Source organism: Salvia splendens, chromosome 9, assembly GCF_004379255.2.
Source record: "Salvia splendens isolate huo1 chromosome 9, SspV2, whole genome shotgun sequence".
NCBI lineage: Eukaryota > Viridiplantae > Streptophyta > Magnoliopsida > Lamiales > Lamiaceae > Salvia > Salvia splendens.
This window is the reverse complement of record NC_056040.1, coordinates 13021267-13082214: the sequence shown is the minus strand read 5'-3', so window position 1 is coordinate 13082214 and position 60948 is coordinate 13021267. Positions and strand designations below refer to the sequence as shown.

The following is a 60948-nucleotide window of genomic DNA, read 5'->3' as shown; positions in this document are numbered from 1 at the left end:
AAAATAACCGGAATAATATTACAAATTACAAAAAAATTAAAAATTACATAATTAAAATCCTAAAAATTAAAATTTTCATAATTAAAGTCTTAAAATTAAAAATTACATAATTTAAATCCTAAAAATTAAAAATTACATAATTAAATTCATAAAATTAAAAAAAAAAACCACTACCCGTGGCCGAATTTCGCCCAAATGTGTTTGATTAGGTCTTCTTGTAGCTCAACGTGGGTTCGGGTATCGCGCATTGTGTGTCTTGTTTCGATCCTCTCACCCACCGTCGTATGCACACCTCGGCGTGGGGGAGACCTCGTGGTTTAGCTTCCGGCTTCATCCTCGTATTAAAAGCTAGCCTCCCTCGGTCCTTCGTCGGCTATAATCATGTTGTGCAAGATAACACATGTGTACATGATGTCGGCGATATTTTTCACGTACCACAGCCGTGACGGGGCCTTCACAATGTTGAATCGGGCTTGAAGGACCCCAAAAGCTCTTTCGACGTCTTTACGAGCGGACTCTTGACGCTGCGCAAAAAGAACCCATCTCGGGTCTTGCGGGTTGCTGAGCGTCTTCACGAAAGTCGACCACCTTGGGTAGATACCATCGGCGAGATAATAACTCATGTGGTATGTATTTCCGTTGACGGTGTAGTCGATCACCGGTGCTACACCATTCAACACATCATTGAAGAGTGGTGAAGAATAGAATACGTTCAAGTCGTTGTTGGATCCGGAAACACCGAAATATGCATGCCAAATCCATAGGCGGTAGTCGGCGACCGCTTCAAGGATAAGTGTTGGGTTGCCGCCTTTGTGGCAGTTTAAGTGTTGCCCCCTCCAAGCAGTCGGGCAATTCTTCCACCTCCAATGCATGCAGTCAATGTTGCCAAGCATACCTGGAAAACCATAGACTGTTTCGTGAAGACGAAGCAACCGTTGGCAATCATCGGTGGTGGGTGCCCGAAGGAATTCATCCCCGAAAACTGAACGAACGCCCTCGCAAAAATTTTTAAGGCAGAGGATTCCAGTGGACTCACCAACATGCAAATACTCGTCGAAGAGGTCAGTCGTTTGCCCACTAGCAAGTTGTCAGATGGCACACGTACACTTCAGCAAGCCCGAGAGACTTTGCCGACCGGCTGCGTCGGTACTTGTTTGAAAGTATTCAATATGGGCGGACAATGTGTTGACAATACGCATGAACAAGCGTTTTGACATGTGAAAACGGCGCCAAAAGTAATCTTCCGGAAATCACGGCTGGTCGGAAAAATAGTCGGCAACGAGCCTTTCGTTGGCTCCATCCCGGTCACGATGGATGTATCGGCGAGTTGATCTAGTTGGTTGAGGAGGAGGGGTGGGGGGTATTCGCTGCGACATAGGCTTCATAGGCGGCACGATGTTGTTCATAGTATTCTTGTTCTTCGCGCTCCGCTTCCGCAATGAGATGGGTGAAATCCATTTGAGGGTTTGAGTGAGAGAGGAAGCTATAGATATAAGTTGTATGAAAAGATATGAATGAGATATGTTTTGATGTGAAAAATGGATGATGAATGTGTGTATTTATAGATGATTTTGGGGATAATAAAAATAATAAAATAAAAAATCCAGAAAACGGTAAAAAAACGACCAGATTTTTGGGATTCTGAATTTTTTTTAAAAAAATTTTTGGTATTATTTTCGATTTAAAAAAAAAATGAATTTCCAACGGAAATGCCGTTGGCCAATCAGAACGCGCCACGTCAGCTGCTCGCTGGCACGGACGTGTTCGATGCATCGAGCAGCGCCGGACAGCAGTGCCGTGCTGCTGGCACGGACGGACGGACGGACAGCGTCCTGCTCACCGCTGCGGATGCACTTAAAACTAGCTCAAAAGTAGTGAGTTTTTGTTACAATCAAACTATATGTATTAGTTTTAAATTACCTTAGTATGATTATTAGACTGTTAAAATTTCTGAATAATTAGAAGACACGACACGACTTGTAGCTGTATATCATTATCTATATATCCCAAAATATATATGTAGGGTTTCAAAAATAGCATATTCTTGATACAAAAGCATACGTATAGTCCTTCAATTTCATATTTCATATCCACAAGAAGAAATGGAGTAATAAGGGAAATCAGCAAGCACCTCTAAATTTGTCAAATCTCGAATAATATCACATTCTGCGATCCAAATCATAGCAACATCATTTTCTACAATTGGAAAATATATATTCTAATTCGTGATCACTTTAACTCTATGAATTCATGTATACGTATCAATATTAGATAGCTTTTGTTTATTATATACTATACCGGTATTTTGTATTTAATCGCAAAAGGAAGAAAAAAGTAGCGAATAATCACAACTTTTTTATTTAAAAAATAAACCCTAAATAATACTCCACTACATAAGAATGAATTTATATTTAAATTTATTATTAGATTAGATAACCATACTTTCACCAACTGATATAATTAATCCGCATACAACAACTTAACACACCTAAGCAAATATCGTTTACTCATAAGGTAAAAGCATCAACCACATTTCACACCAAGTGTTATATTATATCACTATCAAACAAACGAATTTTAGTAAATGATGGGGTACGAACTAAACAAGCCCAACAGCAGTGACGGCCCATCAGCCCAAAGCCCAAGGAAGAGTATGAGTTCGGCATTACCAAAGAGTTCGGAGGAGTTCGGCATTACCAAAGAGTTCGGCCTCAGCCTACAGCTCGGTAAAAGCCAACCAATCAAGCTCTGCTCTCAGGTCGGCATCAAGCTCTACTCTCAGATCGGCAACCAAAGCAGTTCGGTCTCAGTATTCGACCGAACAAGGAGTTAGTGGACCCAGGCAGGATTTCCACAACTTCCAACACACCCACTACCACGTGGCGTCAACTCAGGCCACGATCTTAGGCCATGACCTACACGACCTCCACGACCTAGAGTGATGATGTAAGCCACGATCTTAGTTCAATGTATAAATAGAACTTAGATCTGATAGAAAAGGGTTAGAATCTCTCTAGAGAAATAATCATATAGCAAGTCTGTGTTGTAAGCTGTAATTCGCAGATCAAGCAATACAAACCTGCCCCCATTTCTCCCCGTGGACGTAGATTTACCTCAGTAAATCGAACCACGTAAAATTCTCTGTGTCGTAATTTATTTTTACGAGCATTTATCATCATCAAAAATTCACGGAATCATCACTGGCGCCGTCTGTGGGAAACAGAGAACCAAATTTGTGATAGAGCGAATTTTTGACCATTTTTTCAACCCAAAAAATGCATACCAGATCGCAGAGTACCCGTATTCCTGCCCGTAAGAACCAGGAGGAAGCCAATCCATCCCATAGGTCTGGAAAACAGCCTAGGGATAAATCCACCACCAGTTCTCATGGCGGAGGAACAAGCCGCTCCAAAAGCCGTCACACCGAGTCTTCCCAGCAGCCCGATTTGAACGGGGCTGTCAAGCTGTTTTTGGCTGAAAAGCAGGAGGAATTCTTAACCTTCCTGCAGAGAAGCCAAAAGCAGCCGGAGGCGAAAACGGCGGATTCTCTCTCTCCCTCCATACGAGACAGTCACTACCGCAGTAGTATCATGTCTTCCAGAAGAAAGAATCCTCGGTACCGGAATCACAGGAGAACTCCATCTCCTCCATACCGAAGAAATGTCGGGTTCGCCATGTACGGAGCATTGAGGACTCCGTTCTCGGACGATATTACCCGAACTTCCCTACCACAGAACTACCGAACTCCGTCGATGACCTATGACGGACTCGTGGATCCTCATGATTTCTTGGGACGCTATCAATATAACATGGCGAACCAGGGTCTCAACGAGGTCCACATGTGCAAGCTGTTTCCCGAGCTGCTAATCGGGAACGCAAGAAGGTGGTTCGATAGCCTCCCTCAAGGCAGCATTAGATCCTACCGAGATCTAATGGATGCTTTCCACAGGAGGTTCTTTCAGAAAGCGGAAGCCAGAAGCACTTCGGCTCAGCTGCTTTCTATACGTCAAGGTCGCGACGAAAAGATCAGCGATTTTATGACGAGATTCCACAAGGAATGCCTACAAGTAGATAATCTCAATGATCTACTTGTCATTTCGGCATTCCAAAATGGAATCCTGCCCGGAGCTCTCTACAGAAAGCTCGTGGAGTGCGGTCCGCAAACAGCTCAAGAGATGTGGGACATTGCGGACAAGTTTTCTCGTGCCGATGAGGCAGACCGTCGAAAACGGTCTTTAGACAGCTCATCTAGAGAAGACAAAAAGAAGCCCGGTCATAGCGATCAGAGGCATCCTCGCCGAACACCTTCTCCACTAAAGGAGAGATAGCGGTCATCCGAGGTGATCGAAAAAGAGCAAGTGTGTTCGCAGATTGCGCTTAAAAGTGCCGAGCAATCAGTTCGGCACCATCAAGCATAGCAATCACAGCAGCCGGAATCAGAGGCCGGCGAAATGACCGAAGTCACACCGGAGCCGAACTCGATGGTGTACGGCACTGAAGCCGTGATTCGGTTAAGATCGGCATATCCAGTCCCCGAACTCAAGTTCTCCTCAGAAATGAATGGTGATGGACTGAGAGCCGAACTAGATCTTGCCGAAGAAAGAAGAGAATTGGCCTGCCTAAAAGCAGCCAAGTACAAGGAGCAAGTAGCCCGGTATTACAACCAAAGGGTGAAGAAGCTGCAATTTCAAGTGGGAGATCTCGTCTTGAGAAACAACGAAGTAAGCCGAGCAGAAAAGCTGGGCGAACTCGAGCCCACATAGGAAGGTCCATATCGGGTGTCAGAAGTCCTCGGCAAAGGGTCTTACAAATTGACTCACGCGTCAGGAGCACAAGTACCCCGAACATGGTGCGTTTCCAACCTCAAAAAGTTCCCTTTGTAAGAGACAGTCCGGTCAGTCAGTCTTATGTGTTTTCTTTGTTTTTTACTTGTTCTTGTCTCTACGTGCGTTGTGTCTGTCTATGTGAGTGTCGTCTCTTACAAATAAAACTGAGGTATCTCGTTCTTCAAAGGCTGATCCCCTTTTTAGAACATGCAAGCCAACGATTGTGTGTCAAAGCTTCTAAAGAGGATACAAGACCACAATTCAGCTTAAACAAGCAGTTCGTCTGAAACGAGCTGCAACAAGCCCACGATTGTGTGTCAAAGCTTCTAAAGAGGATACAAGACCACAATTCTGCTTAAGAATCAAGCACTTCGTCTGAAACGAACTGCAACAAAAGTCCGATTCTCGCGATAAAACTTGCCTGAATTAGGACAAGGGAAAGTCCAATCCACGCGATAAAACTCGCCGAATTAGGACGACCAAGTTCGGTCAAAGCAGTTTACCTCATAAGACCGAGGACGACCATGTCTAGTCAAAGAGGTTTACTGCATAAGACCACTTCGGTTAACTGGGAAAGTCCGATCCACGCGATAAAACTCGCCGAATTAGGACAAGGGAAAGTTCGATCCCGGCGACGAAAATCGCCAAATTAGAACACAAAGACGAGTCCGGTCAAAAGATGTTTATTTCATCAGACCAAAGACGAGTCCGGTCAAAGATGTTTATTTCATCAGACCAAAGACGAGTCCGGTCAAAGATGTTTATTTCATCAGACCAAAGACGAGTCCGGTCAAAGATGTTTGTTTCATCAGACCAAAGACGAGTCTGGTCAAAGATGTTCATTTCATCAGACCAAAGACGAGTCCGGTCAAAGATGTTTATTTCATCAGACCAAAGACGAGTCCGGTCAAAGATGTTTATTTCATCAGACCAAAGACGAGTCCGGTCAAAGATGTTTATTTCATCAGACCAAAGACAAGTCCGGTCAAAGAAGTTCACTTCATAAGACCGAGGACAAGTATGATGAAATTTTTTCGCGAAGCTGTAAATACAGTGTTAAAAGCGAAAACAAAATTTCATTTTTCAAATCTTGTTCGGCACACAACTCCGCTACCCTACGAGATGGCGTTACGCTATTACAAAGGACTATTCTACTGTCCAGGGTTGCTAAAGTTGAGCCATCTATTCACAAAATCCTCGTGAAGCTGAGTTCGGGCGTTCCAGGCAGCCGCAGAATAAGCAGGTCGACGAGATGCTCTAATCGACCTGCCACCTCTCCTCTGAGCCCGGGAAGCCCTAGCACCTCGGCGGCGAAGAGTCTCTTCACGAAGCATCTGCTGATCTTGCTCGCTCATAGTCACAACTCCTCGGCGAATTTCAGTCCGTCCCTGTCTTGACGATTCCGGTTGCTCCTGAGCCCGTTCTCGTCTTGACGTTTCCGGCTGTTCCGGAGTTCGTTGTTGGCTGGGAGTAGGATTTTGAACAAGGGAACCAGAGGTTTGATCTGGAGTGCGAGCATCTGTTGGCGCGATATGCCGAAGGAATCTTTCTATGGAGGGGCGCCGAGAAAGAACAATGTTGTACCGAGAAGCCCAGCGCCGCAATGATGTCACGACTTGTTGGCAAGCCGAGCTCTCCAGCGCATTGTTCCTCCGGAGTACATTATATTCCTCCCACAGTTCGTCAACTCGACTCTGAACATCTGATATGGTCATTCCCCCGCGCACACGGATGTAATCCTCGTACGCAGTCCTCTCAGCAATGGTCGTATTCAGCTCGGCCTCCAGATCATTCTTATCGGACTCTAAGTCCTTATTATCGGCATCCAGCTTCACTAAACGAGCCAGAAGCTCGTCATTCTTCGTCTGATCGGCTATAGCTCTTTTCTCAGCTTCGTCTAAAGCCGAAGAGTACAGCCGCTTCCAGTGAAGTACCTCCAGCTCCTTGAGAGTTAAGAATACAAAGCAGCTACGTCAGTTCGGCATTTCAGCTTACCGAGCAGGTAGTAAACCACAACAGGAGTAAGAGAGTACGAAAGGCTATACGAAGACACAAGAGCAGAAAGAAGAATTTTTTCATTCATAAGAAAAAAAAAAAAAATTTTCTATACAAGGAGGGCTTCAAGGCCATTTTACAAGGAAGAAACTAAACTAAGAGAAGGGAGACGAAATCATACTTCGCTAGCTTCGTCTCCACCTTCTCGGTGAGGTTCAGCTTCCTTCTCTGCTTCAGCTTCAGCCTCTGCCTCCTTGCTCTCCCCAGCCTGCTCGGCGCCACCGTAGCCGATCTGCTGCGTCTCCTGATCGGCTTCCTTCTCCGGATGCCCGGCTCGCTCGACTTCGGCCTCCCGCTCCAGCGGCTCGGCATCACCCTCTCCGTTGTAAGTCGAAGCGGGTGAAACGGGTCCCACGGAGGCAAAGATAGCCTCCAGGTTCTCGTCCCGATCAGCTCGACAACTCCGGACTCGGTCTGCAGAAAGCAGGACCGAGGATGAAGCGAGCTCCTCAAGGAGCGGCAGATTCTGAAGCCGAGCTGCTATCTCTCGGCTGTACAGAGGCAGCACGACGTCGGCCCCCTGCTCGCCCTTATCGGCAATTAGCCTTACCAGACTACCGACAAAAGCCGAGAACTGGCTACTCAAGAAGAGTTTCTCCGTGTAAACACGGAGAGCCTCCCCCTGGGCAACCACGGCGGCAGCATCACTCCGTTTCGTCTGCTCTCGCTGGATGACGAGCTGGTTTTTGGCAAACTGAGCTTCATCCTGGGCCGAAATCCTAGCAGCTCTGGCTTTCTCAAAGTTTGCCTCGGCCTGCTCGGCCCGGTGACAAGCAGCCGCTAATTTCCTCTGCATCTCAGCATAGTCGTTGGACGCTTTGGAGAGTTCGACGGCGACGAGCTTGGAGAGCATATCGTTCCTCTGAAAATGGATAAGGAAAAAAGTCAACAGAGGGCACCAAAAATACAGGACAGAAGCCAAGCCAAAGAATCAAGAAGACAATTCACCTCGGCGAAGTCCGTGGGCCATAAAAATGGCTCACAGATATGCTCCGAAGGAGGCGCCAAGACCACGTCTTTCTCTGGCGCTCTCGGGGGCTTCTGGGTCTTCCCCTTCCTACTTGCCGAAGTCGACTCCGGCTTCTTTGGACCCGAAGAGGTCTTTTGCCTCTTCGGATTCTTCTCGGCATCAGGCGCCGAGCTGGTAGCCTTCTCTCTCTCCGGCTCCTCAAGCTCGGAGGACTTTCGGATAGCCTTATTCAGCATGAACACTGCCAAAAAGCAAGAAAACAAGGTTAGTTTTCTTCGTTAAAGCAGTAGAGCATAAAGATAAAGAGAAATCCTCACCCTCGGCCTCTTCGTCCGAAGACGAGATATTGAACACGAGGTCGCCCTTGACGAGCTCAGTTTCCGAATACTGTTTCCTAATCATAGGAATCTTATTGAGCTCGCCCTCGAGCTCGGCCAACGGTTCTAACCGAGGATGGGGAATCACGGACTTCGGCCTTCTCCAAGGAAAGCCCGGAGCCGAAGTCCTATTATAAAAAAAGAAACGGTTTTGCCATTTCGGCCACTTGGTTTTGCAGAAGGCCCTAAAAGGCTGTAAGGGGATCAAGTAAAACCAAGATCCTTTCCTTTTAAACTGGAAAAAATTAAGGATTGCCCTCAGAGACAGATCCTTATCTAGCCTACGAAGTTCGGCAGCAAAAGCCGATAAGTGCCTCCAAGAGTTCGGAGTCACCTGACCTAAAGGGAGTTGAAAAAAATCAAGAAGCTCTACAAAAGGTGGGGGAAGAGGAAAACGAAGCCCGCATTCTAAGCAGGCTTCGTAAACGGTGGCATAACCCTCCGGCGGGTCGTTAGCCCTATGATCATCGTCGGGAACCACCGCCTTCCCCCCAGGTAAAAAATATTTCTCGTGAAGGGATATCACAGTATCCTTACTCAAGATACTGTGAAAATACTCTACGGTCTTCTCCCCGGATTCTTTCCGGCTAGAAGACCCCTTATCCCCTTTCCTACCGCTACCCGACACCGAAGAAGAAGAAGAAGACATTCTTCTTACTTTTTGAAAGTGAAGAAAGTCTGAAGAAGCTCTGGAAAGCGGAAGAAAATTTCTCGAGAAAGAGAGAGTATAGAAGACGCAACAGCAAAGGTGTTCAAATGAGGAAGAAAGAGCATATTTATCAGATTCGGCGAAGATTTCAAAATCGTTGCACCGTTTCGAATCCCACCTTTTCAGGATTCAACGGCCGGATTTTACTGTCGCATTTAATGCAGTCACATGCAAGGCACGTCCCCTGACGTCAGCCTCCCCCGTACCTTTATCCAGAATGCCGAAGTGACTCGCTTCGCCGAAGTGATTCACTTCGTCTTGCGGGGGGGGTAGTGATGGGGTACGAACTAAACAAGCCCAACAGCAGTGACGGCCCATCAGCCCAAAGCCCAAGGAAGAGTATGAGTTCGGCATTACCAAAGAGTTCGGAGGAGTTCGGCATTACCAAAGAGTTCGGCCTCAGCCTACAGCTCGGTAAAAGCCAACCAATCAAGCTCTGCTCTCAGGTCGGCATCAAGCTCTACTCTCAGATCGGCAACCAAAGCAGTTCGGTCTCAGTATTCGACCGAACAAGGAGTTAGTGGACCCAGGCAGGATTTCCACAACTTCCAACACACCCACTACCACGTGGCGTCAACTCAGGCCACGATCTTAGGCCATGACCTACACGACCTCCACGACCTAGAGTGATGATGTAAGCCACGATCTTAGTTCAATGTATAAATAGAACTTAGATCTGATAGAAAAGGGTTAGAATCTCTCTAGAGAAATAATCATATAGCAAGTCTGTGTTGTAAGCTGTAATTCGCAGATCAAGCAATACAAACCTGCCCCCATTTCTCCCCGTGGACGTAGATTTACCTCAGTAAATCGAACCACGTAAAATTCTCTGTGTCGTAATTTATTTTTACGAGCATTTATCATCATCAAAAATTCGCGGAATCATCAGTAAACAATTTGTTGCGTAAGTGGGTAATATTCTAAGCCTTTCTGTGGCAATGGAATTATTCTAATCTCTAATCATCCATTTTGGAATAAATGCCAAAAAAAGAAGAAAAACATTAAAAAAAATAGGAAAGTGAGATAATTCAAGATACTAGAAATAAAGAAATGAGTGGCAAACACGACGTGGCCACGGTCCCAATAAAATTAATAAAAACGTTTTCAAAAGCATCCGTTGCACCGAGTCCCACGCGCGTGGCCTGACTTTGAATTTTAACCCCCAACCAACAACTAGTTCTACTTGGTCTACTCAATTTTAAATATAAAATTAAAATGTTATAATTGTAAAATGGTCCCTTAGCTATTCCAAAACGACACTTTGCCAAGATTTTTCATTTATAAATTGGATCTAGATGTAGGGACTTTAATACACACGCCAATTAGCATGCATGTTTTAATTTTATTAAGTAGTATTAAAAGTATATGTATTTAACATGACACACTTCCCTATATCGGATGGAATATGGCCTTAATTCAACGCCCATAAATTACTATATTACGTTTGCATGGAAATACAATGCGTCAAAATGTAATATTGCTCGTTCCCTCCATTCAGAATATATTGACCAATTAATGAAAACTGATTGTTAATTGATGTATATTATGAATTTATAATTAGATTAACGCCAAGAAGGTCCATTTAGATGTATAGAGACTAATTAATTGGGATCGTTTGAGTTTTGACTCTTGGTACTTGGATTCGAGGATGACATGATATCCACACTTATTTACTATCCAAAACAAATTTTAGAGAACTGGAGTGTCATCAGAGATTGAGAGGGTTGAAACCAAGTTTAGCGATTAGGAGTACAATATATAAGTGCGAGGAGCAAGTTGATCCCATCTCTCACCGACTTTGTTCATGGTTGACGTTGAGCTGGTGATGTCTTTCCTCTTGTTCTGCTTTCATTATCTGCTTGTCGTTCACCTGAATTTTGGTTGGTGTTTACTGTTTAGTGCCTCCTCAACCGTCTCTCGACTCTTCTCTTGGGATGTGAGCTATCTATTTTCTTCGGTATGTTTTGATTAGTCTAGTTGTAAGCTTATGAACCTTATGTTTTTTGTTAGCCTTGCATGAGGTTTGTTGGTGTTTTTGTTGTCGTTTCATTTATTTTGCTTCTTGTTTTGGACTCTTCCTCACCACCTCAGTGGTATGAGATTTTTAGTATAATCGAAAAAAATTACAAGTAAATCAAATTGTTTCAGATTTGTATAAAAAGTCACCACAATACTTTTTTGACGTGGATCACATATTGTAGTATAGTTCAATATACTAAAAACTAGAAAACATACCAAACTATGTATATACTACAATACATTTCAGGTGCAAAGTTGAGAAATAGATTGGCATGTGGTTTGTTTTCTGTTAATTTGCAAGTGATGCACATGGACATGTCCTTCTCTTTATGTAGACAAGATTACAAAGTTTAAAGTAATACACAATCTTATTTTTCTATATGTGAGCTTTACCAAAGTCTCGGGATTCTATTTTGTTGCAATAATTCACAGATCTCACTTCTTTTTATTTATTTTATTCACATGCAGGAATCAGGATGATATTAGGCGTCTCGTAATGACCTAGTAACCCATTCAAAATCCTCCAATATTATACTCCTATATAACAAATAAATTAAGAAACAATTAATTAGATCACCCAATCATTATAGCTACAAACAATTATTTTTGTTAATTGCGTGAAGTAACAAGCTTGCCAAGCCAAGTATGAACATTATAATCTGTACACAATAATTTGAAACACAACCGACTATATATCATGATTTGAAGAAAATATTCAAGCTTTGTGTGAAATTAAATAAAAAAAATAGTAGTGGTGGAATCGTGGTTTCATAATCAAAACCCAGTTTTAGTCAAAGTATTCTTAATTTGATTCCCCTAGTTACAAAATATTGGTTGTTTGTGCAAATTAGTTGACTCTGCTATATTATTCTAAATAAGAGTGCAGATGATATATGTGCATGTTACACGGATTCTCTCTGCAATGATTATTTCGGCTCTAACCAACAATTAGGTTTAGGAATGTGCTAATTTTATAATCACATAAAATTAATATATGATGTTTTAAAATAACATTCAAGATCTAGGGTAGTAAATGATGTTCTTTCACGAAATTTCACTTACATTTCTTCTTCTTCTTCCTATAGTAAAAGCACTTTTGTATCGGAATTGAGGTTAGGGCCGGCTAAATATACTGAAATATCGTACCGAAAATACCGAATTTGTAGTATACCGCAAGTTGGGTTATGGTATGATATCTTACCGATATATATTGGTACGGTAAAGGTATAGATTTTCGTATGCCGCGGTATACCGCATGCATAGTATTTGCCAAAATTTTGGTATATGTATTGTTTTTATAAATTATTTAAAAAATGTTGAAAAGTTAAAATCCCTAACCCTACTTTCACATTTTAGTTCATCTGCCCCCAACCCCAAACACACTGACGCAGAGATGCAAATCCAGTCCACTGTAGTTTGATTGTTGAAGTTTTGTTGATTTGAATTTTTTGAATAAGATTTGATCGTAGTGTAGTTTTAATATTTTGGACATTATTAAATAGGTGATATTTTATTTTATATATTTGGCTATAAAATAGGAATTTTTTGGTATGAAACACAAGTATAACGGTATGTCATACCTTATTTTGGTATATTGTACTCGGTATGTCATACATCATTTCGGTATACCGTAAAAGTGCGGTATACGGAAATAGGGTATGATATACCGCATAAACGGTATGATAACGGTATCGGAAATTATCATACCGAATGTGGTATACCGAAAAATTCGGTATGATATATGTATGACATTTTCTCATACCGCAATTTGCGGTACGGTATACTGTATGACATTCTCGGTGCGGTATACCGTAACGTGCCACCCCTAATTGAGGTATTGAAGTAAATAAAATAATTTCTAAATGAATAATATAAAGATGAACAAAATCGGTACTAGAAACAATTTTTTGAGTGATTCTATTAGACTACATTAAGTGGCTAACTATGATTCTGGATTACATAAAAGATCGTCTCGAGTTCTCTTCAAAATTATACCTAGGAGTAGTTTTTTTTTTTACTATTATGACTTCACTAAATATTTATTACTAATATATATTATGGTACATATGTTTTCTCTGGATAATATTATCATTGAACTAAGAAATTGAAACGATGTAGTAAGTTATATATATATGCCTATGGGTCAATCATTTGCATATTTTAACATAGTTAATAGTATTATGATTTTTGAAACGAATTAAGAGACAATATAATTAATTAATTATTGAATAACAATAAAAGTTGATAATATTACTTAGTTACTAATACTATAGTGTATGCACAAATAATAGTAATTCATATATGGAGTACTATCTGGTTCAAGCTTTTATCTGCACACAAAATTGGTTGCATGAATATTCTGGTGGCAAGATTTTATTTTTGTTATATAATTATAAATTATCAAAATATATTACGTTTTATCTTACTTTATCCACACTCTATTTAATTCACAAAACAACCTTCAGAGTTTTTTATGCCAAATAATTAAAAAAATATTTCATTTAGAATGCCACAGAGATAGTGGAGTATATTTTAATATTGTATTTTTAATAGATAATGAAGAGTTTGAAGACTATATATGAGCACAATGAAAAATAATTAGTATGATTAACTCACAACTCGAGAAGAATTGGCCTATAATCTGATGGACTGATTTGATTTACATTACTAATCGGATGTAATTATCCATGCACTCTGCTTGTTTGTACTGTGGTTCTATTTGTCAGTTTGTAATTTGCATAACTAAGTATTATTGATATTTCAAGATTTATGAATAGAATATAGTAATCCATCTACTCACAATATATTGTGAGTCGCTTTTTTACTATTTTAGTTAGTCCCATAGTAAAAGTTGTGTAATTTTTATTATAAATAATAGTAGGTCTTATATTCTGTTAATTCATAATTTTATTTATAGAATTATAAAAAATGAAACTTGTATTTTACTAAATTCTTTTAACGTTATCTTTAAAATCTGTAAAAGAGTATACAATCGTATTGTCTATTTGGGGCGGAGGGGATAATTACAAAAGAATTGAAGGATCGCATAGTAAAATGGAAAGTTAATAATTCCACGTCGCCATCGCACACGTGTCAATGCAGGAGTGGTTTCTCGAACTCAGTCGACTTTTCTGGCATCCTTCGACAGCAATGGCAGGCGCGTCCATACTACTATACTAGGTTTAATTATTCGTAATCAAACAGTACTCATTAGAATGTAATGAGTTGATAATAGTAATTAAAATAGTAGGAGTATATCAATTATTCATTCAAACCCCCTTCTGTATATATTCCTATAATTTACTTTTATTTTACATGTTAATGCATAAGATGAAACCCATAATATTTATAAAAAGAATTGCAATTTTATAGTCGTCATAGTACTTACTACAATATAGACTTGATTTCCATCACAAAATTAAAAGTTTATTGGTTTAGTAGTAGTACATGTATTTTCATGTCATAGTATATACTATAGTACTATAATAAAATATGATTATATATTTTATCATAATATACTAAATCTTATAGTAATATTCAAGTATTTAAATTGAATAACGTATATACTTTATCCGCTCAAATTACTTGAGTTATGTAGTATCATTTTGAGCTATATTATGTTAATTAATTTACTACCATAGCGAAAAAAAGACATCTCTTTTCACACACTTTATTTCTTCGTATGAGTACTCTATTTTTATCAAATATACTAAACACAATATATGTAACCAAATGTTTTGGTTTATAAGTCCAAATGAATTGGACCCCCTAATAAAGTTTAAGGCTTATAACCCCCCCCCCCCCCCCCAACCCACCTGCCCACCCACCCTACCCCACCATTGTAGTACAAAAGGTCTATATAATCAGTGGATGAACAACTCCAACCATTTCAGTTATCCACAATAACCTTCAATTATTGCCTTCCATTTGTCGTCTCTCAACAACAAGAAGCAGAAGCATCAATTTTTGTTTGCAATTATTTCTCAAGAATCAATTACCAGTTTCCAATTTTTAATTCTTGGATATAGGAAATCATCGACGCAGATTGTTGCCATTGCCTATTTTTCTGGAGCCAATCGCAACTGTTTTTAACCGAATTTTACCCTTCTTTTACTTACTGAGCCTTCTGATTTCGTTGGAGGGAGTTTCTTTTCTCCCGGGGAAAAAAGATTCATTTTTTCGCTTATTTCTAAATCATTATCCCCAATAAACAAGGGTTTCCACTTCCGTCTGTTAATCATGCAAATTAAGAAGCTTGTTGCCATGCCATCTCGCACCGGGAGGCATTTGCAGCGCTATAATAAGGGATTTCGTCAGGTTGTTGGGTACGTATCTCATCTCCTCCTTGATTCTCAATTTCTTCTTTAGATTTGGGGATTTTTTTTATCTGTATTGTTCATCAACTGTTTGTTGAATCGCCACCGTGGCGTATTTTTTTTATTAAAATAGTTTATTTATGGAATTGCGCCTAATATTTCATCCTGTTTCTGCAAATTTATGCAGATGTATTCCATATAGAATCAGAGACACCAAAAAAACTCATTCCATCGATGATATCACACTCGATGATTTGGAGATCCTTTTGATCAGCTCTCAAAAGAGTGCAAGACTTATGTTCCCTAAGGTAAAAATTGATGAACATCTCAATTCTTTTTTTTTAAAAACCGATAATCACGACATCAAAGTATATAATTGATCCTTGGTCTAAGCATTGTTCAATTTGCAATTAAATTCATCAGGGTGGATGGGAACTCGATGAAGATATCGAACTGGCAGCTTCACGAGAGACCTTAGAGGAAGCCGGCGTAGTTGGCCTTCTAGGGGTAAGTTCTTGGATTATCTCTCTTGTGTTAGGGCCAATAATTGTATTCACACCTCTAGATTCATCATCTAAAGTTCTTTCACTTTTCTATTACTGCAGGAAAAATTGGGTGAATGGATTTTCAAGAGCAAAAGCCAAGAGAAGTATCATGAGGGATCCATGTTTCCCTTGTATGTCACCGAGGAATTGGAAGTATGGCCAGAGAAAAGCCTTCGCCATCGAGTTTGGGTATGCCCTTAAGCTCCTTCACTCATCTATCTCCAACCTTTAACTGAAAAATGCAAGCTTTTGCGAATATGATGTTTTATGGTACTAGTTCTGATGTTGGATCGTATCATTTTCTTGCAGATGACTGTGAATGAAGCTCGGGAAGCTTGTGCGGCCGTGTGGATGAAAGAAGCTTTGGATGAATTTGTTTGTCAGTTCACTTGTCAATCAAGAGAAGTAGAGGTTGATGAAGTCCCTCTAACATCTTGTTTATTAACATCGTGTGGCAGCGAAGACTTAAGCTTCGCCATTGGAGCAAAAACTGCTGACAAAGAAGTTGATTGCTACTTAATCAGTTGAGAAATTAAGTTGCTCTATTTTTTCTCCAAAATGGAGCTGCTTGAAGATGAGAGTTTAACTAGATAGGCAAAAGTGTACAAATTGGTCACCTTGATTATTCATTCATGGAAGCCCCGTTGATTCTTCAAGCGGTTGTGTTTTCTAAGTTTTTGGGAAATTAGGGGCATAATCATCAATCAACTTCTTTGTCTGTAAATGAGATCTTTGATGAGAGATTGTGGTATCATGGATATAGAGCTAGGTCACTGTATTATTAAATCGATGTCCAATTAACCGGTATATACTATCAGAAATCCTTTGTACATGCACTTTGATTGATAAATTTTAACTCGTGTGTTGGGGATTTTATTTGTGCACTCTTATCTCTTTCATCAACATGTATTTGTTTCTCTTTTGTTACCCAAGAAACAAGATTAATGTGAAGGGGTCAACTGAGATCTGGATTGTTTTGATTTTTAGTGATTATATTTAATACTAGTGAAGTATATATGTAAAGAGGTGATGAGGCTTTGAAAATGATATTGCTCCCCAACAACTACGTCTCCTTCATAAATTTATGCAAAAATGATGCCAAAAACATAATGACTTGTGAACAGTTTTAACCTACTACTCCACTAACTATATGTATACATTTGCTGCAAAATTAAAAGGTAGATGTAGTATTGAAATAATTTTTTAACAATGTGTTGAAAAATAATGAGCTTTAATTTGATTAGCAATCAATCAATGATCTCACCATATATATCATACCATCTGTCCACTAACTATATGTATACATTCACCAACTTATTGATCAGTTAATTATAAACAAGACATGACTATCTTGGTAAGTATGATCCTATATGATAGATTTTAAAGTGTGCAACAATGGTAGAAAATACAAGTGACTTGATACATGATATTAATCATTTAATTTTTGTGTAGCTACCAAAATGACTATTGAAAATTTTGCCCCATATTAATATTATTGCTACATTTGGCGTTTAAGGTAGCACATAACTTATAAGGTATCGAAATATAAAAATACCATTTGCAATAGAATCCCACTTGTATATTGGGTGGTTGTGGAAAAATTTACAAGTTGCATATGTATGAGATTTTTAACTGATATTAAGTGTAGTTTTCTATTTTGCATTTGTTTGTTATAAAAACTTTTTGTCTGCATCAGTGTAGTTTTCCAAATTATCAACTGTGAGCTCAGCACTCAATAAAATACATACTTACATTTTTGTTTGTTGTTGTGTAGTTTTCCAAATTATCTGCGTGTCAGTACTAAATTTTATCTACAACTATATATAAGTGAGCTCAGCACTCAATAAATTACATAAGATGAGTAAATTAAAGGAGATTCATTGACTAAGACGTCCTGCCAATAAACCGTATGATAAAATAGAAGCACAAAAATCTCCTTTCAGTTTTAAGAGGCCACTGGTTTTATGTCCATTTCGTATCCCATTTTTTGTTCGTTTTTTCCCAATACAATGCAATGTAATACTCCGTCGTCCTCTATTAATTGTTCACTTTTATCATTTTCGTTCGTCCCCCATTAATTGTCCACTTTCATTTTTTACCATAAATGGTAAGTAAGCCCTACTTACTCATTTTACTCACATTTTATTACTATAAAACTAATTTATATAAGTGAGACTCATATTCTACTAACTTTTTCTTTATATTTATTAAAATCCGTGCCAGAATCAAAGTAGACAATTATTAGGGGACGGAGGGAGTAAGAGTGTCCACTATAAGGCGGACACCCCAATAGCCCCGCCCCCTTTTTTGTCCACAGCCCCACTTTTTTTGTCCACAACCCCAAAAATTTGTTTCCGCCACTATGGTGGACACTTCCAATAGCCCCAATCTTTTTTTCATTTGTGTTAATTCAATTATAATTAAATTTATCGGACTATACGTAATTAGAAGAAAACGGCTATACGTGAAGAAATTAAAATTAAACACTAAATTTTTGTCGTATTAAAGTACAGAAAAAATTATACAACGAAAATTTAATCTAGTGCAAATCACAAAGGTGTTCACACTGCGCCGCCTCCCCTACGTGGCCAAACTTCTTCAATCAAATCAGCCTGGAGTGTGGTATGTGATGTGTCCTGCGCATATCAGTAAAACGTTGGATCAAATATTCATTGCTCTGTGGTACGCCCATCTGGATCGGCGCGGAGGCAACACTGTGAATTGTATTTGCGCTCTCTTCCGGTGCCCAGCGCTCTGCCGCAAATCCTTCATCTTCTATTATCATATTATGCAATATGATATATGCTAACATAATATTCGCGACATTATCTTCGTGTCAAACTCGTGGCGAGCACCGTATAATGGCGAATTAGAGGACACCAAAAGCCCGCTCAACATACTTCCTAGCACCCTCTTGTTTGCGCGCAAAATATTATTTCTTCGGTCCAACCGGTTGGCGAATTGTCTTGACGAATATGGGCCACCGCGGATATATCCCATACTGTATTGCGTGCCGTTGGCTACGAAGCTGATTTCTGGACCCTCCCCCCGGCACTCATCGTTGAAGAGCGGCGATGGCTGAAGAACATTAATGTCGTGGTTCGAACCTGCCACACCGAAATACGCATGCCAGATCCGCAAACGGTAGTCAGCAACGGCTTCCAGAATCATCGATGGATGTTTGCTTTTGAATCCATTTGTGAACTGGCCTTTCCAGGCCACGGGGCAGTTCCTCCACTCCCAATGCATGCAATCGATGCTTCCTAACATTCCTGGGAACCCGTGGATCGAACCGTACATATCCAGCAGTCTCTGACACTCATCAGGGGTGGGCTTCCGTAGGAACTCCCTACCAAAAATTTCCCGGATCCCTTTACAAAACTGCCTAAGCACCGTTAGGCTAGTCGTCTCACCCATCTGTAGGTATTCATCGAACATATCGGATGGTCTGGCGTAGGCAAGCTGCCGGATTGCAGCGGTGCACTTCTGATGCGTAGACAGCCCGATCCGGCCAGCGCAATCACGCCGGAGGGTGAAGCACCAGTAACGCTCCGCCAAATTCATCGCTATATGGTTGAAGAGCTGTTACGACATTCTGAATCGCCAGCGGAAAATCTCGGGTGGATAACAGGGGTTATCCACAAAGTAATCAGCCATTAGACGCTGGCGCGCACCGAGGTGATCTCGTTGGATGGTCCGCCGATGAGTAGTCGCACGAGGGATCGCGGCCTCCGCCTCCCCCGCCAAGCGCGCCGCATCCTCCTGGGCGGCCTGGTGTTGCACCTCTTGAATCAGAGAATTCCACGCGTCATTCCACAAATTGTCCATTTCAGTCCACAAATTCTAGTGAGAGAAAGTTTGAGTGATAAAGAGTTGGAATGGTGTGAAAATAATTAATGGAATGAGGTGTATTTATAGGTGAATTAAATTGAATTTAAAAAAAATATTATTTTTCGCATCTGGACTGGCGCACCGGGCACCGCCCCACTATAGCCGGCGCGCCTATTCGCCGCGTCCGCCCCGGACCGACGCGTCCTCGCCCCGAAGGCGCCGGATGACAGTCCGCCCCGGAAATGTCGTCCGCCTCGGGGCGGACGTGCTCCCCACTATAGATAGCCCCGAGATCGCCCCGGTCGGGGCTATAGCCGTGCCTGGCTTATAGTGGACACCCTAAAGGATATTGTAACGACCCCGCCAGAAGTAAAAATCACTCCTAATTCATGTCTATGCACCGACGATCACTCATTACATATTCTATACGTTATAGACATAATTTGTTTAATGTAGTTTTGTTGTAATTATCCACACATTGAAGTATAATTTTAGTGAATAGTACATCGAATAAATGAGGTAAAAATAGTCCCCACATAAATTCGGAAAATGAAATAGTAGTAGTATATAAGTATTTATTACTAAAAATGGATAGAAAGTATAAGTGACATTATAAATTAAAGTATATTTAGCTTCTAGAAAGGAGAAAAGAAAGGTCAAACTTAAATACTATGTAGAGTGGTAACCATAAGTTAGAAAGTCAATATTAAACATGTAGTGAGCGACGAGTGTGTTCGTAGACCACATTCAATCAATGTAGACAATATTTTTTTAATCTAGAATAGTGAATTGTAAGTTGGGCTATAGTTTTGAATTCCAACTTTTGTTGCTAGTTTTGGCGTGTGAATGGGCATGACCATTTCTATATACATAAACCGTGCACACGCCCACAACTTCAAGATTTGGTAAAAGTAAACCAATGCAACACCGACGAAACCAACCACAAACAATTTGAATTTGGATAGCACACATTGAAATACATACGTAAGGATCAAAAGTGTTAACAACTTTTGTACACCAAGTTCAAAGTTGTGTAGCTAATTGTCAATTACCTGGTAAATAATTAAGTAGATACATTTCTAAGTTCATGTAATTAATCCCAAATACAGTCATTCCAATTTATCTCAAAGTTATTCAAGCAAAAATTATTAGTTCATGTTATTTATAGAGCACATAACATGCTATACATTGTGTTCTCCTCTCTCATTGCGGCATAGGAGTATTATACTAAGTGCTTGTATAGGTGTACCGTGTACCCTAGATGGGCTTAAGCCCATACCACCAATTTCTCTTTTAATTTTTCATATTGCTAATTATATTAAAATTGACTAATATCATCTTTAGCCCTCACTAAATTGATATAAATAAATATCAATAGTCAGAAATTAAGGGATGAAGGAATTGAAATCAGAGAAAGAAACAAAGACTAATACACTAAAAAATAAGTAAGTATATAAAAAACTACTCCATGATATAAATTTAGTTTTAAGTTAGATTGATGTATTGTATTAATTTTAAATTGTACTAAATATATTATTGGTATGAGTTTTGTGCGATATATTATTACTAATGAAACCTATACTAACATTTTTTATGCGTCCGTTCCTGTATACTTTTCTATATATACACACTGGGTAAAGAAATTACACATGATTATTGATGCTTTAAGATTTTCAAAATATACCGAACTTTTTTCTTTCTCAATCCTACTATTCTCTAAATCAACTTAAGATAACAAGAGTTGTAAGATATTCATCATTGATTTGGTGGGGTTAATGTCTAGAACATGAAGAAGTTTCTAGAACGAAGTTAGTGCATTGCATTCACTAGCACCACACATTCATTAAGTTGGGTGTAGAATTCATAATCACTTCCTCTCTTAAATCACTTCCTCTCTTGCATTTCTGATCAATTATGAATCTTGATCCACAAACGATGAAGAAGCGTACGTGTAGCAAATTGTATCACCAGAAATTGTTTATTACTATTATAAAACTTCATACTAACTTAAATATGTTAAAACATCCTCTCACCGTTCACAAAAAATAGTCTCAGTTGTGGACGACACAAATTTTAATGAGAAAATTAGTAAAATAAGAGAGAATGTGAAAATGTAGGTAAAGTAGGAAAAATAAAGAAGAAAAATGGATATAGTTGAGAGATGAGAAAAAATGGGTAAAATATAAGAGATAAATTTTTTATTTTTACAAATGAGACTATTTTTTATGGATATTCTAAAATATTAAAATAAAATTATTTTTCATGGACCGAGGAAGTATAAATAATTGAAAAAAATCTAGGTGGGAATAGGTAAATATCACTCTCAGACCACCCCTGATTGGGATATTGATTTCAAATAATGTTAAATGACGATGGCGACATATATCAGATACAGTGGTTTATATAAAAATAAATTACGATTTATTTCGATATAAGTAAATAAAAATATTAACAAAGTTTAAATGTATAACAATAAGTCCAAATTTCTCACGGCCGACGTAGAACTTTTGTTATTCAATACCTCTTCCACCTTTATCAGATCGAGTAAATTATCCCAATCAATAATAGTAGAAGACAAATATGTATCAATCTTTGTTTTCTTTTCCTTTATTAAAATCAACTGCCTGTAGTGAAAGAGGGGCCATAAGAAAATGCGAATGGTTATATTCCACGTAGCAATCTTATAGAAAGAAAAAGCAGCATCATCAGCAAAAAATCATACATCTTCACAAATGCAATATATATATATACAATCACGTCAAGTTATTAACAATGCAAAATGAATCAAAATAATATTTAGGGAGCATTTATTTTTGTGGATTAGCCTAATAAAAATAATACCATAGGTTAATCCTTTACTTACTTTAAAGGATGATATTTTGAAATATCCCAAAGTATCATTAATTTAAGCAGATTTTTATATGACATTTTTGTTTGGCAATTTTCGACATGCCACAATAAGCATACATAAAATTAATGGAATGATGAGTCGAATTTTATTGGACTCGTTTTTTATCTGGTCGATCGTACGCCTTTGATATCATATATGCATGTATTATATACTCAAAGTGCGCATGTTTGGTAAGATGCCATAGGGGTTTCTAGCTTAGGATTCGCAACCTAGCCCACAACTCAAGGTGTGCCTCTAGAATTTCATGAGGTCGCAAGTCGATGCATGTGCTTCTATGTGTGAAGAACAAATCCATAGCCACTTTCAAGCCGATCTTATTGTAGAAATTTGGACACACCTCAATATTCAGCATTGAAGTTCTGTTTAACTTTTGTTTTATAGGTATCACAATTAGTGTAATTTTTATGAAGTTATTTTGTAATTGATAATGTTATTTATTTTAATTTTATAGATTGGATGATAAAAAATTCAAATTAAATTGTCGGAGGAGAAATATGAGGACATGTATGAGATTGTGAGAATTGTTATATGATATAGAAATCGAGTAATACGAGCCCATGAGTTTTGGATGACTTGAATTTGAATCCGATTCCCACGATTCGGATCTGTCAGATTAACAGAAGAAAAATAGCCGTTGAACATTTTGAAAAACAAAGTGGTTAGTTTTCCCTCCCCCAATTCACCACACTAACAAAGAACTGAACGGAAAAATGGGAAGATTCAAAGCTAAATCCGACTACGAACAACTCAGAATAGCTCGCATCGTCGAAAATCAGGTTAGTTTTCCGTCTCCCAATTCAAAACACGTGATTTTGTGGTGTTGTCTATTTGCAAAATTCATACAATTCCCTAACACTGCTGCCGAAATTACAGGCGCGGCTGGCCAATTTAGGGCTTCTAAAAACCTTGTCTGAGCTGCGGTCTCTGAATTCATCGACTAAATCCGAGAAATCTCAAAAAAGAAAATACTGCAAAGTCGACTACAGCGCCGCCCCTTTGCGGCGATCAGCTCGATTGGGGGGAATATCGCTGCCACCAGGAAGCGGTGCGTCGATATTACAAACAATCGATTGTTTGTGTAAATAGCTGATTTTATTTTGATTTCGATTTGTTTATGTTGGATGCAGGGAAATTGAGTTACTCGGAAGGTAGTGATGGCAATGAAACTGGTGACAATGTAAAGAGGCGTTCTAGACGGAGTGGGATTTCGGAAGAAGCTTTGAGGCGGCGCTGCGTGTCAAAGGAGAGAGGGAGTTTGTATGATCCGGTTTATGGCATTTGCTGCCATTTCTGCAGGTTCTCTTTGCCCTAATCTGTTTCTGCTTTACTGTTTCCAGTTTTTGGTATGAGATTAGTGTATGGATGAGCTAGTTATAAGAATCTATAGGCATTATTATTCATTTACATTTACTAGAGTTTGGAATGAGCTAATTTGGAAATGTATATGCACTTTCTTTGTAGTATACCTTTGAGTATTTTAGTATTCTCATGGAAACCATGAACATGTTGCATGGATTCTTTGCAATGAAAATTTGATTCTATACGTGCAGTTGTGAGTATTGAATGAAAATTATACAAAAATGTTGTGCGAAACCCCTCGTGTGAATAGAACTGCACCGAATCCCCTTTATTTTTAAAAAAGTGCACTGCTTCCCTTCTAATTTTCGGCCGTAAATGCCCGTATTTACTTGACTATTGCCACTCCAACAGAGGAAATTTTGTGGAATGAATGATGAAAAGGGAAGAGGCAAATAATCTTTTGAAAATGCAATGCAATCTGGTGCAATATTTTTTGACACTAGGGGATTTTTGCAACATTTTATTATCTCAAGATTTCATGCATTTTACACACCTTTGACAGTTGATCATGGACCTGATACTAACGCCTTTTATCTCTCCGATTGTGGGTGAGAGAATTTGATCTGGTTTGGTTTTATTGTTTGTGGTATAATGGGCAATAGAAAATTGATAACTTTCTTGAGTTTGTGTATATTTGTATTGAGATACATTTGATGTAGCGTCTTAGATCTCTGGCAGCCAAAACAAACACGCTCATGTCAAATTTGATTTTGGTTGTTTATGATTCCTAAACAAATCGACACACAGGCAGAAGAAACTCTGTGGTGAAGAAGATTGCAAACGTTGTGGTGATAGGGACATAAAGCAACCATGCATAGGTCAGTCTCAAATCCTAGCTCACCTTTTGTTCCTATCCTATATGGTTCATAACATGATTAAAAAGACATAACCCACAACCCTTCTTGAAGGTAAAACAGAGTGCTCAGTATGCCACTCTAGCAACGGTATCCTTTGTCGAGCCTGCCTCAAGATCAGATATGGTGAAGGTAAGCCGAGCAATCTGTTTGAACATAACAAATGAAGATAAAAATCTGTCTTCTTAGATTGTGATGGACATTCGTTACATGCTAGAAATGGAGGAAGTGAGAATGAATAAAGAATGGATGTGCCCTCATTGCATAGAAGATACAGGAACCAAACCTCACTGGATATGCAACAGGTTAACTATACTCCTGCATCTGGTCTTCACTCGAATTTTGCATTTTAAGATATTCAGATAGTTTTCTTTGTTCTTCAACGGTTATGTTTTCTGGAAATGAACAGCTCATTCTGTATGAAGAGGAGGAAGATGATTCCTACTGGAATTGCCATATATAAAGGTTTCTCTCCTAGCTTTTTTTTGGTCATGTACTTGTTTTACTGCCTCAGCACTGCCATTAATTCTTTCTAGTACTTTCGTGTTTGTAGCAAGAGAGATGGGATACAAATCTGTGGCACATTTGTTGATGGATGAGCTTTCAAAGAGCAGATAGAGGGAAGATGTTTGCAAATGGCTGTGGTGGTTTTGAACTTCCTCTAATTGTAAATTTACTAACGGATTGTGTGATCCTCTAGGATTTGTTTAGAAAGCATTGGAATTTGTTATTGGCTTGGTTTTTTAAATTCATCATAAAAAAGTTCTCTAAATTTATTGAAAGAGAATACTACGAAGGAATTTAATACTAATACATTCATAAAAACGATAATTCAAACTTACATTCAATTCAATTGTTTAGCTTTTATTTATGCATATCCATGAGTCCAACTGTCCAAGACAACACAACACAACACAACACAACACCCAAATTAACCTCAACTGGAACCGAAACCCTTTATTCCCAAAGATGCAATTGTCCCAAAACCCTATTTCGCGATCTATCTACTCAAATTCCATAAACCCTAATTTCATATTCTGCAATTCGAACTATTTGTCTCCTCACAAGGTCAAGAATTTGGGATTCTCCGCCACAGTTTTCCCATCCTTCAAGCTCAGAGCACCCCATTCGATCAACTTCAGTGGCACCAGACGTCGCCGTTTTACTCCCTTTGCCGCCGCCGCCAAAAGAGCCTCCAGTTCCGACTACTATTCTGTTCTCAGGGTCAGTAGAAATGCCAGTTTACAAGAAATTAAAGCTGCTTATCGGTCGCTTGCTAGGAAGGTAAATGTTTACATCCTTTTGTGTGTATGTGGTGCAGAATTGGGGCTGCTGGAGCTGAGAACGGCTACCGGAATCGCACCTATACAAATAGAACTCGGCGAGAGGGAAGATAGATTGAGAGGAGAAGAGTTTTGCATTAATATTTGAATTGAATGAATACAAATGAGGAAGAGATCAGCTTATATAGCTGAATGTGTAACTAATCGACAGTTAACAGCTCTAACCGCCTCTAACTAACTTGATTTCAGCTCAACTAACTCTCAACTACACAGCTTTATTAGCATTACATTTATCATGTATTATTAATGATACATCATTCCTCCCAGCTATAAGTATCATTCCTCCTAACTACAAGTATCATTATTCCCAGTTACAAGTATCATTCTTCCCAACTACAAGTATCATGTATCAAACGTCCCCCCCTCAAATAACCTTGCCCTCAAGGTTGGAATTGAGGAAATCTCTCTTGAATATCGTGCAAGAATTCCCATGTTGCATCTTCCGGAAAAGAGTTGGACCAATGGATCAAGACTTGAGTAGCCGGTTGATTCCCACTTTTTACTAATCGACGATCAAGAATTTGAACTGGTTCCAGAAAGGTAGAGTTACCAATGACTGGGAGGGTGCCGTGAAGTTGCGATAGAGGACCTACCTTCTTTTTCAATTGAGAGACGTGAAAAACAGGGTGGATTTTCGCATCAGCCGGCAAGGCTAGTTTATACGCCACCTCCCCAAACTTGTCGATGATCTTGAAAGGTCCAAAGAAACGAGGACTGAGCTTGTGAAATTGTCTATCACGCAAGGTATTTTGACGATAAGGCTGAAGCTTCAAATACACCCAATCACCTATAGCAAAACGTCGGTCCGATCGGTGCTTGTCGTGTTGTTGTTTCATGCGACGTTGGGCTCTGCCCAAATGGAATTTAAGCACCTCCATCATAGCTTCTCTGGCCAAAAGGTTCTCGTTTACATCATGTACTGTTGAATCACCTCTGAAATAGGGAATGTGAAGTGGAGGTGGATACCCGTATAAAGCTTCAAAGGGAGTAGTCTCAATGGCCGAGTGAAATGAGGTGTTATACCAAAATTCAGCTAAGCTTAGCCATTTACTCCAGTTCGCAGGTTGATCTCCACACATAAATCGCAAGTAAGTCTCAAGGCACCGGTTCACTACTTCAGTTTGGCCGTCGGATTGAGGGTGATAAGCAGTAGACATATGGAGTTCTACACCCTGCAATTTGAAGAAATCGGACCAAAATTGGCTGAGGAAAACTTTATCTCGGTCACTGATGAGAATGGTCGGTAGACCATGGAGCTTAAACACTTGATCAAGGAAAGCCTGAGCTACTGATAGAGCAGAATATGGATGAGTGAGTGGCATGAAATGAGCATATTTAGTAAGCCGATCTACCACGACTAGTATAGTTGATTTCCCTCGGGATAATGGGAGGCCTTCAATGAAGTCAAGACTGACTTGTGACCATGCGGCTTCAGGAATAGGCAATGGTTGTAGCAGCCCTGGTGAAGCACTGTTATCATATTTAAAACGTTGGCATGTATCGCACTCTCGTATGAAATTCCTGATTTGTTTCTCCATATTAGACCAGTAAAATAGAGCAGATAATCTTTTATATGTAGCAAGGACTCCTGAATGCCCACCACAGCTTGAGTTATGAAATAGGTTGATGATTTTTAAACGAAGAGCCTCATCATTGCCTACTACCAAACGCCCTTTTCTTCTTAGTTGATCTCCCATCCAGGAATACTTAGATGCTGATGTAGGATTCAATTGTAACTCCTTAATGATGAGTTGTAACGCTGGATCAGTCTTCCATAAAGCTTGAATCAATGGGTAGATATCGGTAGCCACTGTAGTAATAGCCATACACAATATTTAAGAGGAATGCACTCTAGATAATGCATCAGCAACCACATTTTCAACACCTTTCGTGTAGGTGATTTCAAAATCAAAAGCCATTAGTTTAGAGAGCCAATTGAGCTGACCCGGGGTAGTTAGCTTCTGTTTCATCAGGTGGCTCAGTGTTTTGTGATCAGTTCTTACTTCGAATGGCATTAAACTCAGATAGTGACTCCAATAGGTGACAACAAACACAATAGCCAAGAGTTCCTTGTCATAAACCGAGAGGGCTCTATTTTTGGGTGAAAGTGCCTTGCTTATGAAAGCAATAGGATGGTTATCTTGCATGAGCACGGCACCAATACCATAGCTACAAGCATTAGTTTCTATCACAAAAGGCCTAGAAAAATCAGGTAGAGCCAACACCGGTGGGGAGACCATAGCTTGTTTTAATGCCAGAAAAGCTTCATCAGCAGTGGCATCCCAATGAAAGGCATCTTTGCGTAGAAGATCTGTAAGGGGTTTACATATGATCCCATAATTCCTCACAAATTTCCTGTAATATCCAGTAAGACCAAGGAAGCCCCGTAATTTAGAAACATCCGTAGGTGTAGGCCACTCTTGCATAGCTTGGACCTTTTTTGGATCAGTAGAAACCCCATCTTTAGAGATTATATGTCCCAAATATTCTATCTGAGATTTGGCAAACTCACATTTGCTAGCTTTAGCAAACAAGGAATTCTCATGTAATTTCTGGAAGACCAATTGAAGCTGCTGTAGATGAGAATCTAAGTCTTTGCTATAGACTAAGATATCATCGAAGAAGACTAACACAAATTTCCTTAAGAATGGTCTAAATATGTCATTCATCAAGCTCTGAAATGTAGCTGGAGCATTTGTGAGACCAAAAGGCATGACAGCAAATTCATAGTGGCCATCATGTGTCTTGAAGGCAGTTTTAGGAATGTCTTGAGCCTCCATTCTAATCTGATGATAACCAGCTCTTAAGTCGATTTTTGAGAAGATTGTAGCCCTTCTAAGTTCTTCCAATAGTTCATCAATGAGAGGAATGGGGTACTTATCTTTGATAGTGAGTTTGTTAAGCCTCCTATAATCCACACACATTCTCCAAGTGCCATCTTTTTTCTTTACAAGCACTACCGGAGAAGAGAAGAGACTTGAGCTAGGTTGAATAAAACCTTGCTGTAATAGATCAGCCACTTGCTTTTCAATAATATTTTTTTGGAGAGCAGAATGTCTGTAGGGTCTGGAGTTCACTGTAGGAGCATCTGGTATTAAAGATATCTTGTGGTTGTGAGACCTCATAGGGGGTAGTGTGGTTGGCTCTGCAAATACAGAGTGATGCTCATCTAGAAATGTTTGAATAGCTTGAGGGGTTTGCTGCTGTTCTTCATTACTTTGCACAGCAAAGAGCTCAGAATGTCCTTCATTATCCATCTGAATACAACATAATTGAACTCCTTCACCCTGACTCAGAATTTTATTCATTGCCTTTTCTGAAGCAACTTGTACCAGATGTTCATTATGCCCTCCTCTGAGCACATGTCTTCTGCCATTCAGTGTAAAATCCATGGTTAAGTTTTTGAAGTTCCATTGAATGTCGCCCAGAGTCTCTAACCATTGGATTCCCAAAACCATATCACAACTTCCCAAAGGTAAGAGAAGTACATCAGTAACAAAGGTAGTACCCCTCAGTGACCATTTCAAGCCTTTACACATCGATTTACATTCCAATCGATTACCATCCGCCACATCCACATAAACAGGATTCACTCCAGTGAGTGACAATCCCAACTTCTTAGCTGTTTGCAAATCGAGAAAGTTATGAGTACTACCCGAATCTATCAAAATATGCAGAGCTTTTCTCCCAAATCTCCCTGTAACTCTCATAGTTCGAAAGCCTCTGGCAGAGGAACCATTTATAGCATGAATTGAGATTAAAGGATTCTCATCTTCACCTAATTCCTCAGTAATTTCCTCAGATTCACAATCAACAGCATGCATACCATCATCTATCTCAAGCAAATAAAGCTGTTTCCTAGCACACCTATGGCCTCTTTCAAATTTCTCATCACAACCATAACACACACCTCCATTTCTTCTTCAGTGAGTAGTCGTTTAGATTTAAAAGCAGGAGTGATAGGAGTAGGGAGCAAGGGAGCAGAATTGTGTGCTTGTGAAGGTCTAGCCTCAAAAGTGTTAAATCGTCTACTAGGCTGATTAATTCCTTCCTTAACCGGTGTAGACATGTCTTGCAAACGAGCTAAAGCATAAGCATGCACAAGTGTTTGAGGCATAAACATTCTCACAGCTTTTTGCACCTAAGGTTTCAAGCCATTGATGAAGTGACTCACAGCATAAGATTCAGAGATAGACACACGACCTAAGAGTAATTCAAAGCGGTCATGGTATTCAGAGAAGGAACCTGTTTGTTTTAGAGCGAGCAGCTCGGTCATAGGGTCGCCAAGGAGTTGATCGCCAAATCTTCCTTCAAGTGCTTGCAGAAATAGAGGCCAAGGAGTAGCCATAGCATGATCCTGATACCTCGACCAATTCTGGAACCACTGCAGTGCTCGGCCTTCAAAATTGATCACAGCTAAACGCACCTTAGATTCCTCCGGCGTTAGATCGACGGTGAAGAAATGATCGCATCTAAGGATCCAGCCGGCCAGATCCTCGCCGGAGAAGATAGGGAATCCGACCTTCGATTGGCGAGTAGCGAAGTACGGTTGGCGTTGAGGTCCATTTCCTCCAAATTGATTGTGAGGAATACCTCCAACAAATTGATTTCCAGTAGCAGCAGTCGGATTCGGCACAAATCGATTGAGAATCTCAGTATGTTGAAGCTGCAGAGCGAGGATTGCTTCGCGCAGCTCCTTCATCTCTGTATCTCTTGCGCTATCCGATTCAGAGACTTTTGCGGAGAAGTCAGCCAAGGTGGCCGCTAGCATCTCCTCCACGCGACGCATGTCGCCGGAGCGAGTTTCCACCATGCTAGGCGAAGGATCGTTACGACTGATACCACTTGGTGCAGAATTGGGGCTGCCGGAGCTGAGAACGGCTACCGGAATCGCACCTATACAAATAGAACTCGGAGAGAGGGAAAATAGATTGAGAGGAGAAGAGTTTTGCATTAATATTTGAATTGAATGAATACAAATGAGGAAGAGATCAGCTTATATAGCTGAATGTGTAACTAATCGACAGTTAACAGCTCTAACCGCCTCTAACTAACTTGATTTCAGCTCAACTAACTCTCAACTACACAGCTTTATTAGCATTACATTTATCATGTATTATTAATGATACATCATTCCTCCCAGCTATAAGTATCATTCCTCCCAACTACAAGTATCATTCTTCCCAGTTACAAGTATCATTCTTCCCAGCTACAAGTATCATGTATCAGTATGCCAATGCAATCATTCAATGCTGCAGCATGGTGTTGTCGAAATGCCTGAGGGTTGGAAGCGGAGTAACTGAGGTGTTTAAAAAAGTTTACTACTACTACTACTACTATTACTACTATACTATAATCGAATAATTGATTAATTTATATGTATTGTTTTCTTAACAAAGGCCCATTGTAACCATGACTGTTTATAGACGTATAGTGTTTGGTTGTGTTGTGCTTCGGTTTTGCATTGAGTATGTATCTATGTGTGTGTGAATGAATTATCTTCTATGTATGTGTGTATGAATGAATTATCTCCCTATTGGTCAGCTATCCTTTTGACTGCAGTTCCTGTTCTAGTCCCATATATTCTACTTACCTGAATATTTACTAGTACTAGTTAAATTTCCAGGCTTTGATTCTTTGGTAACTTAGTGCGTGTGAATGCAGTATCATCCTGATATGAACAAGGGTCCTGGTGCTGAAGAAAAATTTAAAGAAATAGCTGCTGCTTATGAGGTAAAGTTATATTGCCGCTGTACCGTACTATTATGGTCAAATTTTTTTATCTGAAACATTTTCGTGTCTATGCAAGAAAAGGCACGCGTTCATGAAAGCTTAGTCAAGGCAAATCACATCTCCATACCTCTATACTAGTATTAAAGTTTAAATAAAATATTCTAATTCCATAATGTATAGTAAAATAGGAAAGAGATGTTGGAATAGATTGATTATAAAATAAAATAGCAATATACGATATTAATGATAATATTTTTAGGTCCTGCAGATGTATTAACTTCTTTTCCTATAGAAATGTGATTGGAAAAACAATTTCAAGTCTGTTAAACTAAAATTTTGTTTGATATAAACCACAAAAAGTATGCTTTAGTTTCAATAGGACTTTGGACATTTAACTTTTGTTTTGTAAATTGTAAGCCCTTATACTTCTAGTTTGGGTTCAGTTGTTTCTTTTTAACTGGAATGTTGGCGATTTAGAGAAAAGTGATGTCTTGCGATGAGATATAGTATAGGAACTAATTGAAACATAAAAAATTGTACATGGACCTATTGAATAAACATAATATTATAGTACAAGGACCTAAAGACCGGTTCTGGTGCCTTTATTCATTCTTCTTTTCTTCTTTATATAGTACTATTTGTTTGAGCCTAAACACTGTAGTGTACTAATTCCAGTATAGGATTGTTGCCATTTGATGCTCTTCTTCATTTGATCGAATGATTAGGTGTATTGTCATGAAAATTGTCTTCTTTTGACTACCTGGTAACAAAGCTGCTATTTTAGGTTCTGTCAGACTCTGAAAAAAGGTCTGTCTATGATCGTTTTGGCGAGGAAGGTCTTCATGGAGAATTTGACGCAACAAGTTCTGGTCCACAAGGGGTAAGATCATGCATTTGTGGCATTTTTTGCAACATTTTTAGTTTGTAGATTATCTTTATTAGTTTTTCGTCCATAATGTACTACTTTCATGCATTTATTTGCTGCTAGCCCTATCAAGTTATTTGGTTTGGGGTCCAACTATTTTCTGTAAATTACATGTTGTAGGTGGACCCTTTTGAAGTTTTTGCTGAATACTTTGGTGAACCTAGCAACTTTTTTGGAGGAAGCGGTGAGCAATCAGGCTTCAACTTTAACTTTAGAGGGAATAGCAGACAGAATCTTGACATTCGGTAATAATCTAGTGGAACTTTCTGCATTAACAAAATTTACTGTATCGATTGGGTTTTATCATGTTTCTTGGTAATTAGATGAAATTAACTTACAAATGGATCAATTTATGATCAACCTACCTCATAAAATTGAACTTCAAGTCACAGCCGACTCACGGGGACCTTGATACTCCGTAATCCATTAGGGTATCAAGTTCATGTAGTTTGGTTAAAATGTTGTCATGAATCAGAATGGCTAATCTATCACAGCATTGATATGCAGATGCGATTTGTATTTGAGCTTCGAAGAATCCATTTTTGGGGGGAAACGTGATGTCGAAGTACCATATTTTAAAACATGTGATGATTGTGGTGGAACGGGTGCAAAGTCTAACAGTTGCCTCAAAACATGTACTGACTGTGGAGGTAGAAGCCGGATAATGAAAACAGAAAAAACACCATTTGGAGTTATATCTCAGGTATCTGCTTGTGTCAATATGCAATGCTCCAGAAAAATATTTATTTCATCGCTGTATCTAAAGCTTAGTACATCCGACTGTTCTGTCAGATACACATTATTAAATTCTCTTGCTGTGTTGGATATATTTGTGTGATGCTGCACCACATTATCTGTTTTAGCAGAGGTTGTTTGCTAAGCTCATATGATGACATCTTATAAACTTCTATTTTTATATAAGTTAGGATCTTTTTTTTTTCTAAACCAGCTGCTAAGACCCAGAATTTTTTTGAGAATTATAATTATATTTTCTTAAAGATTAACTGAGTACTTCTTATAAGCTTCTCAGCAGAGATCTTTAAGTTCAAATCATATAGACCTTCAAATGGGAAGATGCATGTTACGAGCCTCTTTTTCTATAATATTATTTTGTTTAGATCCTCTTTTATTATATTATTTTTTTTAGATATTATAGGGATTTAGCATATCTTTCCATATTGTATCCACGCTTATTATAAATATGTGTGGAGTCTCTCATATTAATCGATCAATGAAATATTATTTTCCACTATTCTTGCGTATCAAGATAACAAACAAAACCTAGACTGCCGATGGAAGACTTCCGCGCCAGTCATCTCATCTCCGCCGACCCTCTTCTCGGGCGCCGGAAACGTTCGTTTGTGCTTGATCGTGACAGGTTAGGCCGTTAGGAGGAAACTCCTCTTAACAACTGGTGCTTTCATCGTGTTCTCACCCTCCACAACACCGATCGAACCACAGCTACGTCGCTGCCCGACGGGAATCCACCGCGCACAGCAACTAGCCACATCGTTCGAACCACAGCTACGTTGCTGCCCGACGGGAATCCACCCGCGCACAGCAACTAGCCGCTGCCGAGCTTCACCGCCGCCGGTAAGGGAACCACCCTCACCCCTTATCATCCACCTCTGTCCGACACCACAAATCTCATCAACCCTCCATTTTCTTTCATCCATAAACTCACCAATCAAAAAAAAAGGAAGAGTCCTTCAACAAAAAAGAAAACCCATCGAACAGAAGCACAAAAATTCCTATTTTATACACCCTTCTTTTTTCATCTTGATCTCATGCCTCCTCGAACGAACCCCGGAGTTAGAAGGAGGGTTCAAATCTGCATGCCGCCGAGTACCGATTACATTCGGGATATAGTGATGCCTCTGCTAAGAGGCTCGACGCCACATGAATCCATTACAGCGAAGATGGACTACATATGGACGGCCTTGGACAAATTGAAGTCGCGTATGGATGCAAATGACCGGAAACTTGAGGGGCTTCGGCCGCCACAACGGCCTGATCCAGAACCACCTTACGGTTTTCGTAATGGCGGCGGCGCTAATTGGAACCGTCAGTATCGGCGTTATACCCAGCCGACGTATCGGCAGCCACAACACCAAAAGCCGGACAGGTATCTGTCACAGCCTCCATACCAGCTGGATAGACCTGCTCGCCAGCCGTCCTGCTGGGACAAGCCGCACGCTCGGGCGCCGATGAGTAGCCTAATCTATGAAGCGAGTGAATCCACATATTACTCTAATAATGATTGGGACTTTGATGACTATGAAGAGAGCGCATCCGACTCTGATGGATATGATGAGGACTTCGATGTTGGCTATTCGAGACAACCCTACCACCAGCTGCATTTGATGATGCTACAACGCCTGCCCTATTTTACCCGGTATTCTTGCAGACGCAAAGTTCGAACCCTTATAGTCACCGGCGTACCACACACTCAAATGGACAGCCTTGGCATAAGGACCGTCCATTGCTGCCACGATCAACATCTTGCTGCCATCCGACGACTTTGCTCGCCTTGAACAACCCGCTGCTGAGCAGCAGCCTCTGTTCCAACGCCCGCCCTCGTGCCAGCATCCATTGAGTGGAACCATTGATGAGGATAAGGATTATCGGGGCGAAGGGAAGATGGTGGATGAAGAATTGTGTTATGAAACCGAATTGATTCCCATCCTCCATTCTTCAAGTCTTGATCAAGAATTGGATGCTCATCACAAAATGGAAAAAAATAATTCCTTGAACTGGATGTGTAGTTTTCTTGATGAGGTTGATGAATCAAAATCATCTTTATTAGATGATGATTATGAAAATAAGGCCACTTTTGATGATGATGAGTTAATAAATATGGAGCATCAATCTGTGAAGAGGTGTTTTGGTTCAGATGATGAAGATGAAGTTGATGGAGTAGATGTTTTGTCTCAACACCAGAAGTTGGTACAGCAGATGACGGTGGAGCTCAAGAGTTGCGATATCAGATGTCTCCAACGATATGCGAGGACTCTGTAACTCCTAAGATGATTGAAGATTTGAAGCCTCGCAAATTTGATCACATGATTAGGTACAAGGATCTGAAGGAAACTAAGGCATTCACAGCAGGCAAAACAAGGGCTGACTCTGTTTTGCCAAGATTATTGGCTGGAAAAGGGCACCGAGATTTGGAGGTGGTGTATGTAGGCCAGTTGTGCCTGTCACGGGAGATTCTATGGTGGCTCGATGCAAAAACCCGTAAGCTGCTCGACAGTGATGGTGAAGGGAGGTGCACCTACAACTGTACAGCCTAGGAGCTATAGCAGTTTCAAGTTCTCGCGCAGCGGGACGACAAATTTGTGGGTCTTGTCTCAAACCTTGACAAAAAGGGGACGCGGTTGAAGGAGCAAATTAGGAGTGAAGAGTGCATTGTGAGGAAGTTGAGGAAGCATCAAGAGAGAGGTTGGGAATGAATTCTTGGATTCTTGTCTGTAATCGCGTTCGATCCAGGAGGGGAATTCTCGATGCTTTTGTTATCATCGACTTTATCCGTTGTTTCGTGGTTCCCACCTTGAGGACAAGGTGAATTTCAACCGTGGGGAGTTGTTACGAGCCTCTTTTTCTAGAATATTATTTTGTTTAGATCGTCTTTTATTATATTATTTTGTTTAGATATTATAGGGATTTAGCATATCTTTCCATATTGTATCCACGCATATTATAAATATGTGTGGAGTCTCTCATATTAATCAATCAATGAAATATTATTTTCCACTATTCTTGCGTATCAAGATACCAAACAAAACCTAGACTGCTGACGGAAGACTTCCGCGCCAGTCATCTCATCTCCGCCGACCCTCTTCTTGGGCACCAGAAACGTTCGTTTGTGCTTGATCGTGACAGGTTAGGCCGTTAGGAGGAAACCCCTCTTAACAATGCATCACTTAATAAATCTTGTGTGGGCCTAGAAGCTGAGAGGTTTAACTCCAGTTCTTGCTTTAACATTATGTGTAGATAATTCTGTGACCTCTAGGTGACATCCTGCTCAAAATGCCAAGGTGACGGGAAGATAATTACTGATAGGTGTAGCAGATGCAATGGTCGTGGCAGAGTTCAAGCACATAGGAGCATTGAGGTGGTTATTCCACCTGGCGTTGAGGAGGGAGCTAGAATGCAGGTCCGAGGAGAAGGAAATTCTGATAGCTTGAGGTGTGCTTATTTAGTCTTGATTTTAAATTTGTTGGTGAAGTTATTGGGTCCACTTGGCTCTTTTATGGAATGCTATTTCTTGCTTCTCTGCCCAATTCATATTGTCAGGTATATTTGGCGCCTGTAGTCAAGTAGTTAGCTGCATTCTTGTTCCTTCATGCACCTTCTGATTGCAGTGTTCTAGATGTAGTTTGTGGTACCAAGCAATCTGCTTGATTGACATCATGAACAGAAAATCATAAGCTTAAGAGGCAGTTGTAGTTTGGAAATGAATGACATACAGAGTAGTAGTTTCTCTTTCTGTTAGGTGAAGGATTTTTTGCCTAAACAGCAAAGACTAACATCTTCTGTACGGCTGGTATTTGGGTAATGTATTGTTTGCGAGCAGCACTCTAACGGCTAATTAAATATCATCTTCTGTACCCTAAAAATAATCTTTTGGCAGCACATGTAGTGTAAAATACTGTATTGGTCTGTTGAACTTGTAAATATATTTAAAAATGTTTTCGTGCCTGGTATTTATGTACGTACAGTGGTATAGCGGGTGATTTATATCTTGTCCTCCATATTGATGAGAAACAAGGAATTCAGAGAGATGGTATGAATCTATACTCAAGATTGGATGTTGACTATACAGAAGCAATCCTTGGGGTTCTTCAAAAGGTACAGCCTTTCAGAGTTCTCTATTGTTGTGCAATCAATATTTTCATTTCTTTGGCAACAAAAAGAAGAATAAACTAAGCTATCTTAAATTTGTCCAACCTCTTGCTTATATGTATCATCTTTATTCTTTGTAATCACTTTACATGAAAGCTTCTGCATGATTCTGTCTGCCTGGTTCCCCTCTCTTCTAAATGAGTTAAGTATGTTATCATGTATGAATAAAAAAAGGGTTTTAATATATTAAACTGACTTGTAAAATACATTTCTCTTGATCTTTATGATAGTACAGAGCAACGATCAGGTGAATTATGCTAGAGTCATGATAAATTGCATTGTACTTGAACTAAGAAAATCTTTCTATTCAAACTGCAGGTTGATACTGTTGAAGGTATAAAGGATCTTCAGATCCCCCCCGGGACTCAGCCAGGACAAAAATTAAGGCTGCCGTACATGGGCGTGCCAAATATAAGAAAACCTTCTGTACGGGGTGATCACTATTTCACTGTGGATGTTCAGATCCCAAAACATATAAGGTTTGAATTCAAGTAAATTTGAATAGACCCTTTATATTTTATTGAGGGGGAGGGAGATCTGATCTCTTTATATTAGTTAAATTTATGCGGCTTCCATGTATAGAGATTTCATTTGTTTTTGGTTAAGCGGTATTGAGGTGTAGAAGCGATGCTCTTGAATTCATTCCCTCCCTTACATCAGTATATCATAATAGCAACCGTAATATGGTCAAAAGAAAATATATGTCTGAGGCTTTCCTATACCTATGAATTCTGTTAGACCCAGAAATGATACCATGGAAGAATCAGCTGGGTCTTCCAATATCAATAGATTGATTGTTTCACTCCTGTATCTCTATAAGGAAAAATAGCTCTAAGAGTTGTTCCCTGAATCCTAAAGAGAGTACTTGGGGTCCATACAACTATGTCTGTTTCTTGGAGAAAGAATGATTTTCTTTGCGTCTAGCCAAGCTATCTGTTGTGTAACTAGACCTTGCCTTAAACTGAGACATCCATGGGTATTGTAGAAGAGAGGCAAGCTTTTTGATTGACTGCAGTAGAGTGTCAATCTACCAAGTGAAATCTCAATTTATTGGTACTTTGGTACGCTGCTTTTGCGTCATGCACAACCAGACCTCTCCATAGAAAGAATAACCATTTGAAATAAAACCCCTAGCCCTTGTCCTCCACCAAAGAATTTATCATTCAATTTTACTTCGGATTTCAGGTCAACATTATGTAATGTACAATATCTTGTATTGAACTACAAATTTTCAAGAATGGTGTGGTTCTTTTCGGGAATCCTTGTTGAAAATGATCTTCAATTATGTTGCTACAACACATACTAACACAAACATGACTTCATACCATTTAATATTAACCATTGTAAGATTTTTTTTTTGTCTGATGTGCGTGCTTCCACAACTTTCTTTAGCGATGCAGAACGAGAACTGGTTCAAAGGTTGGCGTCTCTTAGGAAAACTGAAGGTGTTCTCCAAGACAATAGAGAAGGTTTTCTTTTGAACTGACTAGCAGCTTTCAAATTATATCTTATCCAAGTATTGGATTATAACTGTTTATTATCCTGGAACTCATGTTAAAGATGTGACAGACCAAACTTCCGACGTCAGAAGCAAAAGTGAAACACATTGGTGGAAATCGATAAAGGATATGCTATGGTATGTTGCATCCAGTTTCTTGTGCTGCTTTTTGCTATTATTGTATGCATATGTATGCATTATGTGTACATTTACATTTCTTTTCTTACATGGCCATTGAACTCTATAGTTTTAGAAAGTGGTCCTCATTGACTCATTGTCCATATATTTGGCGACATGTGAATTTAAAGCTGTTAATTTTTTATATAATAATATTCATAATCTTATCAGAAAGTTGCAGACAATAGTGACTTTGAAGTTGTTGAGTCTTTTTACTTTGTTATTTAGGCATGATGGCTTATTGAAACTATAATTAATGAATGTCCATTATATTTACTTATCGTTATTTGTTTTTTTCTTGCATCTCTAACCTCAATCAGCCTTTATCTTAGATTAAATAATTGCTCTTTAATATGTTTCCACTTCATAGGAGAAGGCAACCCGGGGAAAGATTCGCATCAATCTGCATTGATACATCAACACCAATGATGTACACTAAGACCCTATCAAAGTTGCCTTCTATGAGTGCTACTTCTGTCATTCTGTTTTCATTTGTTCTCACTTTCATAGCGAGCAAATCTTGGTGGTCCAAATTCTGGAAACGAACGAAACAAATGGAGCTTGGGGATCAGAAACACGGTAAAAGGATAAAATACAACGGTAGTTAAACTTGCGCTTCCCGTTTCCTGCCGTTCAGAATGTATACTCAGCTATCCATGCAAGGACATTTGCTGCCTTCTCTGTAGTATCTTGAGAATCCATTGGTAGTCGCTCGACTCTCTAATTGATTCAATAGAGGTCAGCTCGGGTGTTTCACGCTTGTTGGAGGAACACAATTGAGTTATTTATGGATCTACATGTGGATGCTGATACCAATCCATTCAAGTCCTAGTTTGGCAACTGTATATCTACCAGATTTTGATTATTGCCTATGTATGAACCCATCATAAATTTGGATAAAATGCAATCACCCTTGTAGACACTCTACATCCCCTATGTATACTTTTTTCGTTTCTTGTTACGAAAAAATATGTTGTTGTTCTCTAGTTGATTGTGTAGCTCAACTGATTGAAATTGATGAGAGGTGATATAGATAGATAGATAGATAGTAGTCCTAGCACATAGCGAGAGTTGTCTGTATTTGGGGTTAGGAAGAAACTTTGCATTTGTGAAATGAATGTTGATTGAAGTAGAAAGCAATCAAAAATTTAAGGGATTCTAATCTAAAATTATTGTGAGTCAAAGACTTGTGGGCTGACATTAATGTCGTTTCCCATTTTTCAATGTCGACTTTTATAGGTGCCAAATCACGAGTCCATAACGTGGGATGTGACAAAATTATAAGTAGGCCTATCAAATCTCAGTATGCAATTGATTCTTTAAATTTGATCCATTCATATGCTTGACATACGGATCTCGCCTTTTATTTCAGTTGCTTAAATCTAATTGGATACTAGTAAACAATAAATTTTAAAATTGGTCTCTAGAAAATGAATTTTGCATGTTTTATGTCTTTAAACTTAAAAATATAGTACTCCTTATCATTAAGTCATTAGAAACTTTAATCACATTTCAACTTCTTTTCTATTTATTTTTTCTCATTTTTCCCTTAAACTCTTTGTCAGCATACTTAATTTAAATTCATTGATATTTTAATTATTCAAATCTAACATTACTTTTCAATTTATATGAAAATAAAATATACATATATATAGATAGGAATTAAAAAATATACTAATTTTATTTTTAGAAATTATTTTTATGGGTAGTAATATATTTTTAGTTGTACAAATATATGCAGTAATATATTCTGAAAATGCAATGCGTAATTTTCATTTATTATATACTATTTATATGCATACTGTATTTTAATATAAATTGAAATTTTAAAATAATACTCTGTCCCACAAGAATATGCAATCTTCCCTTTTTAGTTCGTCCCACAAGAATATGCACTTTCTAATTTTGAAAAGTCTCTTCTCTCTAATAAGGTGAGACTCATTCTACACTAACAATACATTACTTACTTTTTCTCTCTACATCTCTATTACTTTATCAATTTTACATTAAAACACGTGTCGTCCCCAAAGTGCATATCTTTGGGGAAGGAGGGAGTAATAAAGTATAATGTTAGACTTGAATTTATAAAATATCAATAAATTTAGATGAAGTATGCCTTCAAAGAATTTGGGGGCAGAATGGGAAAAAATAAGTGGGGAATGACATCAAATATGATTGATGATTTTCCAAGAACATGCGGTGATATTTTTTCGTGTTTAGGGACCAAAAACATGCAAATCCCATTTTGCAGGGATCAAATTTAAAGTTCACTCCTGTGGAGAAATGGTAAATCTCCTATAACATTTTAATAGAAATTAAAATTATCTTGTTATACAGGATACTTCATTGATATTTTAATTTTATTGAATTTGAACCAATTATTTTGGCATGCTTGAATTCCTTTTTATCGTCAGATACATTTATTTTCCTACGCATGCTTATTTAGAGATCAAATATTCAGTACATTTCAATAATAGAAAGGGTAAAACTTTCAGAGAGTAAAAGTACCAATTTTAAATATACATTTATTTATTTTTCTTTTGAAAAAAATCCATATCTCTGCAACCTTGTATCTAAATTAAAGAGGCATTTTATGTCACATAGTATTGCCAAATTACCATCATGATACAATTTCGTGTCTATACTCAAAATCTCAAATACAATCAAACACTAGCAAAAATACAAATATCTCACTTTATAAATTTTGAATCCGAATATATCTAACTCTCATTATTGCTAGCCAGACCTCAACTTTTGGATGGATTGGCTAAAAAATTATGATAAAATAAAAGGATATTTGCAGTTGCAATAAGCAAAATTTAAGCATCTCCAATGGTCGGCGTCACCACCGGAGCGCCGATTTTTCGCCCACGCCGGTTTGACGCCGAACCATTGGAACCGGCGTGGGCGAAATCGGCGTCAAAATCGGCGTCGCCATGCCGATTCCCGCGCTGACGCCGGTTCCCACGCCGATCCTCACGGGCGCCATTGTGGCTCCCGGATCGGCGCCAAACCGGCGTCGGATTTAAATATTTTTTTTTTTTTTTCGCAAAACACAATATATACGCGCGTTGAACCTCATTTTCATTCGCACCACTTGTTTTAACGAGTACTCTCTCTCTACCTTACTTTCTGTACAAGATCAATAACGAGCAATGGAGAACAACTACGAAGGTACTCCAGTTAATCCCGGGGGATGGTCTCAGACTCCCCCGGCTCCCGGTGTAGGGTCTCAGACGCCCCCGACTCCCGGGGCAGGGTCCCATACTTCCCCGGCTCCTGGGGGAGGTGGTTGGCCTCCAATGAGCGGGTACTACAACGTGTACCCGTGGCAGCAGATGATTCCGGGGTGGGCACCCGGCATGCAGCCCCCTATGCAGATGATGCCGGGGTGGGCACCCGGCATGCAGCCACCGGCGCAGCAGATGATGCCACCGGCGCAACATATGATTCCACAGTCGCAGGCGACGCACGGGGGGGACAACGCCTATCGGCCGACTTTTGATTTTTCCACCGGTTCTTCGCACACATCGACCCCAACGGATGCACAGTATTCGGAGACCTTCTCCTTAGCGGACTTGGGTTTTGATATTAACGACGTTTCTGAAACTCTCATTCAAAGCCAGGGAGTAGGGCGGGGTAAGAAGAAGGGCAAGGCGAAGAAGGTCGGCGAGTCGTCGCAGCCCCGCGCCGAAATCCGGGGCCGGAGGAAGTGGACGGACGCGGAGAACGTTGCGGTTGCCAAGGCGTGGGTGAGTGTTTGCGACGATCCTCTCGTTTCAAACAACCAGAGGATCGTCAACTTGTGGGCGAAGATAGCTGCAGCCTACAGGGCATTTTGCCCTGAAGGGAGACCGTGCACCGGGGAGGAGGTCCGGAAGTGCTGGGACCGAATCAGGGCTGGCGTCTCTCGATTTTCGGGTTTGTACGCCAACGCCCTCCGCATGCAGACCAGTGGCCAAACAGAGGAAGACTGCAGGAGGATTGCGGAAAGAGCCTACCCCGATCCGGATAAGAAGTACTATGAGTTCACCTACTGGAACTGCTACGTTGTGCTCAACGAGTCGGAGAAATTCCGGGCAGGCGTCGACGCTGGCTGGCCGAAGAGGCAGAGACTGAACTATACCGGAGATTATAGCGGCAGCAGCGGTGGTTCGTCAGACCTCCCCGAGACGGCCCAGGAGGTCCCGACTCCTCGGTCGTTCGGTCGCCGACCTCGCCCGGTTGGGCAAAGGCGGGCGCAGCAGGTTGCGAGGGGGGGCACACCGAGTTCCCAGGATGTCCATTCGGCATCCCCCCTCGGCAGGTCTACCGAGGAGCTCAAATTCTTCGCGCGCCAACAAACGCGCGCTCAAATGGTGAAGACCTTAGCCGACTTCCAAGCGGCGGTGGACCCCGAGGTGAAGGATTTTCTTCGCGTATTGCTCCAGAGCCAGCGTGAAGAACTGGAGGCGATGAGGAGGGACACCGGCGGGAATAGCCGCGGCGTAGGTGGCGACGGAGGCGGCGGCGACGGCAGTGAAGAAGCGTTGGGCGACGACGGAGACGAGGACGGCGGCGATGAGTGATTTTGTTTTACTTTTTTAAATTAATGTACTTTTTACTTTTTGTAATTTTTTTAAATTGTTGTACTTTTTTTTAAAAGTAATGTACTTTTTAAATTTTAATATTATTATTCGAATTTTCCGTATTTGTCTCGTAAATTAAATTATGTATGTTGATACAATTGTAAATTAAATTATATAATTGTTATTAGTGATGTGGATAGGTAGTGTGAAGGCTATTTGATGGCTATTTGATGTCCAGTTGATGTGGCAAGCTGATGTGGCAGGAGAATTGTAGTGCTGATGATGTGGCAGTGTGAAGGCTATTTGACGGCTATTTGACGTCCGCCAGCATTGGAGATGTTAGAGCTGTTTTTCTTTTATATAGATAAAGAGTTACTGTATATTTATATTTATGTAAAATAAAGATTTGTGTGCGCAGCCGACGGTGAATAAAGTTACAAAGCTGTCAAATCCAACAAAAGCCTTTTAAAGCATATTGTCACATTTGACTGATTACACTTTAATTTTTCCTCCCAAAATTATTACTGTTATCATTATAAAGTTTGCTTAAATTTTCCCACCTATATATCTAACTCTCATTACTCTTGTTTTAAATGATAGCCATCTAGTTTGGTGGGTTATTTTTATTTACATAGTTCACCTCAATGATAGTTTTACTTTACACTTTTTTTTTACATGCAACATATATACATGGCAGATAAATTCGATAATTATGTAAGATTTTAGCATTTGAATTTTGTTAATATACATTATACTATAGTACTACTCCGTATAATATATTATATCCCCCCAAAAAAACTACTACTACAGCTATGATTCAATGAAGAATCTATGCAATAATTCATTAGTTTTTTCCCAAAAAATACGCGTTTTTAATCTTCAATTGTTACTTGGATAAATTATTTACCTATATTTTGGTATGATGTAGTAATAGTTACTTATATGCATAACAATTCAAGCGATTCATAACAATTTAATTTTAGTTATGTTCGTGGTTGAATAAAATAGGGAAATACTATGCAGCCATATTATTGCCAGCCACACAAGGATATAATAATAATTTCAGCTTCTAAAACATTAAATATAATAAGTTTAGTTGTGAGTGCTGTGGTGGTTTTACTAAATCGCCCTTTTACAGCAAAATTTTGTTTTCGATTCTTTTATGCATTTATGAACCAATCTATATTGAATTGATACAAGTCTTTATTCATTCATTCCTTTTCAATTCTTTGCAGGAGAATAAAAAAAATGTTTTCTACACTATATGTTCTCACATATCCTTCCATGAACCAACAATCTGTTAAATTTCCAACTTTTAGTCCTTTTCTCCTTTCTGCTAAATTTCAATTCATCTAATTCTAAACTAACCCAATCAAATAAAGTTAATTAATATCTAATTCACTATACAGACTCAAATAAAATAAATTTTAAAAAAATATTCTATTTATTAAAATCAATCAAAAAAAAGATAATAACCTGATGAAAGGAATTAGTAGAACTCTACTTTAATGTTAATATCTATAATTGGTTAGAATCTAGTAATTAGATGTATAATTTTTTTAAGAATATTTATTTTACAAAGAATATTCTTACATATTTTAATTAAGAAATGATCTAATAATTTAAAGGAAAATGATATGCTACATACGTGAACACTACTTTCGTTCGACGCACTTTTAACATTATTTTGTTTTATTTTATATATTTAGTTCAACTCTAATACATTAAAAATGTTATTGATATTTTTTATTTTATAATAAAATTTATAAAATTATGTTTATATTAGGTGGCGTTAAATATATATTTGATCCTTAAAGTTTAACTAGAACAACATTTTATAGTAACATTTTTTTATACAATTTGATAATTTCTTGAGAAGTTACTCGCATTACACTACAATAAATTTTAAAGCTCGATTTATCGTTTTCACTATTAGTTCAAATAGATGAATAAAATAATAAAGAAAATAAACAGAGCATTTGAATTTTATAAATTTTATAAAATAAAAATATCAATAACATTTTTTAGTGTATTAGAATCAAACTAAATACATAAAACGAAACAAATAACCGTAAATATGTAGTATCAAACAAGTATGATGCTTACACGAGATATGTGAGCACCACTCCCTTCGACGAAAATTTAACATTGTTTGTTTTGTTCTGTATTTGGCTTGATTCTAATACATTAAAAAATATTACTGAATTTTTTAATTTTACAAAATTCATAAAAATCAAAGCTCAATTTGTTCATTTTATATGTAACTTCAAAGAAATTAAAATAACAACTCAAACTTTGATTTTACGAATTTGTGAAATTAAAATTTTAATAACATTTTGTAATATATTAGATTAAACTAAATACAAAAAACAAAACAAACAACATTAAATATGAGTCGAGCGGTGCTCACATAAGGTATGTAATTTATGTTGGAACTACCGCAGCGGAAGACACGGAAAACAAACAGGTCCTTACGGATCTATTTAGGTGATTATGCATTCGATTCCAATTTCATGCAAATAAGCTAGATCTATAGATGAACACATCAAATAAACACATAGACATGCAATTTGATGTAGATTCGATTGTTGCCTCTTGATCCATCATAGGATTGACGTTGCTTGCTGATCCTCCAGGTAATCCTTGATTTCTCGACCACAAATCTTCCATTCTATTCCCATGTCCTTGATTATTCATCCGTGTGGGCGGATCTCGAAGAATCAATAAGGGTGAAATAAGATCTTGGGAAAACCACATAAAACACGAGATTGTCTTTATCAAATCCTACGAATTATGATAGAATAAAAACAAAAACCAAGAACCCTAATCTCCCTTGTGCTAAGGCACGAAAACCTAGACGAGAGAGAGAGAGATCACCGGTTAAGGTGGCTAGGGTTTTGAGGAGGAGTTGTGAATTGTGTATTGTGTACTAGGGTTTCCCATCTCATTCTCTATTTATAAGATAGACTTGTTGGGCTAGAATGAGGATCCATGGAGTGATTAGATGTTGGGCTCACCAATTAGATAAATATCTAATTAAATCAATTAACCCATGATTTAGTATATTATCAATGGAATATTATTTTGTTTCACTAAAGAATAATATTGCACTCCCATCTAAATCACCAAATTACGAAGAACTTGGGTTCCATTTTATTTTACAATATTTTTTGCGTTTAAGATTATCTTAATCCATCAATTTAATTCTTTGTCTGCTATGTGACTTGAATTAAATTAATTCTCCAAAGAGTTTTCTAGTTTGAAACTTTATTTATTATTCGTGGAATAAAATTCCAACTGCGCAGATTTCTGAATAATAAATTCTTTTTTCAAACACCTCTTGGGGATTTAATCATGTCACACTGGGCACGCGAATTCTATGAAATAATATTCCAATACCTTCATGTTATTCAATTACTATCACCCAAGATATCATGCTTAGTTACATGCAAACTCTCTCATATTGATAAGTCAAAGTGGCGTATGACTGAATAAACAATATTGATATTAATATCATAGACTAGAAAATAATAAACTTTCTGAAATATATTCTTTCAGTAGATAGCAATAAATAATGCATTTCGTATTAGATCCTTTCAACGTTTTACCACACCGATGTTACTAATCTCTTCTTAGGTAAAAGAGAATTATCACAAACACCACAACCATACCAATAGGTAGCCAATGTCTATCTAGGTTGTGAACTCGTTTTTCTTCTTACTAGATCTGGTCAAGTCCCCTACTGGTGAACACATGAAAGTCATCGTATTCCCCTACTTTAACCTTCTTAGTGAGAAGCCTTAGACTTGTTTATTATATTTCAATAATAAACCATTATATTATATTATTTATTCTCATAATTAGGTAAACAAGTGGATGTGGCGTTTCTTGTATACATGGATGAGCTGACTGTACAAAGACATGTACGCTCGAAGCATCTTTTAGTATACAAACCCCAACAGTTTATATCATTTCTCTGTATCATAATAAATAATACTCCCTCTGTTCCGCAGTAGGAGAGACGTTTCTTTTTGGCACGCGATTTTAGAAAAATTGTGTTAAGTTAAATGAAAAATAACGTAGGAAATGAAAAAGGTATAGAGACGAAGAAAGAAGATGAAGTAAAATAAATGAAAAGAAATATGTTGACTTTTACTTCAAATGAAAATGACTTAACTATTAAACAAAATGGCAAAATGGTTTCACTATTATAGAACAGAGAGAGTATATGTATTACTACTATTAAACTAGTCATACAATAATAAAATATTTCAGTTACTAATTTGGAAATTGAAATCTAAATTCTATATATGTATATTAATAATCATCAATAAAAGGTCTCCCATTATTAGTCTCATGATTTAATTTTATACTATTAATTTAAATTGATTATTGCTTTATTTGGATAATTGAGAATTTCAATTGATTACCGATTTAATTTGTCCCAATTGATCTTCAATTCAAATAATCTTTGACTGAAGTATACAACTAAGAATTTTATTTGATTTTAACCTCAACCGATCACTTAGATATTTCTATTGATTTATATATAGTTGATAATTAAATTGCTCTTTTCAATTGATTTGAACAACTGAGAATTCCTACTAAAATGTTGTTATAATTTTTAATATGAGGAATTTTTATGATTTGACATATATAATATTATGAATTGTTAAAAATTAATAATCTCATATGAAACACAATAACTGCATGGTATCACAATATTATTAATTAATAGAACTATTTAGTTATTAACTATGATATAAAATTTAAGATTATAATAGGTGCTACAATTATGCTGTAATGTTTTTTTTAAAAATGAAAAATCTGAAAAGATAAAAAAAGGAGTGGGGTGTGGGGTGTCTAGTTTTGATTTTTTTAGACATATTTTTTTATAAAATAAATTTGGATATTGCTGTAAAAATTCAAACAAAATAAGTAATGACAGGCTATATTGTGTCGTGGGGAATTTTGATTAAAACCATGTCTCGTAATCATATATCCGAAAACTGAGTTGGTGTTCGAGTCTCCAGCTTTAATATTTAAGAGCCTTGCTTAATATTTATGACTTAAGGCTTAAGGATATAATCGTCCTAATACATTTGATATTTTTCATGTGCATTAATTGTGATTGAACTGGTCCGGTTTTTTCTTAAAAAAATTGTTTATTAGCCGGCCACATTATGGCTATTTAGTATCACTCGATAAAATAAGCCCTACTGATTCTACGATGGAATGAGAGTGATAGACAAGCCCCTACTGATTCTACGATGGAATGAGAGTGATATGTCTAAATATTATGATTACGACTCATTGGAAATATATCTACTTTATCCAACAAATTTAGGATGTGTGTAAACATCATAATTATGTTTTTGTTTCTCATGAGATTAAATGGGCCCCGCCCTTTAATAATTATACACATGGTTTCAAATGTTAATAAAAGTATTAATTACCAAGTAATATTGTAGTCATGCATCATATATGTGAATATGATGATTTTTCTGACTTTGTTTTTTGAAAAGAATGCAAGCACACTTGAAACTAGGGAATTAGATGTTGGGGAGAATTATGCCTCAGATTCGATTAATTAATTAAATTATTAATGTCCTAATTGTTTATCTGAATATTTGTCAAGATATGATAGCGTTACGCAATAAATATGGGCTCCAACCTCCATAATTGAGTTGTTCTACAGCCTATACTCAATTGAATTTGCAATTTGGTTTACCACTTTCATTATTATACACCATTTTTTTTTCGAGAAATCCTGTTAGTTATTGTATTATACTACATCCTTAATTTACGAGATTTCTTTTCTTTTTCTCTACGTCTCCTACTCATTTTCGGGAAATGAGAAAATATAATACTCGTGTGATTTATAAATTATTATACACGCTAGTGTAATTAGTCACTTTATATGTCGATCAACTTGTAAATTAGTCAACTTTAATACTACTATAATCTCCGGCTGTCAATGAATGATTGATTATCGAAAGAAACTTTTTATTCTAATCTGCGCCGCGTTAATAAATTAAATGCAGTTGTGTTTAGGTATATACTCCATATAATTAGACTTACCTAGAGCATTCATAATGAGGCGTTGCTATATATAGCCCGCCCTATAGGGCACCCTATATTATGCCACATTACTATTTTATCATCCACTCCATTCATATGTAATGGGCCTATCCTATACTTGTAACTACTCTTTTCGTCCGTAATAGGAGTCTTATTTAGTTATGACACGAATTTTAAGAAATGTAAAGAAAAGTGGGTTGAATAAGTTGGTGGAATATAAGTCACACATATATATTAGTTTAATTTATAATGAAATGTGAGTGGAATAAGTTGGTGGAATGTGAGATATACTTACCATTTATGGTAAATGTGAAATCTGACTCTTATTGTGAGACGCACCGAAATGACAAAACATGGTTCTTATTATGGGATAGAGGGAGTACTATTTTGTATTTATTTTATGTTTGCAAATATGTTAATTATTAGCAAAATAAATATAAAAACACCACAAATTAAAGGCAACCCCTATATTTACTTATTTAAAAATAAGTTACAAGATATGAAGAGTGGAAATTGAGACGAGGAAGAGAATGGAGTGAAAGGTGTGAAATAAAGTAAAAATTGTGGTGGTATATATAGAAGAAATTAAAAAAATGTAAATGCGTTGCATCGTCCAGACCCCCCGCAATGGGGCGGAGGACAGGCCGGAGGATGCAGAAAATGGTTCATCATCCACGGAGGATGCATAGGGCGCAGAGGATGGGGGAAGCATCCTCCGCTCACCTTCAGTGGCGGAGGATAAGGCGGATGATGCATTGGACGGGCTATCCTCCGTCTCATTGTGGATGCTCTTAAGCTAAACTTTATAAATTAGTATTAAGAGCGTTTATTAAAAAAATCGAAACTTTCTTATAAATACCATACTAGGGGAGTGTTATATTGCTAACTCAATACTTAATTGCTAACTACAATTAAATAATAGTCATTAGATATTCAAATCAAGGGCCTAAATCATCATCTTCGGAAGGTCAATACAATAAAAACGTCAATAAGGGTATTAAGGTCAATTTACAACAAATTAGTTATAACTAACTTCTGAAAAATATCTCATAACTTTAAAACGCATTTAACTTTCTCGATTTAAATTATGTTTTCGCACAACATATATCAAATTAAAGATAATTTCATAAGGATTCTAACGAGATCTCACTTGCATATGTTCCGATGTCAAAATTTGAAATTTTTTTTGAAAACTTTCAATTTTTTTCGTATAGCACAAATGTCAACATTGTATATAAAATATGTCAATATAATATATGTAGAATGTCAATATAAGCAATGTGTTAACATTCTCAAAGCATTGTGTTGACATTTTCATAGCATTGTGTTGATATTTTCGAGACACTATATTGACATTTTCATCCAAAACCCTAATTTGGTAGTTTTTTAATCTTTTTTTATTTAATTAATAAAAACGAAAAATTACACGTGGCAAATTTTAGACCACAAGATTTCTAAAATCCTATGGTCTTAAATTAGTTGTAGTTAGCAATTAAATGATGAGTTAGCTATTGATCACTCCCCTACCATACTATTCATATAAAGTAGTAGTAATTTCTATGTTTGTAATTTTGGTAGATTTAAATATTGCCAAAAATTAACTACTACCTTCGTCCCATAATAAGTGTCACATTTTGTCATTTCGATCTGTCCCATAATAAGAGTCACATTTCACTTTTACTATAAATGGTAAGTAGACCTCACATTCCACCAACCAATTCTACTCACATTTTATTATAAAACTAATATATATAAGTGAGACTCAAAATCCACTAACTTATTCGACGTACTTTTTTTTACATTTCTTAAAATCCGTGACCATATTAAATGTGACACTTAATATGAGATGAAGATAGTAGACGGTAAAAATTAATTTATTTTTATCACATATGGTCAAAGTAGCTTGGGAATATGGGGTAGCATGTGGAGTATTTGACTATTTGTTGGGTATTTACCGTATTAGTCCCTTTTCAAATATGTGTATCTAAAGGGAGTATGTGTTGGATATAAAAGTATTGTCTGTTTGTGGAGAAGGAAAATAAAGAAAAGATAATTCATTTTTTTCTTTGTAGATTAAATTTTTCTGTGAAATTGTTTTACTAAGTTAATTTCATAAGATAAATTGAGGTTCAGATCCATTCATGTATTTAATGATAGACTAGATTTGCCCTTCATGCAAATAATTACATGTATACTAAATTTGAAATTATGATTATTTGTTACCATATAAAGGATGAAAAGTGTAGGGTTATGACTTATGATCAAAGGAGCAATTATTTTCTTGTTTGCGGCTATATTTCCCCATCCACCTAGAATGACTTAATTGTCTGAAGTTACAAAATGACTTATAGTCTTATGTCAAAGAGTGAACTATGTGAATGATACATGATCTTTCACTTTCGCACATAAGTGATACCTGATTTTTATTTTATATCGTTTTTTTTTACCTAGAAATCACATTTTTGGTATTTGGTGCAATTTTCACCCCAAAATGCCCCTAAACAAATACTTTTTCCCATTTGTGTCATAAAGAATAATTTGGGCATACACAAAATTAGTACCAAAAGTGATATTATAATATTTTCTCTCATTCTCCTCACTCCTTATTCTATTATTATTAATCAATATTAATATTATTATTTTGATGTTATAAATTTATAATTAATTTATTTTTTAATATCATTCAAATATATTTAATTATAATTATAGTTATAATTATATTTAATTATTATAATAATAATATTGTTATAATACTAAAAACTAGTAGTAATTAATAAATAGTTATAGTATAATTACTTAAATTATGAATCATATAATATTATATAATAATAATTATAATTATAATTATTACTATTATTTTATATTAAATTAATAACTAATCAATGTAGTCTTAATAAAATTTTAAAATTGTGAATTGTATTCATAATGATATAAAGAGTTGAATATTTTTAGTTAGGTGTTTCAATCTTAAAATGAGTATAAAATAATTTAATAAAATATATTCAATTGATTTAATTACTTTATATAATTAATTTAATTAGGTGTTTTGTTCTTAATTTATAATATGAATGCAATTAAATGTATGTATAAAACACTAAAAAGAAAGAAGAAAAAGAAGAGAAAAGAAAAAAGAGGAAACATAAACTAAGGAGAAAAAAGAAAGAAGAAAGGAAGATAAAATACTACTCCATCCGTCCCTTAAAATTTGGCACCATTTGACCCGTCACGGGTTTTAAGAAATGTAATAGAAAATGAGTTGAAAAAGTTAATGGCATGTGAGTCATATTTTTATATATTAGTTTTAGAATAAAATGTGAGTGAGAATGAGTTAGTGGAATGTGAGGTCTACTACAAAAAATGGTAAAAGTGAAATGTGACAAATTTTGAGGGACAGACGAAAAAAGAAATAAGTGACAAATTTTCAGGGACGGAGGGAGTAAAAAGAAAGAAGAAACTAAAGAAGAAAAAAAGAAATAAGAGGAAGAAAAAAAATCACATGTTATTTAATTGAAATTTCCAAAAATATCCTCCATAACAAAAAAATCACATGTTTGGTACCTAGGGTTATTTTTGTCACGAGTACCAAAAACGATATAAAATAAAGATTATGTATCATTTATGTGCGAAAGTGAAAGAACATATATGTTAAGGATCGTCCTCCTTAACGTCGATTTCCACACAAAATCAAGAAACGAGATGTCGTCGTTGTCGAGCGCCCAACGTTGGGTCGTGACTTGGACGGCAAAAAGGGGCGGTTGAGCGCGAGATCAGCCTCGTCGGCAACCTTAGGAGATGTTTCTTGTTTGCTACTCAATTGAGCCAAAAGAATGATAATTTCATATATTGATTGAATGAATAAAAAAGATAACAGTCTATCCTATTTATAATGCTACTGACTTAATGAACAAGAAAACAAAGATATAGAAAAAGATATGCTAAATCCCTATAATATCTAAACTAAATAATAATAATAATAATAATAATAATAATAATAATAATAATAATAATAATAAACTCGTATCAACTCCCCCACGGTTAAAATCCACCTTGTCCTCAAGGTGGGAACCACGAAGCAAAAAGGAAAGTTGAAATCAGAAGCTTCGGCGTGGCAACTCCTCCTGGATCAAACACACATCGAACAGCTGAACGTCTCCCTTCTTCACCTCCATAAAAAATCAACAAAGGTAGACTAATGTGGTCGTCCAAATTCAACGCTAAAATGGAAAGTTCTGCCACACAGTCATGAATGCTCAAACACGGCGTGTTATTTCGCAGAGGAATCAACCTTGGATCGGCGTCGAGCGATGTTGATCGTTGATTCAGACTTGTAACATCACCAACATTCAAATCCTTATAGACACAAGCACTTTCGTGGAAAGCAGTGTAATCACCAATAGAACCATCATCCTCTTTATCTTCTAGCATTGTCTCCTCCTTTTCACCAATCTTCTCATCATATACCCCAACGAGCACTTGCAGTGACTTGTTGTCGTTCATGACAATCCCTTTGTTCGTGACGAACTCTCCAGGGGACTCGTTGTTTGGAACATCAAGAGGAGCGCCATCATTGTGAACATCGGTAATGTCATTGGGAACATCATCACCGAATCCTATCGTGGGAGTACTATTAGTTTTCTCTTCAGCTAAATTCTCATCTTGAATGTTCTCCTCAAACTCCTCCCCATCATCCGCATAACAGAGAATGCGTTGTTTACACACATGTCCCATCACCCATTTCTCGGGACAGTGCCAGCATAGACCCAACCTGGACCGTTCTGACTTCTCCGCCTGGGAGACCCGTATTAGCGGTAGGCGTGGCTGCTCCGGAGTTTGACTGGTCACACGTGCGGGCTGACTGTACAGGTCCCGCGTTGGCTTTTCGGTGAAGTAGCGGGGATGGTGGGAGGCGGGCTGGACTCGCGCTCTTACATCCTCCCGAGGGCGAGGTCGGTCCCAGCACGTCTCCGAGCGTCGGGCCTTGTCAACGGTCGGGTAGCCGTGGTCCTGCTGTTGCGCTGGTGGGTCCCAGCACGTTGGGCGGTGCCGCTGCGTTGCGGTTGTCGGGTAGCGATCAAACCCTAATTGGGTGTGATGATCTCCGTGATCAGATAGGCGGCCACCCCCCTCGACGTAGCCACCGCGGTGTCCGGGCCAAGCGTCTTGCGTGCGATCGCGGCACCCGATGGCCTGGTATCTCGGCCGTGGGCGATGATCAGGTGGATCCAAGTGGTGTGATACGTAGGGTAATTCTGGATCAGGCCACGACGGCGGGCGGAGTACTTCCACCCGGCTGCTCGGAGGGTCCCAACTGGTTACACGGCGAGGTTGGGCCTGCTGGTAGGGACGGAATGACTGTGTGGCCTGAGGGAAGTCGTATTGACGACAGCGATAGCCGGCGTAGTCGTATGACATGTTGACGGACTGAATCGTGGTTGCGGTAGAAATGGTGGTGATTTATTTGGGGATATGGATAAACGCAGACGAAGGATGCTGAGCTCTCAATGAAAGCACCAGTTGTTAAGGATCGTCCTCCTTAACGTCGATTTCCACACAAAATCAAGAAACGAGATGTCGTCGTTGTCGAGCGCCCAACGTTGGGTCGTGACTTGGACGGCAAAAAGGGGCGGTTGAGCGCGAGATCAGCCTCGTCGGCAACCTTAGGAGATGTTTCTTGTTTGCTACTCAATTGAGCCAAAAGAATGATAATTTCATATATTGATTGAATGAATAAAAAAGATAACAGTCTATTTTATAATGCTACTGACTTAATGAACAAGAAAACAAAGATATAGAAAAAGATATGCTAAATCCCTATAATATCTAAACTAAATAATAATAATAATAATAATAATAATAATAATAAACTCGTATCAATATACCATTTATGTATTTCACTCTACATTAAAAATGGAATTTTCGTATAAAAAAAAAGTGAAAAAAACCTTGAACATCCTATAATACTGAGTATAGAAACTTCAAATACATATAGTATTAATTTTCTTATCCTTGTAAAAGTGAGAATACCAAAGTACAGAAGCTATTTTTATTGCTCACTCGAAAAACAAAAAGCATAATGAATAAAACAAAATTTAAATGCCAGCTTTAAAGGGTGTTGTTGGGCCTACCCAAGCACAAAATTAATATAGCATACCCCATCATCATATATAAAAAATAAATTCATACCAAAAAGGATAATAATTGGTGTGCAAAAATCCCATCATCAGCCCCCACTTTATTTTCTATTTTCGATTTGAAATTTTCATTTTTGGTTTTTCATTTTCTTTTCTTGTAGCAGTGGGGTGCACTATAGGTTCTTTCACTATCTCATTTTAAAAAGAGTTAAATTTGGATATGTCCCTTTTTTTTGGACATATAGTCACGATTCTGGAAACTAGGCTTTTATGAACAATTCTGTTAGAGAAATGTTATCTTTGTGTATCAATATTTGGGTGATAGGTTAGACCGATCCCCATCGTCGGTTCCTAATAGATCAACGATGGCGGCTCCCGGTTGCAACAGGGAAGATTGTCCCTTGTCTATGATGTGGTTGTTCCACTACGCCTACCAATGTCCTCCCTTCCCGACGGAAGATGTTACACTCCCTTGTAGTTATGTGACACTCTTGGGTGAAGTTGAATACCTATTACTCTTACATAGTCGCCTTGGAGCAAGTATTGTTAACAATCTTGTTCAAGACCCTTCTTTAATTAGTCGCCATCACATGTTTGCTTATAGCGCTTTTGAGATGGGCCAATTAGGATATGATGACTTTGGATTTCGATATCATGATGGTTGAGTACGCACTATTGTGAACGTGTGAAATCTAGAAAGACTTTTAGCTTTTCATTTGGCCAAGATTTATGACCTTTCACCTAAGTCAAGTAACCTCCAAATGTTTTATGAGGTGCCTTAATACCAAGAATTTTTATGTGGTCTCCCCTATCATATAAATAGGTGGGTTTGAGAGATGGAAAAAAAACAAACAAATCATTCTCAATTCCCTCTCTCTACATTTTAGTGTGCATCTTATGAGCATTGTCTAGTTCGAATCTTGAAATTCCATCAAGTTCGCCGGTGTCTAGCGGATTTGAGGTGCTTATGAGCATTGTCTAGTTCTACACGCATGGAGAAGGTAGTTTTATTTTTTAGGACAATACCACAATCCGTGAGTACTAGCCGAGACATAATTTATCTTGCGAAAAGAGGATTTTTCTCAACTCGACTTATAGGCTGGTTTATTTATTTTTCATTGTAATTTCCATTCTACTTATTGTTGTCATATTCCTTCAATTGAAATAGGTAGAGTACTGCCTATATACAGCTTGAGAATTTAATCCCAATATTTCTAACAATATTCCTAATATACTCTTCAAGGTCAGAGGTTTTAGCTTCACTTATATTACTATAAGATTAGGTGATTTAACCTATTTTATGGCTTAGTCCCAATTTTTTTATGTTTTGTTATTGAAAATATGTCACCTTTGGTTATGCTTTATGTACAAAACTTTTGTTCTAATTTCGACCTTGGGAATAAAAAAGTACCTAAGCTGGTTCCTACATTAATGAGTTTCCATTTGATTAATTAGCATCTTACACATATTATGGCAACATGCATTGCAACTATACTAGAATACAAACAAAATGATTGAAAGATCGAAACTATATACAGACAATTTAGTAACTGTTAGAATTAGGCGGACGAATCCGGCCAAAAACAACAACTAATAACAGAGAATTAAACAAAATGGAAGAACACACACAATTACGTAGTTCGGTCGTAAGACCTACGTCCACGGAAAAGCTTTCAACCAATTTATTCAACGTACAATCACAATCGAAGTGTCTGATTACAATTGCTCAAGAATCACACTGAGAATCACTCAAGAAATCAAAACGCTCAAACTCGAGAGCTCACTCTACAACATTGACTTCCTCACACAGAAAATGACTCTCTTTTTCTTGATCAATCAATCTCTAATTGAATTAACCCCATATATATGTGGGTTGTGAGAACTCACCGATAGCTCAGCTGAATCGAGTTCGAAACTGCTCGGAACCGCTCCAGTTGTAACCTCCAAAACAGAAATAGCCGTTGGGAGCTCTTTTCTCCCCTTTTACTCTTTTCTATTTTGCTATCAAGTCCCTCAACTTTCAAGTTATGCAATATGCGTCCACATATCACAAATTCTCCACCTTGGATCATGATTGAATAACTTGATCTGCTTCTCTTTCCCTTACTTTCTTCAGTGTTGGACTACACTGACCATGTCCAAGCAATGCTTAAGCTTAGAACATGGCAGAGTCTTGGTAAGCATATCCGCTGCATTATCTTCAGTGGATATCTTCATCACTTTTCACAGCCCCTTTGTTCACTTCATACCTGATAAAGTGTAACTTCACATCTACATGTTTACTTCTCTCATGGAAGGTCTGGTGCTTGGTGAGGCAAATGGCACTGCTAGAGTCACAGAATACATATACTGCCTTTTGCTTTATCCCAAAATCAGACAATATTCCCTTCAGCCAGGAACTTTCCTTCACAGCCTCAATAAATACAATATACTCAACTTCCGTAGTAGATAATGCCACCACTGACTGTAGGCAGGACTTCCAACACACCGCTGAGCCAAATAAACAAAAAATATACCCAGTTTGAGACTTCCTTGTGTCACAGCTGACTGCAAAATCTGAGTCGCAGAACCCTACCAATGGGTCTTGATCATTTCCCTGAGCACCAGAGAACATGATGCTGTAATCAGATGTCCCTCCCAAATACCTCAAGATCCATATCAAAGCATGTCAATGTTCAATGCCAGGATCTGCCATGAAATGGCTTGCAACACTTATAGCATGGCTTACATCAGGCCTTGTGCACACCATCGTGTACATCACACTCCCAACTATACTTGCATATGGGATTTTGTCCATCTCTTTCCTCTGAGCTGCTGTCTCTGGTATCTGAGTCACACTCAACTTGAATTGATGCCCTGTATTGAAAACGGTTTGCTCTTGTCAAGCTGAAACCTTTTCAAAACTTTACAAATAAAATCCTTTTGTGTGAGCCAAAGCTTTTTCTCATGTCTGCTCCTGACAATATCCATACCTAAGATTCTTTTTTGCATCCCCAGATCTTTCATATCAAATTCAGACTCCAATCCTTTCTTTGCTGATATGATCTCTTCCATATTTGTTGCTGCAATGAGCATGTCATCTACATAAAGCAAAAGATAAGCAATTGGTAGACTGCCCTTTCTCTTTATGAAAACACAGCTACCATATATAGACTTCTCAAAGCCTAACTTCTGGATATACTTATCAAATCTCAAATACTACTGTCCGGAACTCTGTTTCAAACCATACAAACTTCTCTTGAGTAAACAGACTTTCTGCTCAACTCTTTTTCTGACAAAACCTGGTGGCTGCTCCATGTAGATCCTTTCTTCCAACTCACCATGTAAAAAAACTGTTTTTACATCCAATTGATGTAATTCCCAATCTCTATGAGCCACTATAGCAAGCAAGATTCTGATAGAGGCATGCTTCACAACAGGTGAAAAAATTTCATTGTAGTCGATTCCTTCTTTCTGAGTGAATCCCTTAGCCACCAACCTGGCTTTATACCTCACTTTATTGTTATTGAATGCTTCAATCTTCTTTTTGTATATCCATTTACACCCTATGGTTTTCTGACCATGAGGCCTAAGCACTAGAATCCAAGTTTGATTCTTATACAAAGAATCAATTTCATCATGCATTGCTCTCAACCATTTGTCTTTCTCCTGACTTCTAATGGCCTCCTTATATGAGGATGGCTCATGATACTCCACCTCTTCTGCTAGAGCCAAAGCATAGTAAAGCATACTGTAATCATTAAACCTAGAAGGAAGTTTTATTTGCCTTCTAGCCTTTCCTGTTGCAATATTTCATTGTGGTGGAGTTTTGGGTGCAGGCTCTGGATCAGGGAGTATAGTCTCTGAACTTTCATCATCAGAATGCTCCTCATTCCCATCTCCAGTCAGCTCCAACCTCAACTTGAGTGCTAGCTGCTTGTGTGCCTAGATAAGAAAATTCATTTTCTTAAAAAGTGACATCTCTGCTGATTACTACTTTGCCATTCTTTGGCTCTGTGCACCATAATCTGTAGCCCTTGACCCCTTTCTGATATCCCAGCAATGCATATTTTAGAGCCCAAGGTTCAAGCTTGCCCTACTTTATGTGTGCATAAGTCTTGCACCCAAAGGTCTTCAACCTTGAATAATCCCTAGGTGAACCATACCACTTTATGTCTGGAGTCTCTGAGTCAATGGCCGATGATGGGCACTTGTTGATCAAAATGACCACTGTAGAAGCTGCTTCTACCCAGAAAGTTTTAGGCATCAAGTGAAAAACATGCACCTCACCATTTCCAAAACTGTCCTATTAGCCCTCTCTGCAACTCCATTTTGTTGGGGGTTATTAGGGACAGTTCTATGCCTCTTAATACCTCTTTCCTTGCAGTGTTGATCAAACTCATGTGATAGAAACTCCAAACCATTATCTGTTCTAAGGCATTTCAGAGTTTTTCCTTTATCTAATTCTACTTCTTGCACCATTCTTTAAACTTAGAGAAAGCTTTTGATTTTTCCTTCATAACATATATCCATAGTTTTCTAGAAAAATCATTTATTATAGACAGAAAGTACCTTCCTCCACCTGTGCTAATAGTCTGTGATGGCCCTCAAATGTCTGAGTGTGCATAATCCAATGGAGCTTGTGAGGTATGCTTTGCTGCCTTGAAACTTTGCTTTTTGCTCTTGGACAATATGCACTGCTCACAACTACTAAAATCCACAGCAGCAGTTGACTGATCACACTGAATCAGTCCCTTCTTGACTAAATTCTTAATTCTAGCTTCACCTACATGCCCCATTTCTTCTGTGCCATGTAGCTAAATCAACTTTCTGTAC

The 60948-nt window shown here is 38.1% G+C and overlaps 3 protein-coding genes across 6 annotated transcripts; all 3 read left to right on the top strand.

The window, feature by feature from the left end:
* The first annotated feature begins 14832 nt into the window (after positions 1–14832).
* LOC121747057 (nudix hydrolase 18, mitochondrial-like) lies at positions 14833–16701 on the top strand. The gene is made up of 5 exons (XM_042141039.1): positions 14833–15281; positions 15460–15580; positions 15696–15779; positions 15878–16006; positions 16127–16701. The coding sequence occupies exons 1-5, from the start codon at positions 15196–15198 to the stop codon at positions 16343–16345; spliced, it is 639 nt and encodes a 212-aa protein (XP_041996973.1). The 5' UTR covers positions 14833–15195; the 3' UTR covers positions 16346–16701.
* Positions 16702–22476: 5775 nt separating this feature from the next.
* Positions 22477–25520, top strand: LOC121747835 (cell division cycle-associated protein 7-like). 2 transcript variants are annotated; one of them, XM_042141972.1, is made up of 8 exons: positions 22477–23335; positions 23433–23604; positions 23687–23855; positions 24666–24736; positions 24836–24904; positions 24990–25077; positions 25182–25237; positions 25326–25520. In XM_042141972.1, exons 1-8 carry the CDS (start codon positions 23270–23272, stop codon positions 25388–25390), a joined length of 756 nt encoding a protein of 251 aa, XP_041997906.1. In that variant the 5' UTR covers positions 22477–23269; the 3' UTR covers positions 25391–25520. The 2 variants fall into 2 exon arrangements, with proteins under 2 accessions (XP_041997906.1, XP_041997905.1); XM_042141971.1 differs by having other exon boundaries at positions 22485–23335; positions 24827–24904.
* A 55-nt stretch (positions 25521–25575) lies between these two features.
* Positions 25576–40339, top strand: LOC121747834 (chaperone protein DnaJ-like). 3 transcript variants are annotated; one of them, XM_042141969.1, is made up of 11 exons: positions 25576–26056; positions 31780–31848; positions 32633–32728; positions 32894–33018; positions 33281–33476; positions 36786–36961; positions 37495–37624; positions 37997–38157; positions 39071–39147; positions 39248–39314; positions 39724–40339. In XM_042141969.1, exons 1-11 carry the CDS (start codon positions 25643–25645, stop codon positions 39959–39961), a joined length of 1749 nt encoding a protein of 582 aa, XP_041997903.1. In that variant the 5' UTR covers positions 25576–25642; the 3' UTR covers positions 39962–40339. The 3 variants fall into 3 exon arrangements, with proteins under 3 accessions (XP_041997903.1, XP_041997901.1, XP_041997904.1); XM_042141967.1 differs by having other exon boundaries at positions 39239–39314; XM_042141970.1 differs by lacking the exon at positions 25576–26056 and adding an exon at positions 31284–31419 and having other exon boundaries at positions 39239–39314.
* Positions 40340–60948: the final 20609 nt, after the last annotated feature.

Excerpts from the sequence above, each read along its gene's own strand:
- LOC121747057 (XM_042141039.1), top strand. The coding sequence starts at position 15,196 with ATGCAAATTAAGAAGCTTGTTGCCATGCCATCTCGCACCGGGAGGCAT. Across the intron at positions 15,282-15,459 it reads GGATTTCGTCAGGTTGTTGG|ATGTATTCCATATAGAATCA; the intron begins GTACGTATCTCA and ends AAATTTATGCAG. Across the intron at positions 15,780-15,877 it reads GCGTAGTTGGCCTTCTAGGG|GAAAAATTGGGTGAATGGAT; the intron begins GTAAGTTCTTGG and ends CTATTACTGCAG.
- LOC121747835 (XM_042141971.1), top strand. The coding sequence starts at position 23,270 with ATGGGAAGATTCAAAGCTAAATCCGACTACGAACAACTCAGAATAGCT. Across the intron at positions 23,605-23,686 it reads ATCGCTGCCACCAGGAAGCG|GGAAATTGAGTTACTCGGAA; the intron begins GTGCGTCGATAT and ends TGTTGGATGCAG. Across the intron at positions 25,078-25,181 it reads CCTCACTGGATATGCAACAG|CTCATTCTGTATGAAGAGGA; the intron begins GTTAACTATACT and ends GGAAATGAACAG.
- LOC121747834 (XM_042141967.1), top strand. The coding sequence starts at position 25,643 with ATGCATATCCATGAGTCCAACTGTCCAAGACAACACAACACAACACAA. Across the intron at positions 39,148-39,238 it reads TCTCCAAGACAATAGAGAAG|ATGTGACAGACCAAACTTCC; the intron begins GTTTTCTTTTGA and ends CTCATGTTAAAG. Across the intron at positions 39,315-39,723 it reads TCGATAAAGGATATGCTATG|GAGAAGGCAACCCGGGGAAA; the intron begins GTATGTTGCATC and ends TCCACTTCATAG.